Below are 72089 nucleotides of genomic sequence, written 5' to 3' on the forward strand. Positions count from 1 at the left end.
GAGAATCGATCTCAGGATCACCTGGAACCGGGATAGAAGCTCTAACCACCTGAGCTATCCATCACTCTCCACATATTAATTAGTTATATCAGCAAAGAATATAGTGGTTAGTACCTTACAGGCTACAGCTCGACCACAATGATTAGTAGGGTACGTTTTTTTTGATAACACTAGTAGGGTACGTTAGCTTTCTTTTCTTTGTTTGTCATTTTAATTGATTATCGATCCGTGTCATGTGATTATAGGTGGCTTAATATATTAGGAGTATTAGATTTATATGCACGTGATGTGTATTATCGATTTCAAACAACTATGTATGTCAACCATTTTTTAAAAAGTATATAAAAGTAAGGGCATTTTAGATATTTTATGCGGAAACCAAACTATTCAAGAGTTAGCTTATATAATTGAGATTATTTTGATATGATTACAAAGTATGACGTTTGTATGTAGGTTTTTCGGGTCTTATAATGAGGAAGATATTATGAGCTTTTCCCAACAATACTTTTCTGCTCGGAAATAATTGTCATGCATGTTGAGCTGATATTGTGATTTGGACAAACGTTTTACCTTCAACAACTCTAACTTAACGAAACATATCAAGTAAAAAAATAATTGAGGAAGCTTGTAGATTAACAAATAAGGGTGTGTTCTCGAAAAAAAGTTGCAAGTCCAATAAGTTCAGATAAGTTGTAATCATATCTTTTCAAGTCTATAAGTTCCAATTATCTTGCCATCAGAATAAGGATCTGTTTGCGTTTAGCGGTTGAGTGACGGATAGCTAGCTGTTGGAGTAACGAGTAACGGTTAGATGTCAAAATAGTGGTAATTAGCATGCGTGCTTGAAAAAAGTAGCGGTTTAGATTATAAAATACCCTAAAAGCTATATATAATGTTAAAAACTTATTATAATTTTATCAAATGCTAACTACTACTTTCCTATGCTACGAGTACTATTTTTAATGTTTGATAAAAGTTACACAATCACTACATCTACCGCTAACTGCTACCTAAGCCGTTACCTCACCAAAACACTTACAAATTTTACACGTAGTGTTTTGAATATATCAAAACGCTACCTATTACTTCAAACGCTACAGCCGAACACGCTCTAGGTCCAATAGGTTTTTAGGTTTGATCAGGTCAAAAAATTCCAACGAGATTTGATAAGTTTATTCTCTTGCAATCAGGTATGATCAGGTCCACTACATACCTTTCAGATTTAATCAAATCCAATAAATTAAATAAATTCAATTCATAGAAGTTCATGATCCATCCATAAAGAGAACGCCTTAACCCGTCAATTACATATTCTATGAGAATTTACCAAATTTAAAATAAAACGTAAATTACCCTTTGCTTATTTTCCCTCTTTGACGATTCAACTCAACTTCCCTTTTGCATTTGTTTCTTCTCCCCAAAGAAAAAAAAGGGAAATGATTTTCCTTAAAAATCTAGCGCGTTTACCCCATTTGACTAACTTCTAATTTCCTTAAAAATCTCATAAATTTCCAAAACAAGAATCAATTAACAAAATTAAACCCAGTATCACTGACAGAAGTGTGAACCAAAAACCCAGAAATTCTCTTATAAAACCCCCCCACATTCTTCCACTTTCCCTCCCCTTTTCTCTTGATTCTTCCTTTTTTTCTTGATATAATCACTTTTCAAACAGTAGTTACAGTAAGAAATTTGTGGGATTAAATTTTTTATGCTCAATTATTGGGAATTTTTTTAGTGAATTTTGAGCATTTAATTTGAGAGTTAAGATTTATCAATGGGATCTTCAATTTCAAGTTGAAATATTTTTCTGGGGTTTTGGAATTTTGTTTCATGAACAAGATTTATAATAACAGTAATTATAACAACAATTTCTGGGTTCAAAAATTCAAATTTGTGAGACTTGAGAATGTTATTCTACAGAGGTATGCGATTATGCAGATTGGTTTCTTTCCTGTTCTTGCTCTTCACTTCACAGATTGGTAATTCTTCCTTTCTTCTGAAATTATGATATTTTTAAGTTTAATTTGCTGTTATTGTTGTTTTGAATTAGTAGTTTGAAAGTGTTGATTTAATCTTGTTCAAGTTCATAGCGGGAAATGATCTTTTGGGGTTTGCGGAATTTTCTTTTTTGGGGATTTGGATGGTTTTGCAATAGCTGAAACGATTGTGTTTTAGTCAATTATTCAAAATTTGGTGCTGCTGGTGGTTGTTTCTTGGTGTTGGGGTCTGTTTATTAGAAAAGGTGGGAATATATTAGGAATTCCATTTATTGATTAGTTTTGGTTGTGGAATGGCTGGGAATACTCAGTAGGCCGAGGAGCAAAAGGAGGAATCCGGCTGAGGATGGGATTCTCTAGCAAGATGTAGATGGTAGGCTCAGTATGCTGTTGAAATGGCTGCGAATACTCAGTATGCTGTGGGGTTATTCTTGGGTTATTTTGCCTTTGTGATCATGGTAGAAAACTTACAAGTTAGAGTATCTAGTTTGATAAATCAGTAGGGATTACTGGATTAGTGTCAGCCATTCTGGTTGCTGTCCACTATGAAGTCATTGAATTGTGATTTACCTTTCAGTTTCGCTTGTTTATATTGATATTAAGTTCATTTCGGTGACCTGATCTTGTTTCTTCCCATGGTCTGGTTGGAGTATTTTCGATATCTCTTATGTTGAGTGTATTGATATGAAGCCCATTGTGGTGATTGCAATATTTGTAAATTTTGGCTGTTCACTTAGCTTGAATGTATGTTATTCGGATTATTCCTTTTATCTCGAATAGCCATGTTGAATACTTGACAGTCTGAGTCGTGTCTAGTCCATAACTTAAACTAGTAATATGCATCTTTAAGATAACCCATCTTCTGTAATCATATTCTGAGAGCTGGAAGATTTCATCTTGACTGTACTATTTCTGTTCCTTCTTCCAGCACCTTTGACAGTAAATGCTTTTACTGGAACTTATGGAATTAACTATGGTAGAATTGCGGACAATATCCCAACACCAGAGAAAGTTGTTGAACTTTTGAAAGCTGCAAAGATACGAAATGTCAGAATATTTGACTTTGATCACAGTGTGCTTCAGGCCTTCAGCGGGACTGGGCTTGAGTTAGTTGTTGGACTTCCAAACGGGTACCTCAAAGATATGAGTGACAATGCAGATCATGCACTTAGTTGGGTCAAAGACAACATACAACAATTTTATCCTCAGACTCGAATTGTTGGTATCGCTATTGGAAATGAAGTATTGGGGAATGATCAGGACCTCTCGGAAAGTCTTTTAGGTGCAGCAAAGAATATTTATAACGCAACCAAAAGTCTTCATCTTGATCATAAAATTCAAATAACAACGTCCCATAGTTTCGGTGTTTTTGATAATTCTTATCCTCCATCCAATTGCACGTTCAGAGATAACGTGAAGCAACAGTTTATGGTGCCACTTTTAGACTTCTTTTCAAAGATCGGGTCTCCTTTTTGTCTGAATGCTTATCCTTTCCTAACCTACATGAGTGATCCAAAACACATTGACGTAAAATATGCTCTTTTCCAGAAAAATGCTGGAATTGTTGATTCCCAAACAAAACTTCATTATGACAATCTGCTTGATGCTCAGATTGATGCAGCTTATGCTGCTCTTGAAGATGCAGGTTTTAAGAAGATGGAAGTGATAATTACTGAGACTGGTTGGGCATCTCGTGGGGATCCAAGTGAAGAAGTTGCTACTCCAGAAAATGCAAGGACCTACAATTACAATTTGCGAAAGAGACTAGCTTTGAGGAAGGGAACGCCTATGAGGCCAAAAATCATGCTTAAAGCTTATGTGTTTGCAATGTTCAATGAGGACGACAAACCTGGGCCGAATTCTGAGAGGAATTTCGGGCTTTGGAAACCTGATGGCAGCATCTCGTATGATGTGGGTTTTCCTGCATTGAAGTCATCCGCTTTAGCTATATCACCCTTCTCCATAAAGGTACACATTTGATTAATTTATTTGTTTTTATTCTAGGAGTAGACTTGACTAAACTGGGCAGCTGACTGACGGTCTCCTTTGTCAAAACTTATGAAAGCGTCATCATGTTGATCTAAGATTAATGAACATTGCTTCAAGAAATAAGAGGACTTCCAGAATAAATTACGCAGTGTCTATTCAGTTAAGGTTATCCGTTATTGTATTGCTTTTATCTCCTGCCTTTTGTGGACATATTCGTATAGGTAAGTGTTTATCATTGCTAGAGATAAGGAGTTAGTATTTATCAATCTCTTTCCTTGAATCAAGGACAAGCCTTTGTATGAGCAATGCTAGTTTACAAGTTTAGCAATCTGTTGATTGCATTAAAGAGAATGACAGGTATACTAGGTTTGGTTTCGTGAAGTACTTTGATAGGGGGATATAGTGTGCTACATCTTGGGATCAAAGTTTCACGGTCTATTGTCTTATACTCTCGAGTCAACTGTTGTAACCGAAAGACATGAGGTTTATCTTTGGAATTGGCTCATGGTAACCCTTGGATAGTATTCAATATCTATCTCCAAAGCGATGCAGGATAGTCCCTGCGCCAGAAGTTGCATCGAGTTCTATTACTTCTGGAAACGGACATGCTAAATCATAGTTTTTGCTAGTGGAATCTGTATTAAATTTGCTGTTTATTTTGCATAGTGGGGTTGGAGTTTTTGTAAAGCATACAAATACATCAGAATTCATTTTTTGCTTATTCTGATGTATGTGGATGTGAACCTTTTGATTCTCTAAGCTTGGGAAGCTGATGCCCATATTTGAGGCTGTGAGAAGGGAGAAGCTTTTCAAATTCTATGACCAATAATTGGCATGATAGGGAACCAATCTGGTAATCAATTGGTAATGAAACCCTTAAGTTCTGTAATTTCTCTCTGGCTACAGAAATCTAAATATTCTTGAAAGATAAAGGTAGCGAAGTGTCAATACAATCTCATTTATCCAAGTCTATTATCTACTAGATCATGATGTCAAAGTCTGAGTACAGATTATCAGTTATGTTTTTTGGAAGAATTGGGACCTTTGGTCCATAAACAGACTGATGTTATATCATAAGTATCATTGGGAAGCTTCTTCTCTTGCTTAATTTGCAATCTCGGAGCCAAATATTTCTAGCCTCTTTATCTTCATTAAATTTAGAGGCATAATGTTTAGGAATTTGGTTAGCTAAGCCTCTCTCTCAGGTTTATTATTGTATTAAATGGTCTTCGCAAGTGAAGTATTTTTGAGGCACACTTGTAATGCTTAGGAGTCAATGGGGCCTAACTGATTGCAAGTCTGGTGACTATTATGTTAGTATTAAGGAATATTGGTTATGTAATGCTTCCTTGAAAACTGAAAGGAACTTTTTTCTCAAGAAAAATGCTTATAAGATTATCGCTTTCCCTTCGAGATATCACGTTATACAATAGCGTCATTTTTTTTTTCTTTTGCACCTCAAAAACTCTATCTAAATTGTGATGTTCTATCTGAACATATTGACCCTTATCTGAACTATGCTGAACTAATTTTTTCCTGAAACTTCCCTAGACTAAAAGACCAAATCCATATATCTGACTATCTGTTTTTTACAATAATGATCAGGATATACGAGCTCAAGGTTGGTTGACATCCTACTCCACCACATTTACTACTTCTATGATGATATTATTTCTGCTCTTGAGATCATGAAAAAGCATCGATTTAGAACTTCACTAAGGAGTTAAACAAGTAGCAGGTATTCTTCAGAGTGTTGAGTAAACTAATCTGTTGTGCTGATAGAAAACATGTTGAGAGTATGTTTCCAGCAGCCACAGATGATTTTTGTAACTATTAAAAAACTTGCTAGATTATGCTGAATAATATTTGTTGAATTCAGCAGTGTATATCATTTTCCAATTAGCAAATAAAATCTCCCTTCTGCTTTCTGCAGAATTTCCGACTGCTTGTTAGCTGTCAGACTGTCTGCTTTTCGGTGTTTAGCCTTTCAGTTGTACATAATTTTCGTTTTGCATTCTATGTTGGACGAGTGTAAATTATATTATATCCTTTGAAACAACTTTGTTGATAACAATTTTGGGTTCGGTGTTGCTTACGGTTGATGAACCTTCTGTCCAACTTGACACAAAGTTTACCAGCAAATAATCCCATCATACAGCTATGTTTTTCATATGATTTACTTTGTCCAATGAATACATAAACCAGGGTCAAAATTGACAAGATCTGATCATAAATTTTAAATATACCAGATTATTTCGGACAACGCCACAGAGGCAGAATTTTATTTTATTTTATTTTCAGAATCTGAAATTGTAGACTTGTAGTAGTAGTAGTAGTAGTAGTAGGAAGGCACGTTCAACATGGTGGTTGCCAAGTAAGGTAGTAAGTCAGGCTACAAAAAATCGCTGTTATATATAATCAGGACATAACCCAATTAGGCAAAAGGCGAGACCTTAAGAACACACACAGCTCAACATTAACAGTAAGAGAAAGAAAGAAAGAGAGAGAGGCAGAGCGAGGAAGAGATGGCGAATATGTTGTTGGTAGTTGCAGCAGCGATAATGATGGTGGTGAATGGGGTTGCTGCAGAAACATATACCGTAGGAGATGACAGTGGATGGACTGTACCATCTACACCTGATCTATATACCGACTGGGCTGCCGATAAAAACTTTGCTGTTGATGACGTTCTAGGTAATTACTACTCCTTGTACTACCTCCATTTCATAATGATTTTTACAATTTTCGTTATAATCAGTTTCATAATTTAAACCTGTGTATTAGCTTTTGTGATGCTTGAAGAAATGATATTCTAAGGAGGTTGGTTGGGAATTGGATCAACTTATTTACACCCGGCTTCTGCTCCGGTGTCGTGGTTGAATACTCGTGCTTTTCCCTCCTAGACAAATATTTCGTGTACTATCAATCCTTTAAAATAGACCCGCCCCGAAACCCATTACTAAACTGATTCGAAAACCTTGATCTTGAACAAACTTTTTTTATCCAAACCCAAAAAATAATGGGTTAAAACCCGACCGAATCCCTTTGTCAACCTTAATCGAATTAAATTCCCGAAAATAATTTATTATAACCGGGATCGGCCAGACCCGACCCGACCCGACCCGTTTGATAGGTCTGGTACTACAATGTCATAAGGCGGAACATTTTCTTGCAAGACACATCCATTAACTCCTTCCTGTTGCTTCCTCTTTTATTATACGTTAGTATGTTTGTACTCTGTTTATTATCAAAGTAGGTCATAATTTATAAAGTGGACGATCTACCCAAGACCTGAGATCAAATCCCGGCTGCATAAATTTCCCAAAGCGGCTCTGTAGCATTCTGTAACAGCATCACATACACTAGCATATATTAGAGTGCTAAATAGGTATGTTACCATGACATTGGTTTATACTTTAAACTCATATAAGCATTTTATGTTGATTGTAGTGTTCCCATTTTCGGCTCCTCACAACGTGGCTGAGGTATCAAAGGATGCTTACGATCAATGCGATGCTGGTGATGCTGAGGTTTTCAGGCTTGGCCCGAAAGAAATAACTCTAACAGAAAACGGGCCACACTACTTCATCTGCACCTTTGCTTCTCACTGTACTGGTGGTCAGAAACTTGTTGTAACAGTCGGGGCGCCCACCACCTCCGCCCCTTCGCCAACTTCAAGCTCTACTCCAAGTGGACCGAGCATGGCACCCTCGCTATCACCCTCGTCACCGCCACCGCCTTCTGACACACCCGCCACTGGATCCTCACCACCTATGTCTATTTCTACCTTCTTTTCTGTTTCCTTCATTGCCTCTGTGATGGCTTTCCTATTTTAAGCACAATCATCCCTAAACGTGAACTTTAACTACAATTATTTATTTGTTGTATTATTGTATTATTGCCAATTTTTCATATAATTCTCAAAACTATGTAATATTGAATTTTGTTATCATGGTGGGTTTTTGAGTGCTTAGATTTTGTAAGGAGCGGCATTTCATTTCCATGTAACAACATTTTATTAATACAATTCTTATTCCTTTCTCTTTTCTCTTTTCTCTTTTAATCTTAACTGGAGTAGTTTTAGGCCGTGCGATGCCCGTACTATATTTTTCTTAATCAACTTTACGTTCGGAGTAATAGATTTTATAGAAAAATTAAAAGGGCGTACGCTTCGTAACTAAACAAATAATCTGGAATAGGTGAATGAGAGGTTATAATTGTTAAAAGTTCTTTGAGGGTTGACCAAGATTTTTATTTTAAAAAAAAGGAAAACAAAAATTTAAGAAATTGCATACAATTTTCCTGTTTTAAACTATTTGTACAGATTTAACCACCTTTAGGCCCTGTTCTTTTTGGCTTAATTTAAGTTTCAGGACTTATTTGACAGTTCAGTTCAGTTCAGTTCAGTTCAGGAGCATTCAGTTCATTTCAGTTCAGTTCAGGAGCATTAAGTTCAGTTCAGTTCAGTTCAGTTTAATTCAATTCAAATTATTAATAATAATAATAATAATAATAATAATAATAATAATAATAATAATAATAATAATAATAAAAATAATTATAATATAAATATTATTATTATTATTATTATTATTATTATTATTACTTATATTATTTATATTATTTATATTATTGTATTACTTACTACGTATTATTTATATTTATATTATTATATTATTATATTACTTATTATTATTATTATTATTATTATTATTTATAACTAATTATTTATTAATAATTAATATAATTTATTATTATTTTTATTAATTAGTTACGGAATATTAGTTATTAATTAATAATTATTATTTAGTTATTAGTTAACATTTTTATTATTAAATATTTTTATTATTTATTATTTACTCCCTCCGTCTCTTTTTATTTTTTACGTTTGATATTTTTCACGCGTTTTAAAGATTAATTAATTTGCATCGAGATTCCTCAATTTTTTTTATTTAAACAAGATAAAGTACGTTTATTTATAATGTTTTCACTTTTACAAAATTTTGATATTAAAAAATGAGAAAAATTTAATGTCCCAATGGAAAAGTGTGAGATAATAAATGACCCAATGAATTTAATTGGCTAAAAAAATAATTTGACACAAATTTTGATAGACTACTAAGTCATTTACTACGTATGTGATAATATAAAAGGAAATGTAAAGAACATTTTGAAATACTAAAAAAGGAAAACGTAAAAAACAAAAAGATACAAAGGGAGTATTATTTATTATTTATTACTACGTATTTATTATTTATTATTTATTATTTATTATTTATTATTTATTATTTATTATTTATTATTATTATTATTATTATTATTATTTATTATTTATTATTCATTATTTATTATTCATTATTTATTATTCATTATTTATTATTCATTATTTATTATTTATTATTTATTATTTATTATTTATTATTTATTATTTATTATTTATTATTTATTATTTATTATTTATTATTTATTATTTATTATTTATTATTTATTATTTATTATTTATTATTTATTATTTATTATTTATTATTTATTATTTATTATTTATTATTTATTATTTATTATTTATTATTTATTATTTATTATTTATTATTTATTATTTATTATTTATTATTTATTATTTATTATTTATTATTTATTATTTATTATTTATTATTTATTATTTATTATTTATTATTTATTATTTACTCCCTCCGTTTCTTATTGTTGTATCCATTTCCATTTTAAGCGTTTCATATTGTTGTATCCATTTAGAATCTATTCTATTTTTGGACATATATTTTATCCTAAAATACCCTTACATTTCTATCTAATTACCAAAATACCTAAAGATTCTACCCATATGCATGCCCCTTTGACATCATTTGTGAGTATGTAATTAACAAAATAATTTACCAATAAGGTTCTACCTTATTAGTTAAGATTGTGGATCGAATTTGTAGTATATTCGAATTTCTCTCCCACAAATGTATTTCTATCGTACTTGCGACATATTTTCATAAAAAAATTAACAAAATAATTTCCATGTCATTGTTATATTCTCCATTTTATATATTGCCAGGAGAGAAAATTAGTGATTTATATGATTTTGTTGTCGTTACTTCATTTTTGCCAAACTCCCACGCAAAAAGAACAAAAATAGGACGATGATATAGGTCGCAACTTGCGACAAAAAAATAGTGTCGCAATCTTACGTGTCCATATTTGATTGGTACAACTAAGCTCCACGTAGGCAACATGTCACCGATTTATTTTTACTATCAATTCAATATTTTTACTATGAAAATATATAAATTAGGCAGTCGATACAAAGGTGGAAATAAAATTTTATTATATTCATAGTAAATATATATTTCCTTTTATCTTATAAATTACAAATTAAAAAAATAAAAATTATAATCTAATAATATTTTTTGTGCAATTAAAAAAATACATCAATTTAATTTAAAAAATACACTAATTATAATCTAATAATATATTTTATGTAAATAAATATTCACAATTATACATTACTTTAAAATATTATTTTAAATTTTAATGAATAGGTTAGTTTTTAATTAGGTCTAGCAAGTTTTATTTGAAACACCACGTCAAGTTCATCTTCCTAACCCAAGCAGTTCATCTCCTCCGCAGTCAAGCACCATAGAGAGGAAGAACGGCACGTCGGCACTTCACCATTACACCCATCTTTTCCTTCGACATCACACGCGTTAAGGTTAGTAAATGAATCAAGCATTAAGTTTGAAAAGAAAAACGATGTTAATTGTTCGCTTGATTCAATTAATCGCTTTCCCTTCCGTTTTACTACTTCAAATTGCAGTAATTCGTATTCCCAATTTTCAATTCAATCAAGCATTTAAACGTAAATTCCCAGCAAGCGTTTTACCGTTTTTACCATCCCCAAAAATCAGTTTCAATTATCAAACCAATTTTCAATTGTGAATGAAACTATGAATGTATAAAAACTCATTGGTCTAAATTATCTCGTAAAAATTTGTGATGTACTCTGCATTTTTTTTCTTCTTTCTTTTGATAATTTAGTTCATTGCTTAGGAGATTGTGTGGATGATTAATTACCTCATACTAATTTGTTTTGACTCGCTACACTGTACAAGCTACGGACATTATGCAAGAATTATATTTTACTGCATTTTTTTTTTTTGATAATTGAGGTTTGTTCTTTTATTAAGATGGAGGGAGGAGCCATAGGTTGGACAATTGTTGATTACACATCTATCCTTAATGTTTCAGATAATTAGTGTTTAAATTTAGGTTGATTCAATTGGGTGGGTTATGATCTCACAGAGCAGTCTCTGTTTTTCTTAAAGGAGGATCCTCTGTTTTCTGATGTTTATGTTTACGTTTATTTTTTTTGGATAATTTGTTGTTATTTTATTGACTTTGGCATGGGTTCCAAATCGGTCCAGCCCATTTGCATTTTGGTCCGATTACAAGCAATTGAAAAGTTTGTATCTGTTCGCAATTGGCTATTGAAAGGGTTTTTGCTTCAGTGTTTATGTACAAATGAATTTGATAGTTATTAGATTTTGATTGAATCTAGCAGATATGATTTTCATAACTAATTTGCAGTTTAAAGGTCTCGTTTCTCTTGCATAGTCATTGTCATATATGCACCAAATAATTACATATGCCCAAAAAAGTAATTGAAAAGTTGAGGGGAAGCACTCTATGCTATTTTATGGTTTACAACAGTTATAACCATGCGACAAAATCATCTTGTCTGCGTAAGCCTTGCCTTGCTAGCGCACCTGCTACCGTGTTGGACTCACGGCCTTTGTATGTAATGTCTATGCCTATCCCCTTTTTCCTTGGCCATTTCTATGTAGTTGAGAATAAAAGTGAGGTTCCAAGGCCCAGGTTTTAGATTTGAGCACCATTTTACTGCATTATCTGAGTCGGACTCCACCACCAGCTTGTATTGATGTAAATGTTCATGTGCCATGAAGATTTTTATTGCCCTGTGAATTGCCCTACGTTTTTCTTGACTTATCCTTTATAATTTGTTTGAATTTACAGAACACCAAGAGAACACTAGTGTTAGATGGCCAAAAGAAATCTAGATGCAAAAGATTTAAAAGAGAATGGTGAGAAAAGGTAAAGTTCTTATTCCTTTAAACATACTAGTAGATTTTGGATTTTGGAGAAGTGCAAATATTGGAATCTTAGAAAGTTTTTAAAGAATTTTATATATTTGCACTTTGCCATATTTTTTAGGTTTGGGGGCTAGGCAATATTCAGTTTGATGTAATACTTGAATTTTTTTTTTTTGTCAAAATAGAATGAGAACTATTGATAGCGAAGGAGGAAGTTTTGAGCAGAAGTTTGAAAGAAAAGAAGCAAAAGAAGGTCATACGGCGGTATGAATTACATCAAATATATGCACCTAATTTATAGCTCATTGACATTTATACTTGAGATTGATCATAATAGCTAAACTCTTTTTTATGTCAGGTACCTAATGTGAGGTGTTGTCCAGAAAAAATGAATTTGATTCTTTTGCAGTCATGATTGTGGCATATATATGTTGGTTGCAATTGATTTATGGCCACATTATGAAACAGAGTTGAATTACTTTTTGGTAAGCAACTTACAACCTACTAGTTCATAAAAATTGAGCTTATCTCATACATAAACTCATGAAACTACATCTATTATGCAGGAAGATACTAAGTGTGTACGTGAGCAACTATCGTTGACGATTGTGAAGAGTGATTATAATTTACGAAAGGAAGATATCTTGGAAAGTGCTGAACACCATAAAAGAGACTATATAGTTTTAAAATTTTAATTTTTTGTTCAAAGAGCTAAGTTTTACTTAGAAGGGAATGAATTATGTAAAAATGATGTCAATAGTACATCAGTACATGCTTTTCTTGAAATTAATTTTAAATTATCTTTTAAATATTTAGTAATTTTCTTTCAAACCATAGTTGAAATTGGATCATCATAATTTAGTTCTTAATTGAATGATGAACGGGACTCTTTTTTTTAATGATGATTGATGGCTAGGCGTCCAACTCAGTACTCATTGACAATTGGAATTAATGTGAATGTTTATTTTATTTCACTATATATTTCGTAATTATACAAAAATAACTGCATAGGTGTAACGAAGGATATGGCCGGGTCTGTACTTTCTAATCAGGTTGCACTTTCTTAACAAAACAAAAAAAAAATGCGTTGAAGACTTTTTTATCCAAATAGGAAGCCAATTAACATTAGGTAATTGATTATATTATGGTTTCATAATTTGGTAACAATACAGATTTTATTCAGTTTTGTAATTGACATATTAGGCAAGAGAAAGATTACGAGCATCTGACAACGGTATTACCTTGGATATATCTTTTTTTTGCCGCTCCCTATTGTAAATACTACGATAAAAATAACTAAAATAACTTATAATCGGCGAAAGCTTGACTATTCAAATAAAATATTTTATTGCTCTTCTAAACAAATATTGTAAACACCTTCCTCAAAATAAATAAAAACATTCTAAATAATACGATAAAATAACTAAAATAACTTATAATCTTTTAATCTTCATCGGAAAGATCAATAAATTCTATGATCTTCATTTTTTTAGGAAGTGTTTCTGAAATATCTATACTAGGCTTCCCATTGATCTCCGATCTAACGAGGCCCATATCTATGATAGGCAAATAAATTACACGCTTTCCATTTTCATTGATTGGCATTTCTGCAAATTGTTTAGTCTTTAGTAGATATTCGTTCTTTTGAAGCTCGAATATTTCCATCAAACGTGCGGGTCTATTGGTTTCGATCAACATTGCTTCCACTTCTTTGCACCCGAATGTTTCTATCAGATTTTTCATAAATAGTCTCATTTGAACTATATCTCTTCGATGTGTTAAATTATCACCAAGTTTGCCCGGGGGTTCTGTAAAAATAAATAAATAACAATAAGTTAAGTGAAAGATAAACTCAAGCTTAGGTACGACATGCCCACCTTAGGTACTTCGACAAGCTCAAGATCTTCAGGTTCTTGAGAAGCCATCTACAAAAAAAATCAAGTACTCAATCTTGAACAATCAGAATCATATTTAACTAAAGAAGATGAACATATTATTTAACAAGCAGAATCATATTATATGGATCTTATTACAAACTAATTATTTTTTCTCCTTTCTAACCTGCAAACCCTGGCCATCCACTGTTTTATTATATCATGTAACCAGCAGTTCCTACATAATATGGAAAGCTAGGAACTCTGCAGTTCCTACAGCTTAAGCTTTGGTCCAGGCTCTCAAGGTTGACATCAAGCATTGAATTTTGAAAATCAGTGGTAGTACAATTAGTGATAATGATAGAGATTGGTTAAGTGCATTGTAATCAGTCCAGTTTGTTTTTTAGATTCAGTTTGTTCAGTCTAAGATTTTTTCAGTTTTGAGTATTAATAATTTGTATTATGTTTTGTGTATTCTGTTTCAGGTGACTGATTCAGACCCTTTAGTGAATGTCAATAAAGATAAAACATACTTCCTCCGTCTTTTAATACTCGCAACGTTTGGACTTTTGTCACTATTCATATAATCTACTTTGACTATTCGTAGTGTTTTTTATGTAAGATAAAACATAGTCATGTGGGATCTTGTTAGATTCGTCTCAATGTGTATTTTCAAAATATCAACTTTTTATAATTTTTGCATAAAGAGAATTTAAGATATAAATGATCAAAGTTGTGCATTGGCATGCGTGAAATTAACAAACGTTGCGAGTATTAAAAGACGGAGGAAGTATATTTTAATGTATTGTCACTGAGAAAACGTACAAAATTTTAACCTTCAAAAAAGAGCCTGCCTTAGCTATTACTCCGTATAACACTAAAAAGGCCCTTGAATCCAAATCCCTCCCCAGCTTTTTACCAATTACCTTAAAGAGGGCGTTTGGCAAGAGCAAAATATCTCACATCTCCTGTCGCATAGAAACCCTACAGCTAATGAGTAGCAAAAAATAGGTTCCCTTCCAAGTTCAATTGATAATCCTCATCTGGCCTCAATGTCTTTGACAAGTTAAGTCATAACCAACCAAAAAATCACTGATGGCATTGTGATCCTGATAAAGTTAGGGTGTAGCAGAAACGGCATAAGGTGGTGGTACTCCGAGCTTCACATTTATCATATTGACTTATCAAGATTAAAAAAAAAGATTGAAGAAATTCCACTTTCTACTGTAATTAATAATTTTGGAGCATATTCTACCATCCTCAGGTTGTTCCATCTGTTTTTTCTGTTTACATAAAGTATCTAATTTCATTTGAATATCAAGAAGCTTTATTTATTTCATCTTCTACACTGTTTTTAACAGACAAAAGGGTTTCACGAACCTCTACACTTTGAAGGGTGGTGTTTCAAATTATCTCAATGAAAACTATGAAAACTAAATATCTTTATTATTGACAGCAAAATCCTAACATTAACGGTTCACAATTTCAATTATAATTCCAAAAAAAAATTCACAAATTAAAAAATTCCAATAACGGTTCACAAGATGAGTTAGTAGAGTATATAGATTGGACAAAATTTGGAACCGTTAATGTTACCTAGGGGGGAATTGCAGAGTATATAGATTGGACAAAATTTGTCATAGGGGAAAATTTATCAATTAAAGTTCCAATAACGGTTCACAAGATGAGCTAAAACCCAGAAAAATCTATCTTCTACATATGTATAATCTTTAAATTGCATAATATCTATCTTCGATTATAAACATTACCGATCGTGGATTTCAAGCCAATTCGATCCACAAGCAAATTCATCCACAAATTTCTAATGCCCAATTTTTTTGATTAGCTTGATGATAATTATATCACTGATGATTGATTGATGAAACTAAAAAGAGAGATTGAGAAACAAATATCTGGCTTAATTGCAGACCATGGTCGCCCATTGAAGAAGAATTTTTTTTTTTTTTTTTTTTTTTCCCCGTTTGGGGGAGGACTGAGGAGAGCTCTGTGGTATACAGGAAGTTGAAGGTTGAAACAAACCCAAAAGACTAAAACCCCACCGAAATCCTTTACCTAATTTTTATTTTCTAATGTATTGTATTTTTTATTTTCTAAATATAAATTAGTAAATGTAATTTTAATTTTAATTTCATATATCATATAAATAATTAAAAGTATTTTTTTCTAATTTCCTATATAAATTAGAATTGTTTTTCTGAAATAAAAAATTATATTATTAAATTTGTAAATTAGAATATTAAGATTTTCCTACCTTTTTTATGGCATGTATAATAGGTTATATAATCTAAATATTTTAGTTTCCTAATACATCTATGACACATAGGCGTGCCACGTCACTACTGTGACACGGCTTAAAGGTCGCATGTTGCGACCTTTATCATTTCCGAATACAAAATACGTACTTAATAATTAGCTAGCTACACGACCTTTTCTTTCTAGCCAAAAAAGTTACACAAAATTTCTCAAACAATTATTTCGCAATTTAGAGGGTGGACCATGGTGCACGTAGAGCATGGTGCATCTTAAGAACACTAATATATAATTGAAAGAACATCTGGTTACGAGAAAAGAACATGAGTTTTTTTTTTTTTTAGGTTTTTAATAAATAGTAAAATAATATATTATTTTTATAGCAAAAAAGTGAAATATTATATCACGTGTTCTTTTGCCGTAGTGCATGTCATGTTCTTTTGCTTATACACATATGTTCTTTTGGTGCACCATGCTCTATGTGCACCCGGTCCATAGTCCACGGATTGACTTAGCAGTAGCTGGTATGCTAGTTAAAGATGGTCGTGGGCCGGTCCGGGCTTCGGGCTGTGTGCCTAACCGGGTCGGGACCACGTCAGGTCCACGTTGTTTCGTGCCGGGACGGGTCCAAAAGTTAAAAACATGGCCCAAGCCCACGGGCTTTCCAGCCCGTCGTGTATAAAGCTAATTTTTACTAAATTTAGCGTGCTTTGTCGTGTCGAGTCGTGTTTTTTTCAAAAAATTAAGGCCCAATCCCGACCCATGACCCACTACTTCGTGTCCGTGCCAAGCCGGTAATTTTTTGTACCGAGTCGGGTCGGGTTTCGTGGCGGCCCGACCACAACCATCTTTAATGCTAGTTGGATAAGAGATAGGTGACCGTGGCAGTGCATGTGGACTGACCCCTTAAATTACTAACTGCATACAACTTTTTACGCGAACTCTAATCTTTTACCCTAACTTCTAATGATTCTTTTGTTGAATTTATGTATAAATTAAAATCACATAAATGGATCTCAACAAAGTTCAAAGAGCTGGTCAAAACTACCATGATGACATTAATAATAATGGCTCCATCATCTAGTACGTGGTAAGCAACTAACCTATAAGAAAAGGTTGACAACTTCTTTATCCTTTTCTTAAGTATTTTGACAACTAATTAACGTTAATTCCATTTATTTTATTACATTTAAAATATCAACTTGATTATAACTATCAATCCAAGATGATGGCGCACGACTATTAGTTCATGCATTATTAAGGTTTAAATCAACATCTAAAAGGCTAATTAGGAAGAATTAGAGAAAGTAATTAGAGAGAAATTAATTAAATTAAGATGGCTGCAAAATATATAGTGGTGTTAGTAGCAATTACAACACTAATGTTGAGGAATCACAATGTAGGTGCAACAGAATTGATCGTAGGAGACGATGCGGCGTGGAACGTTCCCGGCTCACCGGAAACTTACTCTACTTGGGCTTCCAAACACACATTTTCCGTTGGTGATGTTCTAGGTAATTGTTTGTCAAAAAGAAAATGTTCTAGGTAATTTTGACTAATGTTCAGTAAAGATGGTTGTGGCTGGTCTGGGCTGGTTTGTGTTGAACCCACATACTGGCCCGACTCACGTCAAACTCACTTGTTTCGTGTCAGTCGGACCAGGCTAAAATATCAAAAGGACAGCCAAAGTATGTGTGCCCTCGTTTTGGGTCGGGTCGGGCCGTGTCTTCATGCCTAAGGCTAATTTCAATTTAGCGCGTTTTTTCATGCCGGGTTGGGTCGTGCCTTCCTACCTAAGCTTAATTGTACTCAATTTAGTGTGCTTTGTCATGCTTTTTTTATAGGCCCAAGCCCATGTGCCTTCATGATGGGTCGTGTCATACATTCGTGCCTAAGCCTAACTTTATTGAATTTAGCGGGATTTATCGTGCCTTTTAAAATTAAATGTGGTCGAGCCTAACCCAAGACTTCTTACTCGTGTCGGGTCGTGCTTTTTTCGTGTCGCATCTTGTTGTGCCTCGATCCAGGCGGCCCAGCCAAATGTCAACTTTAAAATTGTTTAGAAGAAGATGCATTCACTATACATTTGTGTTACTACTTTTGGTCCATGAAATTCTGTTCATTTGCATTTTACGCGGTTTCTAAAAGTAAATCATTATTTAGATTTGTAATCTTAGCTAGTTTATTTATGGAGATTGAAGTAATTTTGTTGTGTACAATATGTACAAAAATGCAGTGTTCAACTTTGTGAATGGATCTCACACGGTGGCTTTGGTGAACAAGAATGCATTTGAGACGTGCAACACAAGTAACGTAAACTCGGCCATAATGTCTCAAAGTCCTGTACGAGTTCCTCTTCAGAAAACCGGCCAGCTTCACTTCATCTGCACCGTTGATGACCATTGTTTGTCCGGCTTAAAATTATCCATCAATGTCACCGACAAGTCGCCGTTGTCACCAGCTTCGTCGTCAACTCCGCCGGCGAATTCATCACCAACGAATATCCCTTCTTTTGCCTTTGTTGCCTCATCTTCTCTCATGCTTTTTTTTGTGAACTTGTGATCAATCTTTTAATTTGATTTGCTTAACTAATTGGTTCCATTGCTTAACTAATTAGTTCCATAACTAATTAGTTACAGTGCTTAACTAATTAGTTTAATTGCTTAACTAATTGGTTCTATTCCTTAACTAATTAATTAGTTTAATTATTATTAAACTAATTGGTTCTATTGTTTAACTAATTGGTTCCATTGCTTAACTTATATGATACCAAAGCGGTATTTTGTGTATGACCACCTTATATAAAAGTTTGTATTCGATTTTTCCACAACCTTACTTGTACGAGTATCCACAAACTTTGTAATAAGTTTTTATCAAGACAAACATTTACGTCAAATATATCTAATATAATACTTCGTACAAAAACTTATTTATGACAGTCTTATGTATTAAACCAAGTTACTAACTTTTTACCAAATACTTGTACTTAAAAATCAAATATATGGTTGACCATTGTGATTGTCAAATAGTTAATGTTCTATTAGCTATACTTGATTACTTTCGAATCAAAAAGTTACATTTATCATCGTAATATCGTATAATTAAGTTTTTTATTGTTGATATCAAATATATAGTTACTTTCTATTAACATGATCTATATGATACAGCAATGTAACATAATTAAATTTTTAACATAACATTGAAATAGGCTGAATACTTGCAAGTTGCAACGGACCATTAATGTGTTTGGAAAAACATTTCAAATGACCAAAATGGTTAAATTATGCTACTTGGGCCGGGCCGTAATCAGATACTCCTAAATGGCTCACTAATCAACACGGATATAGACCATCATAACCCGAACTAAATTCAACCCGAACCACTTCTTCATATATCATATTGATCATATTTTATACTACCTCCGTTTCAGAAAGTTCTTTACGCTTTGGAAAATGTGTCCAAAGCATAAAAACTTTGACTGTAAATTCCCACTATTATATACATCAAAATGTTATATGTTAGATGTTGTTAGATTGGTCTCGTTATTCATTTTCAGAATATCAACTTTTTATAATTTTTTCTCATATGAAATTGGATATATTAATAAATGTAAAGAACTTTATGAAACGGAGACGGAGGTAGTAGGCAATTAAGCGAACCAAGCATGTGATTTCTGAATAATGATTCTTAGTTATTGCTTTGTACGATGTCAACAATCTACCATTGACTATTTGACTCTACTTTTGATCTGTAAATCAAAATCATACTTCATGATCTCCACAGTCCACACTATAGCTAATACTCTACATAAATTCAGTATATATTAAACTTAGTTGTTCAATACTTGTTTTTACAACTCAAATCATGTTCAAGTAATTAAGGTCGTCACTTGTTGTTCTACGCTAAATTGATCTCTACCAATTATTAGCATCAGAAAAAATAATTTATGATGAAAATGAGAATAGTTTTAGTGCTAGTATTATTATTGGTATTTCATTGCGCAGATGCAACAACATTTACAGTTGGAGATGCATTGAATTGGGTGGATCCTCCTACTCCAATGACTTATTCTGTTTGGGCTTCGTCCAATGTCTTTGTCATACATGATGTTTTAGGTAACATTCTTTTCTTTTTTTTGTTCAACTAATTGTCTAAAATTAATTACTTAGGATTTTTTTAAAAATAAATCTTGTTTATTTAATTTAATAATTTCATTCATGCCATGTTCATCTTTCTATATCGATACTCGGCACATAATTGTACATATGAAGATTATTTTTATCCACCTCAGAAAATCTTCATATTTACAATAATGTGCTGAGTAGTGAGTATAGTACATTAGTACCTGTAAAGGGAGAAATACTCTGTATTTTATATTTTAACTTCGGTCACTAAATGACAGTGGTAGTTTCTTTTATGCCATATTCCGTATCCACTATTGTGATAAAGCTCATCAATTTAGAACCTTCTTCTTTAATTTGTTAGGGAAAAAAAGAGAACGAATTTTACCCTCAATTTGTAATTTTCACTAATGAACAAGTCTAGTAAAATGCTGTCAAAAAAAAAAAAAAAGTCTAGTAAAGTTTCGTTCTCAATTTTATCCCCGGACCTCTAACGCCCGGCCATTCAAGCATCATGGAGGAGGTAAGTCGCAACATATGTCTCAATCAGTCAGTTTACAAGGGGTTGTATTTTTTACAGGATTTGAACTCTAGACGGACCCTACAATTTCAACTTGGATCCTCTAAGAACTAATAAATCATTTTTCAAAAATCATTTGCAGTATTCAATTTCAACAATGGAAGCCACAACGTAGCAGAAGTAACAAAAAGAGCTTACAAGAAGTGCAACACAAGTTCCCTAATCTCCCTTAATCACCATTCCCCAGCAAGTATTACCCTAAACAGAAGGGGTATAAGATACTTCATTTCCACCCTCCACAATGATTGTCAAAATGGTCAAAAATTAGCCATAAACGTTCTACAAAACTTGCCACCGTCGCCTACGCCTACACCGCCACCGGAAATCGCCCCGGAATTAAATAATCCTGCTCTTCCTCCTGGTGTTGCTACTCCAACTAATACTGTTGTTACAACTCCTCCGCCTTTAACAAGTTCAGCTCGGCCTTCATACGTTGGTCCTAATGTTTTTTGTCTAACTTTAGTGGTAACCCTTAGTTTGGGGTTACTTTGTCAATTTGTAATTGCTTAGTTCTTGAAGTTTTAATTGTGGTTGATTGATTAGGACATCTAATTTCAATTGATATTGCGAAATAGTAATTCACCAATTTTAAACGATCCACACTAAATTTATTGTGGATCATGCTTTAAAAAAAGGGTAACAACTTGTGCCTAATTTATTTTGGCATGTATATTATGATTATTATGAAAAAAAATATCAAATTACATTGGTGTGGTTGACACATGTTGTGCTTGAATAATGTGATTTTAAGTCACAATTCACTTTAAAAAACAAAGGATTATTATATCTAAGAATTTTGGTATTTAATTTATAATAGTCACTATATGAGAAATAGAGGTTACTATGTATGTAAAAAGGGTGATAGATAAAATTATTGGTTTTAGGTCCACACTAATATTATTGCGGATCAGAATCATGCAAGAATAATCCATCGTTTTGACAGCTTTATAATGCACCAAACTCCTAATTGGGTACTCCCTTTTTTCCTTTTTGTTTGCCACATTTGCCATTTAGTCTGTCACTAAAAGAGTGACGCGTTACCATAGATATTCATAGGGTTTACAAATTACTCTTACATAAAATAAATTTTGTCCCACCATTTTTATCTCTTTCAATTTCACTCAACCAACTTTTAATAAAACACTTGATGTGAATGGATCTATTGGCCTATGGCACATTTGGTCTTACAGAAACAATGCAGTTTTTGATATAAAGATGGGAAGTATTGCAAGCTTTTATAATAAGTTTTGGGCAGATTATACTTTCTCTAACAATATGGTGCAGTGTGTAGACTCTGATTCTGGATCGAGTTCTTCTCAGCCTGCACGAGTTTGGGCTCCTCCTCTAAAATCTTTCTATAAGCTGAACATTGATGGCTCGTGTATTGACATTAATAATGCCGGAGGTGGAGGGGTGCTAAGGTGTGTTAAAGGTCTCTGGCACATTGGTTATTCTATCCACTTTAAGGTCTCCTGCTTCTGCAGAGCTGACTGCAATCAAAGAAGGCTTGCTTATAGCCCGGGAAAGGAAAATCACTCATCTGGAACTAGAGATTGATGTCAGCACCTTGAAATACATGCTTGAAAATCCAGCAGGTTATCGGGATCACCAGTTAGCCCATTTGATTAACCTTTGCTGATTAACCTTTGCTGAAAAGGAACTGGTCTGTCATGATCTTTCATGTGAAAAGAGATGCGAACAAAGTTGCTCATGGTCTGACTGAGATTGGGTGAAGAATGTCAATAGCCAAGACTTATCACTTCCAACCACCACGCAATGTTCTTGAAGATTATATGAAGGATTCGGGTCCCCTGGCAATTTCCTAGCTTTGAAGATTGTTCGCTACAGAAGGATTAGTGAACATATTGCTAACATGCCTAACTTCACCTATTTTGCTTTGTGCTAAACTCTTAAGGCTAGTTTGTTCTGCCATGGCTTTTACTGGTTTTTGTGGGTAGTCATGAGCATATTTTGCTGGTTCTTATGTGTGAAAACAATTATTGAGGCCTTCATCGCCTCCCTATAATATATTTCCTATTTCTGCGTAAAAAAAATCAAGGACGGGGAAGTAGTTGTGTGGTTGGTGTGAAATTTATATCAATTAAACTAAATGGTGTAAGGTTTATCACAAAGCCCAAAATATAAGAACACTGAGGCCGGCAGGCCGGTCCAACAATCTGTCAAATGGTAACAAATAGAGTCGTCAAAATTTGACCCGATTGAGAAACCGACCAAAATCAACCGACATCCGAACCAAATATATCGGAGGAATTGTGATCTCAAAACCGACCCGAACATATCCGTTATTGATCCAAAATTTGAATTAACCCGTGAATTCAAGACCCAAACCCCATCCGCTAGAGACCCGGGGAGACCCATACCCCGATTTTCATCCGATAACTTTTAACTGAACCGAACCCGCTTCCGAAATCCAAATTTACCCGATAAAAACAACAAACAACCCGACCTGATAAAACCCGGTATCCGATTTAAACCCGGCTCATGCAGACCCGAATTTGAGTTATATATTGTCAATCCGACCTGACTTAATCCAAAATCCGAAAATAACCCGACTCGAGTTAACCTAAAAATGAAATCCATCTCAGATAAAACATTCCCGATTGAACTAGAATTCTATTCAATTTAATCGTTATTAGTCTGACTTAAAATTAACCGAACTAAACTATTAGTTATGTAAATCCATTGATATATGAAATTCATTCCATTTTTTTTCATACTAAATGATTTTGAGACACTGTAATAGAAGCTTTAAAAATCTTTGTTTAGCATGAAGTCCTAGAATAATAAAATGATGTAATTTTATGCAAGCTCGAGAGTTACTGAATTAATAGAACACAAGAATACAAGGTTAACTCAATCTAAACTTGAAACGTAAACTCAATCCATAATTGACCCGAAGTCGAGATAAGTCTGATCCGTACACGAGACTCGTCGATCCATACTTGACCCCGGCCGTATGCGAGACTTAGCCGATCCGGACATGACCGACACATACACGAAGTAAGCCGGTTAACGTCGTATCTGATCTGACATACACCTGAACCAAACTCAATCCAAACCTAATTAAACCTTTATAAAACTGTTTCAAATCCAAACTAGTTCCAACTGAACCCGAGATCGACCCGAATTAATCGAATTTGGGTTCAATTCGAAACCTTTTATCTCCCAACATGCTCAAGAACCGAGAGCCGTCCCGTCATCCGAACCAAAGTTATCCGAACCGATCCGAATAGAAACATTGACCCGACATTAACCGATTTCGATGTTACCCTAACCGTTTATAACTGATCTGAAACCGATCCGTTGACCCGATTTGACGGCTCTAGTACTAACAAGTAACTACATCAATACAAGACAATAAACTACGAAAATCCTCTTTTGCAATTTTCAATTGAACCCAGACAACTTTGAAGCTTTTCACAGAAACGTTTCCACTGTCACCTCCCAAAAACCAAACTCTGTCTCGGTCCTGTGCAGCTAACCCCCCTCAGCTATTTGGACGCCCTATCCGCTCTTCTGTTAGCATGAGCATGAATTAAATTCTATTTGTACTTCTTTTTCTCCAGGTTTCATTCGATTTCTTGTGGATTTCCATGTTGGAAATTGAAAAATATATTAAAATCACAATTCTTATATAAATAATACTTAAATTCATTCAGCTTTGACAACTTTTAATTGGTTGGAAATTATTTCTAACGCAAAATAATTTAATTTAACCCGTTATTTTATTTTAATTGTTTCTAAGAAATTTTAAATTGGCATTAATTCTTTTGTTCTTGCACATATGTAGGATGATCATGCGTCTTCGAATATGAAGGGACACACCTTACACATTCATGAATTAAAACTTAGAAGAGGACATGAGATTAAAACTTAAGAGGGGCGATATTTGAATTTAATTTCTTCTTTCAATCAATTTTTTTTATGTGAAATAAGTAGTACTCCATACATATATAGTAAGTAATGATATACTCGTAAGTTATGCTCGAGCACTGACATGTTTTGTCTAACGTTTTTGGCCAATTCAATCAACTTTTTAAAATTATTCGTTATAACATTTTAGTCTTTTTTTTTAAAACTATTTAACTTCAAACGAGTTTTATAAGGTTTTTTAACTAACTTTTTCTTTGAATAGTCACAAAACAATCTAGAACAAATTAATCACTTTTGACTTACCCCAACCTAGTCCAATTCTTTGACAAAAAGGCTAGGTCTTGCCCGACCTCCCAACTCTTGGGCAAATTGCATGCAATTTGGCCCGAAGTCCATCTCAGACCGATCATATCAACTCTACTATTTATGTTTTTTTTTATACTAAAATCAACTCATTTAGTATTGTACGTAACAAATTTTTGACGAATTTAAAATGGCAATCATTACTCCGCAACGATATCATATACCTGTATCAATTTAATAATTTCGTGATAAAAAGTAACGAATTTGTCAAATTTTAATTATTCAAATTAATGATGTCATGTACTACGTATCAATTATAGTAATGGTAAGCTAATGATCAAATGTCTTAGCAAAGTCTTGAATCAAATTATTATTCTCTTGGTCCAATTTATAAGTTCCGTACTTATTACTCCGCAATTCATTGCTTGGTCAAAATAAAATTAGAAAGCCGAAAAGCAATCACAATTAAAGAAGAAGAAGTAAGAGAAAAGGACAAACAAAAATAGACTTGTCAACCCCCCAAAAACAAAGTCCAATTGTACGTGCTTGGCGAAATTAGAAACCGCAACGGGTCGGATTCAGTTTGCATGTACAAGGTTCAAATCCAACCTGCTCAATATTCGGATATTATGTCTGCTAAAATCTGACTCATGAAACATTATATGTGAGTGTCCCATGTTGATAAAAGGAGAGGTGATACTTATAAAGATAAAGGGTTTGATCCCCTTATTGTCATATACTTCCTCCGTTCATAAATACTCGCAACGTTTGCTGCTTTCACGCATGTCAATGCACAATTTAGATCGTTAGTATTTTAAATTATTTTCAAACAAAAATTATAAAAAGTTGATATTTTCAAAATACGTGTTGAGATTTGAGACGAACCTAGCAAGATCCTACATGACTATGTTGTATTTGACATATAAATCACCTACACTAGTCAAAGCGGAATATGTGAATAGTGTAAAAATATCAAACGTTGCGAGTATTTATGAACAGAGAAAGTACTTCGTATATGGTTTTAAAATGAAACCTCCTACGATATTTGGAAGTAAACTCTCTCCTGTTAAGTGTTAACGGGTGGAGCTCATACCCGTATTTAACAAATTCAGATTCCAAGTCCGAAAACGTATAGGCGGACTCCGACCCGAATCTGTGAAAAAACACAAAACAAAAGGGACAAATTAGAAAGACTTGTCAACCCAAAAGCAAAAGTCCAATTGGGTTTGGTGGAAATTAAGACCAAACTCTTCAACGCGGCTACTAGTTGTGTTCACAAGTTTCTCCAATCTTACTAGCTACGTTGTTTTTTGTGACTAGGACTAGGGTGGGTGTGGGTACCCCTTAATTTTAAGGGATAGCTCGTAATAATATTCAATTTGCAAAACCCTCACCTTCCTCTTTCCTTCCCTTAGCACGAGTCCACCTCACCAATTGTCCCCAATAAACACGGGTACCCGCCGTCAAACCTGCCCCCCTATCCCTTAATTAATTGTCACTTGTATGGATAAATTCAATACTGATCCTATATCTTTTAGGGAGAAACATCACTCAATTCTTCTTTATCATTGTCATGATGACTCGTAATTAACGGTAACCTATCTAATATTATTATATTCATGTGACAAAAAAAATATTATTATTAATCTGTTAATTAACAAGTAAGAGTACATTTCATTCTTATAGAATTTTTTTTCTTCTAAACTTATCGACTTTGAGTTTAACTTATTTGGAAATGTTTTAAAATTATTAGCCTTGATTTGACATGGTATGAGTAATGGGGAAAACAAATTAAGAAAATTTTGATAACGTATGAGTTTCAATCAAAAATCTTAAGTTGATGGAAATCGCTTGCCTCTAAATGTAAATATATGTAAGCAATGCAATTTATCTTATTTGGAATCCTCTCATTTGAGCGTTATTGTTAGGGTAGGGGGGGGGGGGGGGGGGGGATTGTTACTTCGTATTTCACTTACCTATATATTTAGGGAGGTCGTTGGAGCAGGCGAGCAACATAGAATATAACTCATCTAAATCCATTATACTTATTTACAAGAGATTGGAGGGAGCATGTCCAAATGCAATTAAGGAGATCATTTCCATAGAATTTTTTAAATACTTTTTTTGGTGTAGATCAGAGGGAGCTGCATTGGACAAATGTTGTAAAAATAATTCGATCTCAAATTTTAGGTACCATACACCCCTTAATATATAGTACTGAGAATGTCCAAATACGATTAAGAATATATAATTCTCATGGTCCTTATTTAAATGTTAATAAAAGCTTATTAGCCCTGTCCATTTATCCTTAAAAATAAATAAAATGATTTGCATTCCCTCACCTAATCAAATTTTGCTTAAAATTTGAATTCTGAATTTCTTACTTAAACCAGATTAGAGCCATATTAGCTTATTTTATTCAAGCCCTAAAGTCATGGGTTAATTAATTAAAGATCCAATTAGCAAACTAGATCTAGCACCCTTTTTGACTAAAAAAATATTGGAACATTTGACAGCCCAAAAAACCAACTCAAAACAAAAACAAACAAAAGTTGACCTCTTCCCACTTTTAGTTCAACTAATCCACACACCAGGTGTCAATCATCCAACGGCTCAAATTTTCCATCAAACAAAAAAACACGGTTATTTACTTTCTAATTTTGTGTTATAAATACCAAATAAATTCTTGAACAATCCAACTCATCCCACTTTCTCTTGCTCTCAATTCTCATACCTTCAAACAAAGTAAAAAAAAAACAGGGGCGACTAAATTTATTTGAAGAACACATTTGTTTGAAAAAACAGAGAAAACATAAAAATGGCAGGAAAGGGATCATGTTTTTTAATGGCAGTTATTGTAATTGCTGGATTATCAGGGATGTGTTCAGCTCAAAGTACATCTCACATTGTTGGTGGTACTACTGGTTGGGCTATCCCTTCTTCTCCTTCTTTTTACTCTACTTGGGCTAATGGTCAAACCTTCTCCGTCGGTGACACTCTTGGTAATTCTTCCTTTCCTTTCCTTTCCTTTCCTTTCTCAACTCACTCTCGTTGTTGTTATGTTATACTCCCTTCGTTCCTTATTGTTTGCCTACTTCGTAGTCTGTTCAACAAAGATGAACAGATTACGAATTAGGCACACTACTATACTAGTCTACAAACATTATGAGACCAAGGAAATATTAGTTAAGCAGTGGGACTTGGTTTTTAATATTTTGGATCTTGATTTAACACTGTGGTAGTAATTATATTAAAATATAATTGATGCTTAAATATTGATGATTAGTTCATTTGAAGCCATCTTTTAAAGATCTAGACTTTAGAAGAATTGGAAAGGTAGAGACTAGAGATTCTCTAACTATGTGAAGAAAATCAATTGTTTTGAATATTGTGATTAAAAATAGAATTGATTCTATTAAGAAAAATAAAGGAGATTTTTTAAAAAAAGTTTTGGTAATTTAAGATATATATATATGTGTTATATATTTCCCATTTATGTTTGAGAAATAATTAGCATAATAAAACTACCAATAATAATTCAAGAAATTGAGTACAAAACTGCCATATAATGAAATACCAATAATTGAGGCATAATATTACATGGAATCCCATACTTGCCATAATGCATGGACCAGTTTCACCTTTTGGCATTTTCTTTATACCTTTTCATTAATTTTTTGGGATGATAACTGTTCTAACATGCTCTCATTGACAATGCAAATGCAGTGTTCAATTTCCCAACTAATGCCCACACAGTAGCCGAAGTGAGCAGAGCAAACTTCAACGGATGCAATGGAGCCAGCCCTATTGGCGCTCTCCGTACCACCGGACCCGCTAACGTTACCCTCACCACCGCCGGAACTCACTACTACATCTGTACCGTCGGCACCCACTGCACCAACGGACAGAGGCTCTCCGTCACCGTCACTGGTCCTTCCGGTGGAGCCTCACCCGCCGCTTCTCCCACCACATCACCCTCTGGTACCGCCCCCGCTCAAAGCCCCGGTACCTCCGCTGACACCCCTTCTGGAAGCCCCACCGTCCCTGCCGCCTCTACCCCAACCGCTGATAGTCCTGCCGGTTCATCCCCATCTGCCAACTTCGCCACTTCCACCGGTGTTACCATGTTCTCCTTGGTTTCTGTTGCTGCCGCGGCTTTGATGTTCTAGACATGAGTTTTGTTGCACAATAATGTTATTGGTTTTGGGTGTTACTTATTTACCCTCTCTTTTTTAGTTTTTTTTTATTGCTAATTAATTTTTGGTCATCAGGATTATTGTTTACATATATTTTTGGTAGTTCTTGTGTAATAAAGCTGGTTTTTCATTCAGCTTCTGTGTACTCGTACATTTATTTGTTATGAATATATTTTCTTCTCATTCTTATTAAATTGAGTGGCGTGATATTTATTTATTTATTTATCGATTTCACTATTTCAAAATGTATATCCTGATCACTATTTCAAAATGCATAAATTTGGCCGTAAATCACAATTTTGCAACTATTAATGTCAACTTATAATTTCACTTGTAAAGTTTGACGTGTTTAAAATCATGAGAAAAAAATTTCTTTCAAAAATTATGTCATAAGAAAAAAAAAAAGCTTAGCAACAACTACATACATTAGAACTATAATTTGAAGTTCGCGAATAATTGTGTCATACATGATGTATTTATTTTACGTGAAATTCAACATACTACGTATAGTTATGAGTATATTTCATGCCTCTAGAGATGAAACTGCTGCATACAAATATACAACTACGAATATACAAGTATTGTTCACTAACTAGTACTCCGTACTCCGTAGTAGGATATCACTGCAACGGCTCTTTTATTCCACCATTTATATTATTATTAATTAAATGATGGAACATCTAATTATCTCTTGATTTGATTATGAACACTTTACAACCACCACCCCCCAAATGTTATTGACATTTTGTAATCGATCCTACAAAGTAGAGGAAAAAAAGCACCTACCAAAAAGTGGATTATGACTTCCTCCATTGTGCTAATAACTTATGTTAAGCATTAATTGGCCTTAATTACTTTGGTGGGATGATGATACGTGATATCAACTTTTTCAAGGCTACTTCATTCCTCTATAGAGAACCCTATGATGAACAAGGTTGTTTTTAAATCATTTACATTAATATACTTAATCATTGTTAAGAGATGTTATATGCATGATTATTGGATTGGTATCAAAATCCTGTCAAACTTTAAGTAATGTAGGGTATAAGATAGAGGTGTTTGGGAAGGATATATAGGATAATTTCCACCTTTGAAAAACGTAATCGGTGTAAATCGAACCCATACCCTAAAAAACCATAAAGATGTTCTATCAACTCGCCAAATAATCCATTCATTGTACAAATTTGACAACTATTTCCTTTGATTAAATTATCATAACCACTAATGAAGTTGGGTGCTTTTCCAACTCAAACACTGAAGTGACCTCACCCATGATTCAAACCCCGATTCAAGAATGTTGAATAATGAAAATTGGCTATTAAAATAAAAACATACATATTTTCTCCACATTATTAATCATATACTTTCATTCCTATATCAGAAATCAGTTGTCCTAATGTCTTAACCTTCCACGATCAAAAATATCACCAAAAACCTTTATTGACATAACGTTTCGTTACTGACACTTGAATTTTAAATGTCTCGTCACTTTCATATCCGTTACTGATCACTGAGTCCTCTAAAATTTGATATCTACTCCGTGCAAAGAAATCACTTTCCGTTTACTCGGAAAAAATCGTTGTGGATGTCATCCGGAGTTTTCTCCGGGTAACGGGGACGCAATGCCATAATGTGAAATTATCTCGACCCCCCAAAAGCTTCTCTTTAGCGACTTCCTATCTACGGATCTTCATCGACCTGAAAAATTTGCTTGGACAAGTTACGACACACACTCTATAAGAACATAAAATCATAATTATATTTTTTTAATAAGAAGAATGGTCCTATTGAACCAGCATCTAACTCAGAGATCAATCAACTTAGCTACAAATATGTCAAATGGTAATGAAAACCCTACTCGATCTCAAACATAATAGAGTTGATAGGGCTTTAACCTATAACCTGCAAATCGCCGGAATAATTTCTCACCAACTCCAACCAAACAACTTAATAATCATACTTATATTAGCATTCTAGTGATCCTAAAATCCTACTTGTATAATCAAATGTATTAGAGGCTAAACATGAAAACGTGTATGTTCATTGTAAAGGGTCCTTTCACATGGAATGATCGTAGAGACCCCACAAAAATTGTCGTATAATGTAGAACTCCATATATATTCTAGAATACATTTTTCTTGGTTTTGAATTTTCCATATTTGTAGAAAATATGTGACACGGCTCACACCTTCCTACTCACCCATGTGAAACTTCCTCTTTCCATTTTTTTTGTTTTTTGTTAGAAAGAGTTACTGCATTCAGATTAGGGCATAAAAATATACATCATAAGTTTGGTCGGTTTGCCGGATGGCTACCAAGCCATAGTGTAGACACCTACTTTTGTCCCCATTTCCGAAAGGGAAGGTTCGATGATGAGACCGTAAATCTCTACTTGATAACGCATCTCCTATAAAATAAACGAATCTCGATTCCCCATTTCATTTCACCCGAAACCTGCTATTTATGGAAACCTGCTAAAAATAGTAACTGCCGTAAAAGGTAGCTTCTAAAAGTGGCAAATCATAAAAGATAGAAACCTGTCAGAATTAGGTGTTGCATTCCAACATAAATCCTAAATGAGATAGAAAACTGCGAGAATCCTATTCCTAATATGATTCAGAAATAAGAGTTACGTATTAATTGAAATCCTAACGGGCCCAGACGCATTCCGTCATTAAATTGATATGCGCTAAAAGACTCGAATTAATCTCAAACTCTACGGATTTCAGGAATCCGAATCTGACTAAAGAAAACAGCCCAGACCCTATTTTCAACGCCTGGCTCTGGGCGCCGAAATCTTCGGCGCCCAGTCCTGGGCGCTGAAAATACCTGGGTACGTGTTTTTTCCTAATTCTTTGTGGATTAGAACTCTGCAATTCTATCTTTCCACGAACTCTTCCCTATAAATAGGCCCCTAAAATCGACGTGAAAGAACACACAACACATAATTATATTCTGAGTATTGGCTCCAACCCTTAGCCTAAGCCTCTCGCTGCGAAATTGTTCACGCGTTCTGTCGCAATCGATCCATAAATCGAACATAACGTATCCTGTCCCATAATTGAGATTCGTTAAATAAAAAGGAGAAATAGCAAAGTCAAAGTGGTTAGTTTTCTGAGAACCGTGACGCACCTCTCAAGGGTGCGTCGTAATGTGTCCCTTTTCGGTGATTTAACTGCTTTCCTCACCCTTTTTATGAACTGTTAAACTAACCTAATATGATTGTTCTATCACGCCTAACAAATATAATATTTTTGGGAAATCGGATTATCATGCTAGGTCCCTCAACGCTATTTAAATCAGACAATCACGATCGAATTAGTATTATATGTTGCATATTGCTAAAATCAACTCAGATTAGTCTAATAGTTAACGCATGTCCCTTCAATTATTTATGCTGAGCTAGTAAGGATATCCTGCCTCTGGAGTTATCGACGAGCGAAGTACTCCTCTCGGTAGTTACAGTCCCCCGAACCCTCAATCTCTACCTTGCGGGTGTATATTACTACTCACCCATGTGAAACTTCCTCTTTCCTTTTTTTTTTGTTAGAAAGAGTTACTGCATTCAGATTAGGGCATCAAAAATATACTACCTCTGTTTCATAAAATTCTTTACGCTTTAGAAAATGTATCCAAAGTATAAAAACTTTGACCGTAAATTTTCACCATTATATACATCAAAACGTTACGTGTAAGATCTTGTTAGATTGGTCTCTGGATGTATTTTCAGAATATCAAATTTTTATAATTTTTTCACATACGAAATTGGATATATTAGTAGTTAAATATTGCATTGGAGTCCGTGCAAATAGTAACTGTAAAGATCTTTTTGAAACAGAGGTAGTACATCATAAGTTTGGTCGGTTTGCCAGATGGCTACCAAGCCATAGGAAGCAAATGAGTTTTCAAGTTGAAAAAGGACAAGGACGGGAAACTAGAAGTTTACAAAGCTATTGGTTGCAAAAGGATACAGGCAAGTCCATGATGTGGATTACGATGAAACCTTTTCACCAGTTGCAATGCTAAAGTCTACTCGGATGATGTTAGCAATCGCTGCATATTACAATTATGAAATATGGCAGATGGATGTCAAAACCGCTTTCTTAAACGGTGTTTTAACAGAAACTGTGATTATGACACAACCTGAGGGTTTTGAAGATCCAAAGAATGCTAAAAAGGTATGCAAGCTTAATTAGAAATCCATTTATGGATTGAAGCAAGCATCAAGGAGCTGGAATATACGTTTTGATGAGGTAGTCAGTGACTTTGGCTTCATCAAGAACGCAAACAAATCTTGTGTATGCAAGAAGGTCAGTGGGAGCAAGATTGCTTTCCTAGTATTATATGTCGATGACATATTACTTATCGGAAATGACTTCCTATGTTGAACTTTATAAAGACTTGGATTGGGAAATATTTTTCGATGAAAGATCTAGGAGAAGCACAATACATAAAGGGCATCAAGATCTACAGAGATAGATCCAAGAAGATGATTGGACTTATTCAAAGTACTTATATCAATAAGGTATTTGATAGGTTTGATATGTTGACTCCAAGAGAGGTCACCTACCCATGTCTCATGGAATGACTCTTAGCAAGAATCAGTGTCCAAAAACACCAGATGAGCGAAGACGAATGAGTGGGATACCATATGCATCATTGATTGGTTCAATAATGTATGCTATGATATGTACACGCTCGGATGTGTCGTATGCACTCAGTGCTACGAGCAGATACCAGTCAGACCCAGGAGAGGCACATTGGATTGCTGCCAAGAACATTCTGAAGTATATGAAAAGGCACAAAGTTCACTTTCTAGTCTATGGTGGAGATGATGAATTGATTGTCAAAGGCTATCTATACGAACGCAAGCTTCCAAACTGACAAAGATGTTTTCAGATCACAGTTTGAGTTTGTCTTCTGCCTCAATGGAGGAGCAGTAAGCTGGAAAAGTGCCAAGCAAAGCACTATTGTGGATTCTACAACTGAAGCGGAGTACATTGTTGCACATGAAGCAGCAAAGGAAGCAATTTGGCTAAGGAAGTTCATTGGTGAGCTTGGTGTAGTCCCCTCCATTAAATGACCAGTAGCTCTATGTTGTGACAATAATGGAGCTATTACACAGGCAAAGGAGCCTAGACACCACCAAAGAGTCAAACACGTACTTCGTAGATTTCACCTTCTACGAGAGTTCGTTGAAAGAAAAGAAGTTGAGATAAGCAAGATTGGAACTGATGACAACATTTCATATCCATTGACAAAACCTCTGCCACAAGCAAAGCACAACTCGTACAAAGCAGTTATGAGAATCAAGCATGTTGGAGAATGGCTTCGATGTTTTCTAATGTTTTAAAGTTTTAAGTTTTGAATACTTTGTAAAACATTATGCTTAACCATTCATAGAAATGAATTAAGCTTCATTCTTCCATTTAATTTTCATGATTTTATTAAATGATGGGTCCTTTCAATTTGTCAAAATTCAAGATAGACTGTCAGGACCAGTCCTGTGACTAAGAAATGTCTACACTACTACAAAAGTTGGAATAAGTAACGCTAAATAGAGTACGGTTAAGTGTGTTAAGCGTTTCATAGGATAATAGAGTACGGTTTTCTCTAATAACAGTTCTATGGGAGAAAGAATAGAGAACGGTTACATCACTTGACCGTTTCATATTTTTTACCATAATAAAAATAATAATTATATTTAATATATACATGTATAGTAGGAGACTAGGAGTACGAATCAAAAACATATAGAGCGGTGTTTTAAATCCTTGATACAGGCGTACAATATTCTCATTTAAAATAAATAAAAAAACTAATTCAGCGGCGATCAAACCTCAAAATAAAAAACCTCCCGCAAACCAAAACCTAAACATTCTACTGTATCTTCTGCAAAACCTTAACCTTAATCGTGCGAAACCTAAACCTTTCTAACAAAACCCCAAATTCAATCTCCCGCAAAACCTCGACCATAATCGTGCACCACCACCAGATCACCGCCGCACCACCACCAGATCACTGCCGCATTACTGTACCGTCGGCCGCACTACTGTATCGCTGCTTCTTTGCGACCTCTGGTGAACATCGACTCACCACACTCCAAATTTCGAGGTTGGTATTCTTAATTTTGTTCTACATCTTTGCCATTCAACCAATAATGTTCTTAATTATGAAGACTTTGATAATTTAAGGTTTAGGTCGAATCATAGAGTCCAATTAAACGGAATTACATTTAATTTTGTAGGATTATTGTCCAAAAAAATCTGGTGAATTTAGTCCAATTAAACTGATTTTTTTAGTTAATATGATTTAAGTCTTATTAAATTGAAATTTGCAGTTAGAGAAAGAAAGGGGAAAGGTTGTACATTTGATGTTCTCTTGCTGTTTGAGCAGTGGGGGTGCTCATAATTGGTTGTGTTGGTAATTGGTAAGAGTTGAATTCATCAGCTACAGTCCCCAAATATCAAAAATATCCATATTACCCAAAAATGTATTCTAATTGTGAGATTAGCTAAATTGAGCACACAGTTGAACATGTATCCTCCCTCCAACGACTTAGAGCTAGTCTACCAGAGAACTCTGACCCTTAATTCCTAGTTCGTAGCTAGTCTTGCTAAAGAACATACTTGTCAGTTGTCATTAGAATCCTTTTGGTTTATGCTTATCTAAGAAAATCTGGCGTACTTATTGTTCTCTCTTTGTGCCCCTTTAGATATATCTAATCTCATTTTTAGCATGAAACACCAAATTCTTATGACAAAATGCAGCAGAAGCACAACTAATTTGCTAGATACAAATGTAGTGGAAACTATTTTTTTTTTCTCGGTTTATTTGCCAATTTCACTTACGTGTACAAACTTTGCCTCAGTCTCTTCTATTTTTGAGGAGCATATGAACAATTAATCATTTTAACATATACAGTTTCTACTTTCAGTTTCTTGATGGCAGGGTAATATTTGTAGAAGTAGCCAAACCAAGGTCTGAAACTCGCAATAACCAGCAGATTTCAAGAGAATCACACTAACATTCAGTGCTGCTGAGCATGCAATTAGAGCTAGAAATGTGAGTTCTGCCGCTGTAGTGTACAAGGAGGTCAAGATGTAGGCAGCCGTATTTCTTACAAATGGAGATGCTGCAGAAATCTTTATTTTACCGCATCCTTTTGGCGGTTCAGTTTACATCGTAAACTCTTGTTACATTTTGGTAAGTATTTCAGATAAGAGTTTAATGTAATATATAGTTGAAATGATTAAACAATCCCATGTTTAAACAGGAAAAAGAACAAAGCCTTTCGCCCTCCCTCTTCTCCCACCGAATTTGTCCAAAAACAGAACTCTACTATTGAAAAGTATTTGTGGTTCTGATTTTGTGTACTATAAACTGTAATACAACTGAAAAAACAGATTTTATGTTAACTTATGTGACAAAAATATTCTGTACTTTCATTTCTTTCGTGTTACATATGTTTCATATGGTGTTTTCTATTGCAGATTCATACAGCAAGTCATAATGCATCAAATCAAGTAAACGTTTTGTTATCTGCTTTCTATTACTTGATTTTTTATGATCATACTTTATCCTTTCTGCATTATTAGTCAAATATGTTTCATCACCTCAAAGTCTCATCGGTTGGTCTGATGGGATTGGGAATGATATTTTTTCTTTCGGTATTTAAGTAAGTAAGATTCATAGCAAACATAAAATTCTCATCTTTGTTGGTTTGATGGGATTGGTAATGATATGGGTGAAAGTTGGTTGATTTACTATGTCGTAAAAGACGTATGGTTATGGACATTTACACTTTTTTGTATTTACATACAACATTTTAATTTCTCCTTTTTCTCATCTGAAAAAGAAAAGATTTTTACTACATTGAGATTTAATTTTCCTGATTTATGTCTTACAAGTTGTGTTAACTAACTATCAAGATTCTGCAAGAACTCCCTGCAACCTGACTTTTGGTTTAAAACTTAATTTTCTAGGATGGATAAATTAGGTGTCTTTATTGTTGGGTTGGAACAAAGAGCAACACTCCTAGAGCAGTTTTCTGTGAAGAAAGAAGCGGAGATATTTAATTACACACCAATCACTATAGAGAATAGGCATCACAAGAAATAAAAATAAAAATAGACAATAGGCATTCAGTCTAAGACAAGAACATACATCACGAATAGCGTGTTTATGTACACCGTGTGACGTGTGTGTTTTCTAGGCATACTGTATCTTTTTTTTCACAGCGACTCATCTGAGTGCCTATTGTTATTTCCAGTTGGTTCTTGTGCCTGTTATTTCCAGTTGGTTCTTGTTTGCTATCACTTATCACATGAGAGTCTGGGAGTATAAGTATCCATATAACTTGTATCATAAAATCACAACATATGTGACTGAAATTAAGATTACTTGAGAAGGTTTTGGCACAGTGCATATTTTTATATATATATATATATATATATATATATATATATATATATATATATATATATATATATATATATATATATATATATATATATATATTGCGTGTTTCTTCTTCTGTATTTTATAGAGGCTGCCATGCTACTTTAATCTATGTTTACATTTTTCTTATTAATTTCAGCTTTTAAGATGTCTCATTCACGTTGAGTCACCATTTCTTGAGTGAATTCCTCTGTTTGGCAGACACTTGATTAAGCTTGTGTTCTAACAAATACAGCAGTACAAAGATCATATATTTGGTGACTGTTTGGACTTTTATGCCAACCCTACATTTTTCTTTTCTGAATGTATAACTATGTTGCCTACTGGATGAACCTTAGCTGAATGTCTTTCCAGCCATTTTTTTGAGCTGAGACCTTGATATTAACTTTTGCTCTTTATTCATTTCTTGGCAGTTAGCTTTAGCAAATAAACTGAAATTTTAGTACACTTGGGATAGGGAGAAGTGAGAAAAAGTTGTAGTCGAATGGGTATAACTTGCAATCCATTACAATCCCACTGCACACTTGTGACATTAGGAACTATGTTATTCTTCCTCTAATGTTTATTTTGATATATATATACCCATTATTTAGTGTTAAATTTTATGACTCTTACATTTTAACTTGTCTTGTAATATTTTAACAAAGCTCCCACGTATTCTCAAACTACGATTGACGAGCTAAGGGAGAGGTGGATCTCATACGTTACCGAATATCACCAACCAAATAACGATGAAGATGATGATGATGATGATGACGACAATGATCTAGTGTGACCTCAGTTCAGACCTGCAGACGAACTGCCAAGTCTGGTATCTGCCGTTGCTGCAGATCGAAGTTGTCGTTGCTGCAGATCGAAGCTGCTGTTGCTGCAGAATCTGTTCTTGCTGCTACACGCCTACACCATCCCCAGTTAATGCAGAAGCTGCTCTTGCTGCTACACCATTTATTTATTTTTAGTATTATTGGATTTTTTTTTGCCGTACCTTGTGTAGATCATTATATTTTATCAATGAATAATAGAATTTTGTTATTGAATGAACAATATTATTTTGTTATTGAATAAAAGGATTTTGGAAAGATCGTGTGGATATCATTTTTATTTTATCTATTTAGATTTGGTTTACATACTAGAATCGTAATATCCTATTTTAGGGATGCGTGTGTTGCTATTTTTAAATTATATTAAAAATAAAAAAGGGGTAGAATATAGAACGGTTGTGTAAGGAAACAGCTTTATATCTTAATATTAAACATGAAGTATATAGTACGCCTATGTACGGAAGATGTTCTATATCTCAATATTTAACAGGAAGAATAGAGGACGGTTATGTACGGTAGGCACGCTTTATTATAGAGTATATGAGACGGTTATGTACGTTAACCGTTCTATATTCCTTCTTCATTTTCTGATTTTAGGAAGGGATTATAGGACGCTTATCTCTTATCACTATACTTTATAACTAGGTATATAAAACGCTTCTTTTACCCGTTTTATAAACTTTATAGCGCGTTGAGTTGGAGAACGCCTCTAAGGCGTCCTATAAAGTGTATTTCAACAGTACTCTATGCCCTATTTTGTAGTAGTGCTATCAAGTGAACTTCAATGTCAAAAGTTGAAAATGGTCCCTGGTCGAAAGTTTTCTATAAAGGTGGACGCATAGAAAACGCTAGACGACTAGAATGCAAGATGACTAGTAGTTCTGTTTCTTGAACTATGTGGACATGGCAATGTCATAATCATTTGCATAGATACTTAGTAGACAAGACTAGTATCGGCCAATACCTATGAAACTTTACTGTAAGAGATGAAAATCTGTTATAAGTAAATTTCATTATCTTATTCAACACTAATCCTCAATATCTAAGTGATTTGAACTTCCTTGTTTGGGAACTGGTTGCTTTGACGCTGTCAACCGTCACACCGTAAAAGGAGACAATAACGGAAGCGCTCGGGCAATCACCTATCAAACGAATCTAAACTTAAGATCACAAGATTGGGATTGTCCTTGCATAAATCGGGAAGAGATGCCAAAAGTTGTATAAGGCCACTCGGAGAGCTAGAAACTCTAAAATGCATGGTCGTGCTAAGATGAATCATATGCTAAGATTATCTGTTTATTTGACCAATTGAACTCTGACACCGAGAAATACCTCTGAACGTAATAAGGATGACCAGTCTTACCTTATGTTCATGAGCAGCCATCGAGCAAAAAAGGAATTAGGAAATGCACACTTGTCCCTAAGGACAAGTGGGATACTGAAGGAAATAATGCCCTTGGTCCAAGTTTGCATTTAATGCTAAGTCTAATAAATGCGGTTTAGTATTAATTAAGAAAGTTAATTATTCAGTGAGATCAAGTGATATGAATGCCTAGCTAGAAGTCGCTTCAGTTTAAGTGGAATCAATGTTACTAATGCCACAACTTACTCTTGACTGAACCTGTAGGGTCACAGAAATAGTACTTGAACGGATAGGATCAAGTATTTAGTTTAATATTATATTCAATGAATACGCTAATTATGGATATTCGGAAATGACGGATGTTGGTTTAAGTGGGAGCTAAACAAACTGTCAAAAGGCAAAGAAAGAATATTTGCCGGAAATGAAGATATTACCGGAAACGAAAATATGGTTCATAACAAAAATATAAATATTATCGAAGTCGAAGATATTGCCGGAAACGGAAATATGGTTCGTATCGGAAATATTATCGGAAATAGAAATATTGCCGGAATCGGAAATATTATTGGAAATGGAAATATTATCGGAATCGGAAATATTGTCGGAATCGGAAATATTATCAAAAACGTAAATATTGTTCGAATCGGAAATAAATTCCGGAATCAAAAAAACAAATCGGAACTTGAAGAGCAACAAGCCAGCGCATGGGCCAGCCCATCGCTCGACGAGCCAGCCCGCAAGTGCATTGCAGCACGCTAAGTGTAGACGCCTACTTGTCCCCATTCCCGAAAGGGAAAGGTTCGATGATGAAAGCATAAATCTCCACTTTACAACGCATCTCCTATAAAATAAACGAATCTCAATTCCCCTTTTCATTTCACCCGAAACTGCTATTTATGGAAACCTGCTAAAAATAGTAACTGCCGTAAAGGGTAGCTTCTAAAAGTGGCAAGTCATAAAAGATAGAAACCTGTCATAATTAGGTGTTGCACTCCAACATAAATCCTAAATGAGATAGAAAACTGCAAGAATCCTATTCCTAATATGATTCGGAAATAAGAGTTACGTAATAAATAAAATCCTAACGAGCCTAGAGTTCGTAACGGGCCCAGACGCATCCCGTCGCAAGGTTAATACGCACTAAAAGACTCGATTAAGTCTCAAACTCTACGGATTTCAGGAATCCGAATCTGACTAAGAAAACAGCCCAAACCCTATTTTCAACGCCTGGCTCTGGGCGCCGAAATCTTCGGCGCCCAGGCCTGGGCGCTGAAAATACCTGGGTACGTGTTTTTTCCTAATTCTTTGTGGATTAGAACTCTGCAATTCTATCTTTCCACGAACTCTTCCCTATAAATACAGCCCCAAATTCGACGTGAAAAGGACACACACAACACAATTATATTCTGAGTATTGACTCCAACCCTTAGCCTAAGCCTCACGCTGCGAAATTGTTCACGCGTTCTGTCGCAATCGATCCATAAATCGAACAGAACGTATCCTGTCCCATAATTAAGATTCGTTAAATAAAAAGGAGAAATAGCAAAGTCAAAGTGGTTAGTTTTCTAAGAACCGTGACGCACCTCTCAAGGGTGCGTCGTAATGTGTCCCTTCTCGATGATTTAATTGCTTTCCTCAGCCTTTTTATGAACTGTTAAACTAACTAAAACTGATTGTTCTACCACGCCTAACAAATATAATATTTTTGGGAAATTGGATTATCATGCTAGGTCCCTTAATACTATTTAAATCAGATAATCACGATCGATCTAGTATTATATGTTGCATATTGCTAAAATAACCTCAGATTAGTTTAATAGTCAACGCATGTCCCTTCAATTATTTATGCTGAGCTATTAAGGATATCCTGCCTCTGGAGTTATCGACGAGCGAAGTACTCCTCTCGGTAGTTACAGTCCCCCGAACCCTCAATCTCTACCTTGCGGGTGTATGTTGAGAGATCCCCACACCAGGGATCACAAGGGAACCTACGGCCGTCGTGGTCAAACATAATTGCACTCCCTTTATGTCACGATAACCGGGTTTTGTCAGTTTTTCTCATTGTCGTTAAAAACTGAATGGCGACTCCTATACTACTAGTCAATTGGGTGTAAACTCACAGGAAATCCAATTACACTTGATTGAATAAAAAGAATCGTCACACCCACGAGGGACGAGGTCACGCATTAGCCTCGTGCTTTTTCGACCCCCTCACAGTGGCGACTCTGATGGGGATAGTGAAGGAAATACTCATGCTTATAGGTAATCAAAATAGCCGAAGGGTGAAACGATCCTACCCCGCGTTTATTTCCCCATCAAGTTGGGACGACCTGAAAATCAGCATATTAATGTGAACGGGTAGAACCGCATAACGAATCTCGGCTCCCTCGGGAGTTGGGACTAAGGATACCTTTTTTCGCCAATAGGGGGTGCATACGCCGCGCATGTTGCCCACTCGGTACTTGTGCATGTAGTACACCTATCCCGAACCCAATCGCTCGCTCATTAGGTCCCTTTCGCCTGCATGCCCCCTTGGCTTGCACTTGCGGGTTGGCCTCTTGGGCGAAATTCGTCTGTTGAAGACACTACCTCGACCGGGGCATGTGTTGGATCTACGATAGAAGCGGTACCAAGCCAAGCGCAAATAAACTACCCATAGAAGCCTATCATAAACTACGTGACATACTTAATTTTCAAATCCATGTTTGTAATGTAGTTATGTCTAGCGAAATATGTGATTGTGTGTGACAAACTATCCTAGAAAACCAACGACCTTAAAGATTGCCCAAACATTCATAGACTAATTTGCCAAAGAGTTATACCGAAACACGTGTTCCGCAAACCCGAATGATCGCCACAAAAATAAGCGACGCTCGGGATGGCCTGTAACGAATCCCACAAATGCTGCTACGCGTAAAGGACGTTATTAGGCAAGCACGCAAATCGAAGTCGCATAAACAGAAGACAGAAAACGAGAACCAGCCAGGGACGCATTTTCAACGCCCCTGGCTGGGCGCCAGAATTTCTCACGCCCCTCGCTGGGCGCTGAAGTTGCTGCTTGGCCTTCTGGTCAGGCGCAGCAGCCTCGGTGCCCGCGCGAAAGGAAAATACGTAGCGCAAAAAAAAAATGTTCATAAAAAGAATTGCTACGAGGGCGTAAGAAAAGCACTCGATTTCAAAAGCGACTCGAAAAAATTAATAACTCTTTGTGTCGTTGTTAGGCCTCCTACGACGACAATGCTCGGCACCAAAACCGAACATGCTAACAACTATGAATGTCACACGGGCAAGTGCTTCGAAAATCCAAAGAATGACCAAAATAAAAAAAATAAACCGAAAAGTGTACCAACAAAAGAAAGAGTGAAAAACCAATAGAGAGAGTCGAAGTCTAGACTAAGTAATGCTTGAAACTTTGGGAACCTAAACTTTATCTTATCTTATGCCTAGGACTGGTCCTGCCACTTGGTGCCGATCAGGGAATCAACGGTTAGTGCGTCTCGAAGATACATCACCAACATCAGGTTTAGTGACTCCAAGCTCCGTCCGTCGTCCCTCATTTCAAGGATCTCCACTTCCCCAACCTCGATTCGCACCTTCAAACATGTCCATCGAAGATTTGCGAGACCAGATGGTCCAAATGACCCAACTTATGGGCCAACTGAAAATGGAAAATGAAGCTTTAGCGGCTGCGCAAGCCAAAAATGACCTCGATAACGAGAAGAGGATTGAAAAAATGGTCCTACAGCAAACCATGGGGAGCAAATACTTCTCCCTCGATCCTGAACCTTTTCCTGGCAAACTACCAGAAAAGTTCAGTTCATCTGACTTACCAAAGTTCAAGGCCACGGACAACCCCCGTGATCATCTACTGAGCTTTGTGAATGCCATGAACTTGAAAGGCGTGGACAAGTCCATGTATTTACCTGCCTTTCCTTTGTCCTTGGAACCTGTGCCGCTCAAATGGTACTATCACCAGGACCCTAAGCTCTTCCCCACTTGGGAAGACTTTGTCAATGTCTTCATCAAGCAATACTCGTCGAACATGGATTTCCAAGTCACCATGCGCGAGCTGGAAGTTCTCTTCCAAAAGAAAAATGAGGGTTTCACGACCTACTTTGCTAGATGGAGGGACCAGGCGGCCCAGCTAATTAATAGGCCTCCCGAAACAGAATTGGTCCAAAAATTCATTGACAACCTGGACCCGGCTTACAGACAACACCTTAGGTACCTGGGACTTGACACTTTCAAAAGAGTTTATGATGTGGGAATAAAGATCGAGGACGACCTCGCCAAAACCATACAAAGCAAAACCACATATAAAAACAACACCTATAATCAGGGTAACACGTCCCAAGCCCAAGAAGTCCATGCTGTAGAAGAGACTCCCGCCCGAAGAAGCCCTGGAAGATGGGTCCGAGACCGAAAGTTTGCCCCACTCGGGTCAACTTTGGTACAAGCCTTTGAAAGACTAACCAATCAAGGAAAGTTGAGACCTATAGGCCCCACCCGTGACCCTCCTGTCAAAAGCAAATATTGGGTCGAAGGTACTTACTGCAAATACCATCAAGGAAATGGGCATGACACTGAAAACTGCTGGAATCTAAAACATACGATCCAGGACATGATAGAGGATGAAGTGATACCTCTCCCTAACGTTGGCAAACCCAACAACAACAAGAGCCCACTCGGCTCTTGTCACATCTCTCTCGACCAACCAGAGAATTTCGACCCCACGGTGTATATTACACCTTAAGGTGCACCACTCGCTGTGGTCCCTATGGATCGAATCGAGAGAGAAGTATGCGGTGTGTGGAATGATGATGCTGAAGATATTTACCTATCTCAATTATCGGGCCAGGACCTCTTCACCGAAACTTGGCCCGGGTATGCTCTCATTGACACCACCCCTCAGGAGCCCGAGGTCGACAACCTCACCCGATCCGGGAGAATATACCAACCGGATATTCACCCACCTCTTATGGACGACATCCCGGTTAGGCAAACTCCTGAGAATGGACGGCACGCCACCGTCGCAGAAGTCATTGAAAATCCTCTCCTGAAACAACTAAAAAGAACCAAGGCTGAGATTACCATCTGGGATCTCATGTGTACTTCAAAGGAACATCGCGAAAAGCTTATTCGCTCACTTGACCTCATCTCAGTACCTACAGATATCACACCTGACTCATTGGTTAGCCATGTCACGAGAGATGCCGGAGAAAAGGCCATAGTTTTCACTGATAAAGACTTACCCAAAGAGGGGGGTGCTCACAATAAAGCCCTTTACCTAGTGGTTGGATGCAAAGGACAAAACATCCCCCTAGCGCTCGTAGATAATGGTTCGACAGTTAATGTCTGCCCATTGCGAACCGCCCATTGCTTGGGGCTAGGAAACGATGACTTCCAAACCTCCACGCAAGGGGTACGAGCTTATGATAACTCCCGAAGGCCTGTATTGGGAAAAATCAACCTTACCATAAAAACCGGGCCTGTGGCACGCACCACAGAGTTTCAAATAATCGACATCAAGCCCACTTTCAACCTCCTCTTGGGGCGACCTTGGCTCCATGACTTAGGAGGTGTGGCTTCTACCTTGCACCAAATGGTTAAACTTAACCATAACGGGGTAATACTAGAAATCCGCGCCCCTCCTCTCGACGTCAGTTGCACTATGGTTGGAACGGCCGAAACTGCGGATGACCTTTACGGGTTTCAAATGGAAGAAACAATCCAGTTCATCGAAGATTATGATCCAGCATTCCTAGACCCGCATGCATCCTGAGTCATCCCTAGAATGCTGTTAGCTCAAGGTTATTTCCCAGGAACCCCATTGGGCATAAGGAAGAAGGAATACACATTCCATCCTTTTCCCGACAAATCTACTCCCTTTGGCTTAGGCTATGAACCAACGTAGGAAGATATTGCTGACCGCCTGTCTAGGCTACGCCTTAAAAAGGCCAAACAAACCACCCTCCTTCCCCCGTATTGGAGGACCCTTAACGGGATGTTCGTTCGGGAAGGAGAAGAACACCCATGCTGTGATTTCCCTGAACCCTTCGTTCAGGATGGCTTGCTAAAACCCGGATTTGAAATTTTCCATGACTGCCACACCTTGGATGAGGCACCCCACCTCACCAAGACTAAAACAGCTGAAATATTGGACAACCAGGCTCTATGGACATTGTTTAACGAATCGAGGCCTATGGAGAACGAGACTGTGATGACTACCCTAGCTTTACAAGATGAAGGTTTCGATCCAACCCGGTTAATCTCTCCTGCATCAACACTAGAAGAGGTCGAGAACGGATGGGTGAAGACATATCAGTGGGTCGATGCAAAAGGAATGGAATTCAAGATGAGTACCGGTGAAGGACCGAAGTTTTATGAGACTAAACCCCAGGCTTGAGCCATATAGAGCACCATTAGTAAAAAGCGCCTAGTAGTTCTTTAGATTGATAGAAAAAAATAATAGAGACTTTAGATGGTCCTAAGGCCCCTTAGAATATGGGTCAGTTTTATTTCAGTGTGTTTTCCTTACTTTCCGAATCAATAAAGGCGTAACATTTCTCCTAAAAATTTTATTCTAACACTAAATAAACACCAAATGTACTTGCAAAATACAAAAATAAAGAGGCGGCCCACTCTAGGCCCAACAAACAAAGCCCACTCGGTTTTGAAATAGTGCCATGGGAACCAATTCCCGAAACCCACAAAATAAACCGCACCATCCCATTCATATCCCCAAAACATGAAAGTCAACCAGTGTCATCATAAAAATCAACCCATGCAACCCAAAGAAATCAAAAGGAAATCAAATTCAAACAATACAAAGGTTGCTAAAAAAAAAAACTCATAAAAAATAGACACCGCCCCCCGCATCAATACGCACTTCAACCCACCTCAAAAGCCTACACAAAGATCTTCATAACTTCCGCACCCTAACCCCATTTTCAAAACCGTTTCGGGTCACGAATAGAAAAAATTAATCCGGACAAAAACGCATTTCACGCTAATAGTCAAAAAAGCCTCCAAAATAGCCTCAAAATTGGCTTTAAATACGAGCAAAATACCAAAGCACAAAAAAAAGAAACAAATGCAAGAACATGTGAAGCAAAGCGTCAAAAACTGGCCGCCCAAGTCATTTTCAGCGCCCAGCGCTGGGCGCCGAAATTTCTGACGCCCCAGCCTGGGCGTTGAAACTCTCTGCCTGACAAAAATTTTATTTTCAGAAGTGCTCGTCATTTTATCCGCATACAACGGAAAAATAACGAACACTTGGGGGGTACAGTACGTATCCACGTATCCAAATAGGCTTACCAACCAAGAATATAGCCATACAGATTAGTCGAATTTCGAATTTCATATTTTACGCGACTTATGGCAAAAAAAAAAAAACGGCAGATGAAAATAATGATAATACTTCACTCATTTGACCGATTAAGTAATATGTTTCCACCTCAGGGCATAGCTACCGAAATCCGGCATACTAGAACTTATTCTAAAGCTAGAACTACGCGCGACCTGATTCTGACAAGATACGTAGGCAATCCTTACCAAGGATTCGGTCCAATAAAAAAAAACGAATATTCTTTGTACAAAAAGTGTTAGACATATAAAAAAAGAGGAGAAACAAAATAAATGAAAATGAAAAATAAAAATACGCCTTTATTAAAAAATAATAAGAAGGAAAACAAAGTGCTAAGAATAAAAACAAACACAACTGAAATAAACAGAGGGCACCTACACCCTAGCAAGAACTACACTACTCTAGTTCTTCTGGATCATCAAATAAAGTCTTGTAGAGGGCAATGTTCGCAGGGTCCACCCCCACAGTCTTCTGCGCTGCCCCAATATCAATCTCCATAAGAACCGGCTCCTGAACACTAACTTCCAAAGATGCCAAGGCTTCAGAAACATTCTCAGTTATAGCCCGCTCAGCCTCGAGGGCACAGACAATGGTGGGAGAAGGATTATTATCACCAACTAGACTAGCCACTGTTTCTACAGGCAGCTGAGCCTTCCTGACCCATACATTGTTCCGGCGATGATCTCCGCGAGAGCTTGCATTTCTTTTAACAACAGCATGCCCCTTCATGTTAGGCATCTTTTTAGGCCTAAAACTGGAATGGGGAGGAACTTCCTTTCGCTTTCGATCAGGACGAGCTTTCACAGTCTTAATACTATAGGTACGAGGTTTGGCAGAATCAGGACCCTCATACTTAACACGAATACGAGGTATCAAAAGCTCAGCCGGCTCCCCATTTCGAGCCTCGATCCTCACATCTTTATCATCGGAGCTCATCCACAACTTGTAGTTTTCAGAAAGAACCACAAAGCCATTTGTAGCTACGGCCCAACGCGGGAGACCATCATAATACTTAGCCCACGCTAGGACCCGTGTTTGTAAAAAGGCCGCTACCTTAGGTGGTACTGTATCAGAAAAGGGGATAGTCTGCCTTAAACCATATTGACGCATGACTCGGTAAGGGAAAATATAAATGGGACGAGATAGTCCCAACAAAGAAACATAAACCGATACATCAGAACCCCCTGTCATAGTAGTCAAACCCCACCATGGTACCACCCACTTAATAGAACAAATGCCATAAGTAAAAAAGGAGGTCCATTCGGCCTCGTCCTGGCCTTGGTGCAAGTATTTTCGGTTACCCAAGGCTATAGGGAGATAATGTTTAGGATCGGCAGGAGCTTCCAAAAGTCTAAGCCGTTTCGCAAGCCAAATCTGCAAAAACAGGTACGATCGAATCAAAAGAATGAAAAGAAAGAAAAAAAACACGGTTCCTGAGGCGCAGTTTCAACGCCCAGGACCAGGCGCCGAAAACTCCAGCGCCCAGCCCTGGGCGCTGAAACTCAGCCCCAGGCAAAAGAAATATATGCAAAAGTGGCGTATGCGTGCGCAAAGAAGAAAATTGATTACCTGCAGTAATAGGGGGCTTCCCTTAAAATGTTCAGATTTAGCATCCTTCTTCAGCTCATCCGCACTCAGCAAAGTCTCGGCAACAACCAACGGCATGATAGAATAGCAACTTTCCATCTGGCTAATCAAGGGGATCAACCTTATGTCAACGAACTCACCATTGTTATTCGATAGCAAATAGTGATTCAACAAGCAAAATACAAGGGCTCGAATATTCAATTTCTGTTCGGTCATATTCTTAGTAGGCCTAAAGTGATGTTTTACAAGTTTTGCCAAGTTAACCTTATCATCTACAACAATTTCAGCAAACATGTTATCATCTAGTCATAGGAAAGCCCTTATGGTTGTTTTACCCTCTTCAATAGTGCCAGGAGTAACATGAGTAGCATTAGTAGGATAACCAAGGATCGCAGCAAATTCATCGGGCAAATGACATATTTCGTTGCCCCGAAAGGCAAAAACATGATGATCGGAGTCCCAAAAGCTTAGGGCAGCATGCAGAAAGTTATAATCAATATTAATTTGTTGTAAGCCTAAAAGTTCCTCTAAGTGGTATTCTTTTAACAAAGTTTTTTTTGTAGGAGTAAGGGCCCGTAGCCAACGCCTAACAGTCCGTTGGAGTGAGAAAGTAGGGATCGACATGGCAAAAGCAATGAGTAATTAAAGCACAGCAAAAAGGAGAGAAAGAATTTGAGAGTGGTGGAAAATAGGGCCGTATCTAGCCCCTATATATAGCTGAACGCACCCAATGACATCCTGATCCCATTCGGAAACGTGTTAGGAAATCCGAAAGTCAAATATCACCAGGAAAAGACTTTCAGCGCCCACGGCTGGGCGCCGAAATGTTTAACGCCTGGCCTTGGGCGCTGAAAATGCAGCCCAAGACCCAGATTTTACGAAACACGGAACAGGAAAGGACTTAAGATCGTGTTGCTAAACACGAGGCCCTATTGCAAGTAGGATCAAGCCCAAAGCACCTTTAGCTCCCAAATAAGCAAATATAAACATTAAAACTTGGTCGAAACTTAGAATCGTCTCAGAAAATACTTATGTACACTTTTCAAAAAAAAACAAGTTAAATATCATGGTCATTCTTTGAAACACCAAAAATATGTGTCGTCAAGTCGTTGGTTTTCCAAATAAAAAATGTTTGTGTGTTAAAGGATTAACCCGGGCCAAGCTAAAGCCGGATGTCGCCTGAAAACTAAAGTCGCACTCCACGGCTTCGCTAAAGTAGCACACTACTATAAAAGGTCGCTCGCACATACGAGCATGACCCCAAACATGATTACAAGATGCGAAAAACGACCGACGAGCCCCAGTGCTTGGGGGCTCGCAAAAAGTAGACTCCAACAAGGAGCGCACGATCAAAATCACATTCCCGGACTGCGCCATACACCATATCATGTTTGGATATCTAAAAAAAACAACATGTTCGACCTCATCGAAGGGTCGTCATTGATACTTGTGCACGGTCCTCTGATCGAAGACCAAGTCGAGTCGTAAAGACTAGCTCAAAATCACGAAAGCAGACGGTCGCAAGACAAAGGTCCGTCTGAACACGTTGTCAGCCCACGTTCAGGTTACAACTAAATTCGAGCATCCCTCGAAAGAATTAGCTCTTGCAAGAATGAACAAAAAGAAATTCTCAAAAGAAATCACAAAGAACCAAAGAAATAGGAACTTTCCCATCTTCAGTCGGCAAGATCGCGTCACAAACCGCGCGAGTTCCCAAATCGAAAAAAAACGAATTCAGGGACGTCCACCCTTAGCGGACAGGGCTCGCCCACCTTCAGCGGGCGGGGTCTGCGTCACTAGCCGCGCAGGTCCTCAGTTTTCGAAAAATAGAATCTTCAAAAAACAAAATGAAACAGGCTCGCCATCTTCAGCTGGCGGGGTCTACGTCACAAACCACGTAGGTCCTTATTTTCAAAAAAAAAACATAAAACAAATTTCAAAATAGATTCGTCCACTTCTATCGGACGGGGTGTCCACCCTTAGCGGACAGGTTCGCCATCTTTAGCCGGCGGGGTCTACGTCACAAACCGCGTAGGTCCTTATTTTCAAATTTCAAAAACAGATTCGTCCACTTCTATCGGACGGGGTGTCCACCCTTAGCGGACAGGCTCGCCATCTTTAGCCGGCGGGGTCTGCATCACTAACCGTGCAGGTCCTTAGTCGCTGCAGCGATAACTTTTGCTGGTTTTCCCTTTTCCAAAATTAAAAGGGTTGGTTTTCCGTTTTTTTCCAAAAAAGAGCGATGTGCAGGATTTTTCTTCGTTTTACGTCCCATAAAGGGTTTTCTCGTTTAGCTAGCCCTGAAAATGAGAATCTTTAAAAAACATTTTTATCTCGTGGTTGGGCTTGGCCAGGCCCAATTACACTTTATAGCTTTGATTTCGAAAACATCTGTAGCTACTCCCAATGACAAAGTGAGGGAGTTTCTACGCTTCTTTAGATACTTCCAATGACAAAGTGAGGGAGTTTCTATACTATCAGTTGACTAATCCCAATGACACGTGAGGGATATGTCGACATTTCAAGTGATGACCCTTAAGTCAAATGTTATCACTCGGGGGCTCGTGAGACCCTCGCAAAACAGGTCACATACACCATGGCTTGTGTGACGCACTCCGTCTAATACTTTGACCATCGTCTTACTCCAAGACTCAGTCAAAGTAGGGGCTAACTGTAGACACCTACTTTTATCCCCATTCTCGAAAGGGAAAGGTTCGATGATGAAAGCATAAATCTCCACTTGACAACGCATCTCCTATAAAATAAACGAATCTCAATTCCCCTTTTCATTTCACCCGAAACTGCTATTTATGGAAACCTGCTAAAAATAGTAACTGTCGTAAATGGTAGCTTCTAAAAGTGGCAAGTCATAAAAGATAGAAACCTGTCAGAATTAGGTGTTGCACTCCAACATAAATCCTAAATGAGATAGAAAACTGCAAGAATCCTATTCCTAATATGATTCGGAAATAAGAGTTACGTATTAAATAAAATCCTAACGAGCCTAGAGTTCGTAACGGGCCCAGACGCATCCCGTCGCAAGGTTAATACGCATTAAAAGACTCGATTAAGTCTCAAACTCTACGGATTTCAGGAATCCGAATCTGACTAAGAAAACAGCCCAGACCCTATTTTCAACGCCTGGCTCTGGGCGCCGAAATCTTCGGCGCCCAGGCCTGGGCGCTGAAAATACCTGGGTACGTGTTTTTTCCTAATTCTTTGTGGATTAGAACTCTGCAATTCTATCTTTCCACGAACTCTTCCCTATAAATACAGCCCCAAATTCGACGTGAAAAGGACACACACAACACAATTATATTCTGAGTATTGACTCCAACCCTTAGCCTAAGCCTCACGCTGCGAAATTGTTCACGCGTTCTGTCGCAATCGATCCATAAATCGAACAGAACGTATCCTGTCCCATAATTGAGATTCGTTAAATAAAAAGGAGAAATAGCAAAGTCAAAGTGGTTAGTTTTCTGAGAACCGTGACGCACCTCTCAAGGGTGCGTCGTAATGTGTCCCTTCTCGATGATTTAATTGCTTTCCTCGCCCTTTTTATGAACTGTTAAACTAACTAAAACTGATTGTTCTACCACGCCTAACAAATATAATATTTTTGGGAAATTGGATTATCATGCTAGGTCCCTTAATACTATTTAAATCAGATAATCACGATCGATCTAGTATTATATGTTGCATATTGCTAAAATCAACTCAGATTAGTTTAATAGTTAACGCATGTCCCTTCAATTATTTATGCTGAGCTAGTAAGGATATCCTACCTCTGGAGTTATCGACGAGCGAAGTACTCCTCTCGGTAGTTACAGTCCCCCGAACCCTCAATCTCTACCTTGCGGGTGTATGTTGAGAGATATCCCCACACCAGGGATCACAAGGGAACCTACGGCCATCGTGGTCAAACATTTATGTCACGATAACCGGGTTTTGTCAGTTTTTCTCATTGTCGTTAAAAACTGAATGGCGACTCCTATACTACTAGTCAATTGGATGTAAACTCACAGGAAATCCAATTACACTTGATTGAATAAAAAGAATCGTCACACCCACGAGGGACGAGGTCACGCATTAGCCTCGTGCTTTTTCGACCCCCTCACACTAAGCAACAAGGCCAAGCGCACAACAATGCACGCCAAGCCACAAGGGCCAGCGGACAAAGCTGCACGCCAGGCCCAACACTGCGCACATGGAACTGGGCGGGACTACTTGGGCCAACGCACAAAGCAGGCCTCGTAGCCTTGCTTGTGCATCAAGGCTGGTCGGTTTGCTTGCCTTGCATGCAGCCGGCCAGCACCTAGGGTTTTAGGGTTTTTGGTTTTGATAAATTCCTAAAACTTTCCTAAAACGTTATAGGGTTTTGGCTCCTATGTTTTTTTTTCCTATTTCTTATAAATACATGGCCTATGGTCATGAATAAACACATCAATTGAAATACAATTCAATACACTTCACCTATCACCTAAAAGTGAGATTCCAAAATCATAAACCTTACATTATATCGTAGTTGGTACGATCTTAGGCGGATCCGAACGTACTGTGGACTTTCTACGGAGGGATGACGTTTGGCGTTCTAACTTGTTCTTGTTCGGTTCGGGAGCAGCTAGGGAAGGCACGCATCACAAAGTGTGTTCACTAAATTATGATAAATGATTATGTGCATTTAACTTGGAATCTGGCATTTATGGTTTTTTCGCATGACATTATATTCATCATAACCTTACAAAAATGTCCTATGGATTCGGGAGAGTATATTTCTAGTGCTCCTTTATCACCTCTTGTCAAGCCAGGTGGTGGTATCCTCCCTATAACTGTGGGTATTGTTTGGCGGCGTCTGGTTTCGAAGGTTGAGGCTTTTATGGTTGGCTTGTCTTTGAGAAGTTATTTTAATGGTCTTCAATTTGGTGTTGAGGTTTCTGCAGGTGGTGAGACAATTCTTCATGCGGTGAATCAGTTGATTGAAGATCGCGGTTCTGATGTGGATCTTTCAATGTTGTTGGTGGACTTTCAAAATGCCTTCAATTTAGTTGATCGAGCAGTCATGTTACGTGAAGTTCGTCTTTGTTGTCTGGCCATTTCGCGATGGGTTGAATTCTCTTACTCTACTCCAGCAAGATTGTATTATGGGGAGCAAACCTTATGGTCATCTCAAGGGGTGCAGCAGGGTGATCCCCTTGGTCCTTTGCTTTTTGCTTTGGTTTTAAAACTCTTGGTGTGTAAAATAAGAGTCTCTTGTGATGTATGTCTTCAGGCGTGGTATTTGGATGATGGAATTATTATTGGTGACACCTAGGTTGCTAGGAAGGTTCTGCAGTTGATTATGAAGGAAGGACCTTATTTCGGGTTACATCTCAATGTGGACAAAACTGACGTTCTATGGCCTACGAAAGACCCTCGAAGTAGGCTTGTGGGTGTCTTTCCCCCTAATGTTGCTAGACCTTTGCATGGTGTTAAGTTGCTTGGTGGCCCGCCAGTTCCAGTTGTGTTTTTAGTGTTGAGCTTGTGATGTAGAAGGTGACCAAGACCATTGCGCTCATGGATAAGGTTGCTAAGCTTGATGATCCTCAGTGTGAGTTGTTGTTACTTAGGGCATGTACTGGAGTTTCTAAACTCTACTTTGCTTTGCTTACTTGTCCTCCTAGTATCTTTGAGGCGGAGTTATTTTGATGGTCTTCAATTCGGTGTCGGGGTATCTGCGGGTGGTGAGGCAATCCTTCATGCTGTGAATCAGTTGATTGAGGATCAGGGTTCTGATGTGGGTCTTTCGATGTTGTTGGTGGATTTTCAAAATGCCTTCAATTTAGTTGATCGAATGGCCATGTTACGTGAAGTTCGTCTTCGTTGTCCGGGCATTTCGCGTTGGGTTGATTTCTGCTACTCTACTCCAGCCAGATTGTATTATGGGTAGCATACCTTATGGTCGTCTCAGGGTGTGCGGCAGGATGATCCCCTTGGTCCTTTGCTTTTTTCTTTGGTTTTACAACCCCTGATTTGTAAAAATCAGAGATACTTTTGTTTTGTGTCTTCAGGCATGGTATTTGGATACCGGCACTATTATTGGTGACACCTTGGTGGTTGGGAAGGTTTTGCAGTTGATTATGGAGGAAGGGCCTTGTCTCGGATTACATCTTAACGTGGAGAAGACTGAGGTTTTCTGGCCTACAGAGGATCCTCGTAGCAGGCTTGTGGGGGGTCTTTCCCGTTGATATTGATCGTCCTTTGCATGGTGTTAAGTTGCTTGGGGGTCCCGCTAGTTCCGATCCAGTTTTAAGTGGTGAGCTTGTGATGTAGAGGGTAACCAAGACCATTGGGCTTATGGATAAGGTTGCTCATCTTGATGATCCTCAGTGTGAGTTGTTGTTACTTAGGGCATGTACTGGAGTTTCTAAACTCTACTTTGCTTTGCGTACTTGTCCTCCTGGTATCTTTGAGGCGGCTCAGCGCTCTTCGGATGAGGCTCTTTGTTCTTCCTTGGAGCGTATTGCTACTGCTTCGGGGCCTGGCTTTGGTGATTGGCAGTGGCGTCTTGCCACCTTACCTTTTTCCTTTGGCGGACTTGGTGTCTATTCCGCAGGTGATGTTCGTCATTATGCTTTTCTTGCTTCACGTTTGCAGTCTTCTGGTTTGCAGTCACAGCTTCTACGGCATGCTGGTATTGTTGGTCCTGGTCGAGCATTTGAGGATGCGTTGAGTCTATATAATAGAACGGTGGAGCATGACATCCTGAGTAACCCTAGTGAGGTCGCTGCTCCTAAACTCATGAAGAAACTGGCAGATATATATACTTCACAAAGGTTACTGCATCTGCAGAATCCACCTTCTCTTTATCTTCTCGACAGTTGGCATTGTGGTAATCGCAGCAGGGAGATCACACCTCTGCTTGGCTTCGTGCGGTCCCCATATCAGGTTTGGGACAGACGATGAATGCTAAGGCTTACCGATGTGTGTTGTGTTACCGGTTGGGGGTTCCTTTGTTCTCTGTTACGGCGTCATGTTCTGCTTGTTCCAGGGTCTTTGCGGGAGACATCTTTGGTGATCATGCGGTGTCATGTGCCGGCATCGTGGGTATTAAACATCGGCATAATGTGGTTCGGGATACCCTTGTTGACGTTTGTTATCGTTCTGGGATTCCGGCGCGGAAAGAGATTGATGTTGGTCTATCTAGAGGGAGCGTTGGGGCACTCCGACCAGCAGACGTGTTGCTCTACTCTTGGGATCGTGGATGTGATGTGTGTGTTGACTTGACGGGATGATCCCCTTTGACACAGTCTGGGTTAGCTGGATTTGTCCCGGGCCGGGTTGTGGCTGATGCGGCTATTCGGAAACGGGCCAAGTACGAAGCACGTTGTAGGGCCATTGGTTATGGCTTTCTTCCGTTCTCTTTCTCTTGTTTGGGGGAGCTGGATAAGGATGCGGATGCGTTGCTGAAGCGGATTCAAAAGTTTTCTAAGACTCAGGACATTGGGGCTCGTGTTGCTGCTCATATTTTCACCAGGATAGGTTTTGCTATAGCCAGAGGAGTTGGGGCCCAGATTGTATCTCAGCTTTCCACTAATTATTTGTAAAAGTTTGACTTTGTTAGCATTTGATGTACAATAACTCATGTTATATATTTAGAAGTAGATTGATAGACTAGATACATATTTTAGTGAAATTAAGGTATTAACTATAAAGATGATTATTTGGGTGGGTAATAAAAAAGATTGGTGTTGTTGGTGCATAGTTGTTGCTTTGTGACTGTTTACTCTGGTTGTGTTGCCGCGGGCTACTTTAATGTCTACTGGTGTGGTGCGTTTTCATTGTCCATTTGTTGGTCTTAGTGGGTGTCAAGACGGTGGTGGAAATGGGCTAACTAGGAGCTCTTTGATCACTCATCTTCGTGATCGTCATTGTAGGGATGATGCTCAAGTGGTCACTCGACATTCCCTAACCACTGACTTGGCTATTTTTTCGGAGGCTGAGTTGACCTTTCGCCGTATGGGGATTTGGCTTTGTGGGGATTGTTTTAAGACGCATTCTTTTCGTTCTAAATGCCGTCATACATGGTTTGTTTTTGTGGCCCCACTTGATTTGGGGGATGGTATTATTCGATTTGTGCTCTATTGTATTTCAAAACCGCAACTCAATTCTGATGTACCTAGTATTGGGGATCATGCGGTGCAAGAGCAGGATTATGTTTTTCCTTCACACTCCTTGACAGATTGCTTTCTAAGTGGCTTTGCACTGTAAAATCCATTCTCCTAAGTGTCGATTGGGTTTTTCCCGGGTTTTGAAAGGCGCGCTTGATAAGGTGATATGCAAGCCTTAGGACATCTCTGGTTGGGTTACTCTTCTCGTGTTGCCTCTCTGTATCCTTAGAACTTTTAGTCCGAGGAGTAACCGCGAGTGTTCATCTGGCGTTAGGCGACAACGGCAGGAAGAGAGCATTGCTAATGCTATTCGTACTTGGAGTGAGCCAGGTGGTAGTATGCTTCTTTTGCGGGAAGCTTTGGCAGCTGGATCCCCTCCTTTGATGGATGCTGACGAGGATCTTGAGTTGGCAGAGCGGAATATCAAGCAGTGTCGTAGGAAGATTTGTGATGGCCATTACACCGCCGCAGTCTATGTTCTTTCTTCTTCTGGTGTTGCTCCTTATAATGAATCCCCTCTTGCGGATTTACAGTTGAAGCATCCTTCCTCTCCAGCTCCAGTCTTATCTGATATTCCTGTTGATCACCACCATCTCACTGCATCTTCTGTTGTTGTTTTGGACCGGATTAGGAGTTTTCCACGTGGCACATCTTGTGGGAGGGACGGTTTGCGTGCTCAACACCTTATGGACTGCTTGAGCGGAGCTGCTGTGGCTGTTTCAGATGAGTTAGTTGACTCCATTGCTTGGGTAGTTAACCTATTTTTTGCTGGAAAATGTCCCATGGAATTGGGACAGCATATTGCTAGTGCTCCTCTCACACCTCTTGTCAAGCCCGGTGGTGGTATTCGTCCTATTGATGTGGGTACTGTTTGGCGACATCTGGTTTCGAAGGTTGGTGCTGTTATGATTGGTCCGTCTCTGGGGAGTTATTTTGATGGTCTTCAATTCGGTGTCGGGGTATCTGCGTGTAATACCCCGGAATTTCAAAACTCGATTAATTAAGTTTAATTTATTTTTTTCGCTTAAAATTCGTTTTAAATCGTAATGTCACATTTTATTAACAAAAGTTTTATTTATAACTTTTAATATTACTTCACGATTTATTTTCTAGATTATAAAATTTAATCTCGTATTTTCGAGAATAATTACGTTTTAAATATTTCGTAACTTATAAAAGATTTTAAAATAACGTTTTCGTTAACGACTTATTAGGAAACTAAATTCAATTACTTGCACTTTATAAATATTATTTTCGGAAATTAATTTAGTCAAAATTATTATTTTAGTAATTAAATTCTGAAAATTTCCAAAATTACTAAAATGCCCTTGCAACACAAAAGCCAGTTTTCTTCCCTCTCCTTCTTCCTCACGCCATTTTCCATGGGAGTCAAAACTCCACTTTCTACTTGTCACCACCTCAAGTCAACTCAATCTACTTGTCATCACCCCAATACAACTCAAGCCTTACTCATCAAACCTACTTGAATATGTGGAAATCTAGAACTAGAAAAGCTCATCTTAATCATCAATTTCTTTCATTCAATCTCTTCCACTTGTCAATGGTATCAAGCTGAGTTGTTGCATCCATGGAGACCCATAACAACTATAAATAGCTGCTCAATTAGCCCAAAAGAAACACAACTCAGATATCAATTTCAATTTCAATTTCAATTTCATTTTCAACTTCAATTTCAATTTCAATTTCCAATTCAAATCACTCACCACCACCGCGACCAACCAACACCTCCCTAACCTCCCAGCACCACCACGACCGCCCAAAACCACCCAACACCACCACCCACTCCGTTCGCCGCCACGCACAACCTCCCCTGCCTTTCTCCTTCTCATCTTTCTCTCTCCCCTGCCTTTCTTCTTCCGCGGCCACGCTGCCAGCACCGCCCCTCCAGGCGTGTCTCTTCTGCCTTACCCCGCCTCGCCGTCTCGCCCCCCTGGCTGGGCCGGCGCCGTCCCTTCTTCCTTCCTCCCTTTCCTCCTTCCCTTGTCGTGCCCGTTGCTCTGCCTCCCCTACTTTGCTCTGCTTTGGTTTTTCCAGGAACCACATTCCAATTTAGGAACGTTGGTTTTAACTTCCCAAGTCAAGCCCAAATCCATTTACTTTGGCTCAATATCTCTAAGTGAGCCTTATTTCTTTTATTTAAGTCCTAATGTTAATATTTTATGAAAAATCAATTGTTATTTATTTCTAATCATATAAATTTAAATAATAATTTCAAATTTATATTTCGCCTGAAAATTGAATTTAAGGAATAGTTCCGTTAAATTTTATGAAATTAAATAATATTTCATGTAAATCTATTTATGAATTTTATATATATATATATATATATATATATATATATATATATATATATATATATATATATATATATATATATATATATATATATATCGCATAATAATATTTACAATAATTTATAAAAGTTATATTTCTTATTAAATTTATTATTTCAAAATTCACTATCTATGAATTTATTATTTATAAAATATTGGTTTTAAAGTATTTATCGTTTTAATATTAATTCAATAATTTGATACTTTGAAAGAAATCAAACTCGGAGCTCAGGAAGAACGAACCAACGAAAAAGGCTTAGCAAATTGTGGAATTGAGGTAACGGTTATTGCTAGTACCCGCAATCCCTTCGAAATGTATTTATGTACGAATGATGTTATGAACGATTGATGTCTTATAATGTTGTTTTATGATTTGAGGGATTACAAGTATGATTTGATTGAATTGTTTTATGATAATGTAGCTTTATGAAAAGTATTGATTTAATGAATTATTATTCCTGAAAGAAATGATTTTATGAAATAACGAGATTTAATGGTTTTATTGAACCACCCTGAATGAATGCGATTTTCCTGTTTAATGTTCTATTAAAAGAAATGGAAACATGATAAATGAAAGTGTAAGAACTGGTCAAGTTTCCCTGTTATGGAGCCCAGGCTCCCCCTGATATGAAGCACTGGCTTCCACTGATATGGAACCAAGGTTCCCCCTGATAAGAAGCATTGGCTTCCCCTGTTATGGAGCATTGGCTCCCCCTGTTATGAAGCACTGGCTTCCCCTGTTCGTAGGAGACGTCCTACCATGTTTTCCTATAAAGTCCTGACGACCAGAATAATACTGTTAAAAGGAAAAAGATTAATGAAATGATGTTCCTGAAATAATGTTCCTGAAATGATGTACCTGAAATGATGTACCTGAAATGATGTTTCCAAAATTATGTTCCTGAAATAATGTTTCTGAAATGATTATGCTTCAATGATTTATTAAATGTTTTACTATATTCTATTCTCCCTGTTTATTCAATAAAATCAATTGAAATGATGTTACGATGCTAGGGTAACTCGTTACTGAGTCTTCCGCTCACCGTTTTGTTTTCTGTTTTAGGTACTGGTGGGAACGATGGAAACGAGTAGTGGCGAGGATTTCACTATAGCTATGTTCACCTAAGTTATTGTCAAGTCGTAACAAGTTTAAGTAAAGATTTTTTATTAAGTTACGTACTTTTCTTAAGGAATTAAAAAGGATTATTATGTTAATGTTGGAGTTTAATAGCTTATGATTGATAGTTGCCTTGTAATTCCCAAAAGGGAGTTACGGCAGTAATGTCCCGACCGAATTAGGTTAATTCCGCTGCAAAGTATTCCTTAATAAGTGAATTAGAGGTCGGGGTGTTACAGTTTGGTATTCAGAGCAAAGGTTCTGGACCATAAGTGCTAAACCTTACGGGTTTTGCGCGTAGTAGAGTTCAATAGGCTTTAAGCAAAGAGTTTTAAGGAATATGTTAAAATCATGTTAAGTTAAAATGAAATGAGTGTGAGTGTAGGAACGGGCTAAAAAGGGATTATTTTCCTGTAGTTTATGTTTCCTAATCGAGTATATTATGCAGAATGTCGACTATCGAGGCTGCTAACGATATTAACGATGGAGCTCACAACGAGCACAACGTCCATGTCAACGATGACATATCTACGAAGATGTTGCCCACGATGATCCCTATGACGATCAACCTATCGAAGATCACAAAGAAAGGATGGAACGATTAGAAACCTTTAGCACGATGTTAGCTGAATTAATCAAAGATTCTCAGAAAAAGAAATCGACGAATGCGAACGAAAATGCATCAATGTTCAAGAAGTTTTCATCCCTGAACCCACCATCTTACGATGGCAAGCCCGACCCTATAGAATTCGAGGATTGGATTAATCGCATAGATAAGTTGTTTGAAACCTTGTAATGTCCTAAGGAATCGAGAGTCGATTTCGCCGTGTTTTACTTAACGGGTCAAGCAAGTTTATGGTGGAAAGTTAATAAGGAAAGGAAGAATGAGCCTAGATTTGGTTGGACCGAACTGCAAATGTTACTAAGAGATAAGTTTTATCCACCATCCCTGAGGAAACAAAAGGAAGACAAGTTTTTGCACTTGCAACAAGGAACAATGAGTGTTAAGGAATATGCAAACAAGTTCATGGAATTGTCAAGATTTGCACCGGAGCTGGTATCGACAGAGCAATCCAGGATGAACCATTTTGAGCGAGGTCTTCATTTGAAGTACCAAGATAGGTTGGCAACTCAAAGGTTTACTTCCTATCAGGATATGGTTGATATCGCAGTTAATGTTGAACGAGTTGTATTACTTCGAGAAGCACAAAATGTTGGTGATAAAAGGAAAAATGATAATCAAAACCATGGAGGAGCTAAAAGGCTAAGCCAAGGAAACCATAATTATAGAAAAGACCAAGGTTATAATGATAGAGCAGCTCGTAATGTATGGTGTGCTAAGTGTGGGAAGAGAAACCAGAAAGTGAATGTCGTGCAGGAACGAAGACGTGTTATCGATGTGGAGGAAAAGACCATTTTGTCAGGGACTGCCTTAAACCACCTCCCGCGGATATTGGAAGAGCAACCACGACCAATCATGAACGAAACAACAACAATGCTAGGGTTAATCATGATCCACCACGACCATCAACATATGGAAAGGCTTACATGATGAGAGCTGACAAGGAAGAAGAAGATGAAGCCAACGCTGATACCATTTCAATTTAGTTCTCATGTACGTTTGAACCTAAGTTTCCTGTTTTAGATTTGAATCATGTTATAAATCTTTTGTCAAGGACATGTTATGAAATGTTTAAGGATCATTAATGTCCTCAAGGAAGTTTATGAAAGAATTAATAAAAGCCGGATTTTGTGGATATGAATTGTTTTAAGGAACTTTTATGTTTATGAATTATTTAAGGTTGATTGTTAGAGTACCGAAAGAGCATGAGTTTGTATTTAAGGATGAATGATAGAGTACAAGAAGAGTGTGAGTTTGTATTTCATAAAAGGTGAATCATCACTTAAATCAAGGTTATTCAGGGTTCAAAATGCTTAAGGTTGATTTATGGGTTACTTTCCCGCACCCTTCATAATGATTGTTTTGTGGTTATAAGCACCTAAGTGTATTTTCAGATATGTTAAGGAAGTTAAGCTAGAATCTTAAAAAGTTATGCAAAAATATTATGTGATCGAGACCAAACATGATTTATGGTGAAAATATGAAATTGAGGCTACACATGGAGTTCTGAGGATTATACCAAAGGAAGTTATCAGGAATTAGTCTGTCGGTAAGGTTGATGGTGTTTTTAGTATACCTTTCCGCATCATTTATAGGGATTGTTTTTGAAATAATGCCTGATCATCTACATAAAGAAAGCTAAGCAAGGGAATGTAAGGTTTGCAAAAATGTTATGTGGAAAAATATGATTTATGGTGAAAGCATGAGATTAAGGTTGCATATTAAGCTTTAAGGATCTGACCAAAATAAGTTATCAAGGAATTAGTCTGTTTATCAGATTGATGATATCAATGAATGTTATGAAATTCGAAAAGAATTATGAATGATTGAGGAATACAATGGAGTTGAGAATAGAAATCGACAAAATGACATGTCTGTAAAACCAGGCAGTCTGAACTAAGTTTCTGGAAGCTAGATTGTTTATGATAAAGGCATGCTTGATGGCTTAGCATTATCCGCCAAATCCGAGGTTTGTAGACCTAAAATACTAAGAATAACTAACGAAGTTGTATGTCCAAAGATGTATTTACTGTCACGTGATTGGACTCGAATCCCTGCAACGAACGTAGCCAACAAAGTTGTTTGACGCAGAAGAAAAGATCCGAGACCGAAATCGAAACGAATTGAATAACGAAAGACAAACGACAAGATTCCTGCAGCAAAGGAGCCAATAGAAAATGAAAACGAAATATCATCAAATAGTCGCCTCAGAACGATATGTTGTACGAATCCCAATGTTTTATGTGAATGTGCTATGATCAACCATGATTGTATGTTAGATTAAATTATTGTGCCCTGTATGATTTCAAAGAATGTCAATTGGTCAAAGTTCGACTGAGCTCCAGTTTCGAGGACGAAACTTTTTCTAAGGGGGTGAGGATGTAATACACCGGAATTTCAAAACTCGATTAATTAAGTTTAATTATTTTTTTCGCTTAAAATTCGTTTTAAATCGTAATGTCACATTTTATTAACAAAAGTTTTATTTATAACTTTTAATATTACTTCACGATTTATTTTCTAGATTATAAAATTTAATCTCGTATTTTCGAGAATAATTACGTTTTAAATACTTCGTAACTTATAAAAGATTTTAAAATAACGTTTTCGTTAACGACTTATTAGGAAACTAAATTCAATTACTTGCACTTTATAAATATTATTTTCGGAAATTAATTTAGTATAAATTATTATTTTAGTAATTAAATTCTGAAAATTTCCAAAATTACTAAAATGCCCTTGCAACACAAAAGTCAGTTTTCTTCCCTCTCCTTCTTCCTCACGCCATTTTCCATGGGAGTCAAAACTCCACTTTCTACTTGTCACCACCTCAAGACAACTCAATCTACTTGTCATCACCCCAATACAACTTAAGCCTTACTCATCAAACCTAATTGAATATGTGGAAATCTAGAACTAGAAAAGCTCATCTTAATCATCAATTTCTTTCATTCAATCTCTTCCACTTGTCAATGGTATCAAGCTGAGTTGTTGCATCCATGGAGCCCCATAACAACTATAAATAGCTGCTCAATAAGCCCAAAAGAAACACAACTCAGATATCAATTTCAATTTCATTTTCAACTTCAATTTCAATTTCAATTTCCAATTCAAATCACTCACCACCACCGTCTGCTTCGCCGGAAACCACCACCACCGCGACCAACCAACACCTCCCTAACCTCCCAGCACCACCACGACCGCCCAAAACCACCCAACGCCACCACCCACTCCATTCGCCGCCACGCACAACCTCCCCTGCCTTTCTCCCTCACGGTTTTCTCTCTCCCCTGCCTTTCTTCTTCCGCGACCACGCTGCTAGCACCGCCTCTCCAGGTGTTTCTCTTCTGCCTTACCCCGCCTCGCCGTCTCGCCGCCCTGGCTAGGCCGGCGCCGTCCCTTCTTCCTTCCTCCCTTTCCTCCTTCCCTTGTCGTGCCCGTTGCTCTGCCTCCCCTGCTTTGCTCTGCTTTGGTTTTTCCAGGAACCACGTTCCAATTTAGGAACGTTGGTTTTAACTTCCCAAGTCAAGCCCAAATCCATTTACTTTGGCCCAATATCTCTAAGTGATCCTTATTTCTTTTATTTAAGTCCTAATGTTAATATTTTATGAAAAATCAATTGTTACTCCCTCCGTCCCAGAATAGTCGTTACACTTACTTTACACAAAGTTTTAGGTGATAAGTGGTTGTTTGGTTATCAATTGTTATTTTATTGAAAAAGTAGATGTGATAGAAGTTAGTGGGGTATTTTTTTAATTGAATGAGAGAGGGTGTGGGGACAAAAAAAAAGTTAGTGGGAAGAGAGAGACAATATAATAATTGTGGGGTCATTCCTAATTTAGAAGTGTAACAACTAATCTGGGACAGACGAAAAAGGAAAGTGTAACAACTAATCTGGGACGGATTATTTATTTCTAATCATATAAATTTAAATAATAATTTCAAATTTATATTTCGCCTAAAAATTGTATTTAAGTAATAGTTTCGTTAAATTTTATGAAATTAAGTAATATTTCATGTAAATCTCTATATATATATATATATATATATATATATATATATATATATATATATATATATATATATATATATATATATATATATATAATATTTTCAATAATTTATAAAAGTTATATTTCTTATTAAATTTATTATTTCAAAATTCACTATCTATGAATTTATTATTTATAAAATATTGGTTTAAAAGTATTTATCGTTTTAATACTAATTCAATAATTTGATACTTTGAAAGAAATCAAACTCGAAGCTCAGGAAGAACGAACCAACGAAAAAGGCTTAGTAAATTGTGGAATTGAGGTAACGGTTATTGCTAGTACCCGCAATCCCTTCGAAATGTATTTATGTACGAATGATGTTATGAACGATTGATGTCTTATAATGTTGTTTTATGATTTGCGGGATTACAAGTATGATTTGATTGAATTGTTTTATGATAATGTAGCTTTATGAAAAGTATTGATTTAATGAATTATTATTCCTGAAAGAAATGATTTTATGAAATAACGAGATTTAATGGTATTATTGAACCACCCTGAATGAATGAGATTTTCCTGATTAATGTTCTATTAAAATAAATGTAAACATGATAAAAGAAAGTGTAAGAACTGGTCAAGTTCCCCTGTTATAGAGCCCAGGCTCCCCCTGATATGAAGCACTGGCTTCCCCTGATATGGAACCAAGGTTCCCCCTGATAAGAAGCATTGGCTTCCCCTGTTATGGAGCACTGGCTCCCCCTGTTATGAAGCACTGGCTTCCCCTGTTCGTAGGAGACGTTCTACCATGTTTTCCTGTAAAGTCCTGACGACCAGAATAATACTGTTAAAAGGAAAAAGATTAATGAAATGATGTTCCTGAAATAATGTTCCTGAAATGATGTACCTGAAATGATGTTTCCAAAATTATGTTCCTGAAATGATGTACCTGAAATGATGTTTCCAAAATTATGTTCCTGAAATAATGTTTCTGAAATGATGATGCTTCAATGATTTATTAAATGTTTTACTATATTTTATTCTCCCTGTTTATTCAATAAAATGAATTGAAATGATGTTACGATGCTAGGGTAACTCGTTACTGAGTCTTCGGCTCACCGTTTTGTTTTCTGTTTTAGGTACTGGTGGGAACGATGGAAACGAGTAGTGGCGAGGATTTCACTATAGCTATGTTCACCTAAGTTATTGTCAAGTCGTAACAAGTTTAAGTAAAGATTTTTTATTAAGTTACGTACTTTTCTTAAGGAATTAAAAAGGATTATTATGTTAATTTTCGAGTTTAATAGCTTATGATTGATAGTTGCCTTGTAATTCCCAAAAGGGAGTTACGGCAGTAATGTCCCGACCAAATTAGGTTAATTCCGCTGCAAAGTATTCCTTAATAAGTGAATTAGAGGTCGGGGTGTTACACTGCGGGTGGTGAGGCAATTCTTCATGCTGTGAATCGGTTGATTGAGGATCAGGGTTCTGATGTGGGTCTTTCGATGTTGTTGGTGGATTTTCAAAATGCCTTCAATTTAGTTGATGGAACGGCCATGTTACGTGAAGTTCGTCTTCGTTGTCCGGGCATTTCGCGTTGGGTTGATTTCTGCTACTCTACTCCAGCCAGATTGTATTATGGGGAGCATACCTTATGGTCGTCTCAGGGTGTGCAGCAGGGTGATCCCCTTGGTCCTTTGCTTTTTGCATTGGTTTTACAACCCCTGATTTGTAAAATCAGAGATGCTTTTGTTTTGTGTCTTCAGGCATGGTATTTGGATGACGGCACTATTATTGGTGACACCTTGGTGGTTGGGAAGGTTCTGCAGTTGATTATGGAGGAAGGGCCTTGTCTCATATTACATCTTAACGTGGAGAAGATTGAGGTTTTCTGGCCTACAGAGGACCCTCGTAGCTGGCTTGTGGGGGTCTTTCCCGTTGATATTGCTCGTCCTTTGCATGGTGTTAAGTTGCTTGGGGGTCCCGCTAGTTCCGATCCAGTTTTTAGTGGTGAGCTTGTGATGCAGAGGGTAACCAAGACCATTGGGCTTATGGATAAGGTTGCTCAGCTTCATGATCCTCAGTGTGAGTTGTTGTTACTTAGGGCATGTAGTGGAGTTTCTAAACTCTACTTTGCTTTGCGTACTTGTCCTCCTGGTATCTTTGAGGCGGCTCAGCGCTCTTTCGATGAGGCTCTTTGTTCTTCCTTGGAGCATATTGCTACTGCTTCTGAGCCTGGCTTTGGTGATTGGCAGTAGCGTCTTGCCACCTTACCTTTTTCCTTTGGCGGACTTGGTGTCTATTCCGCAGGTGATGTTCGTCATTATGCTTTTCTTGCTTCTCGTTTGCATGTTAGGTTATGATACATATGACATTACATAGATCATGCGGAAACAACCATTAACCCAGGACAACATATTATTTACACATAATCATTTAGCATAGTTTAGATGCATACTCTTTGTTGCGTGCCTTCCCTAGCTGCGCCCGAACCGAACAAGAACAAGTCTTTAGGACTCCAAGTGTCGTCCCTCCGTAGATAGTCCACAGCACGTCCGGATCCGCCTTAAGATTGACCAACTAGAATCGCCCTTAAGGTTCTAATATTTTCGGTTAGGTAGGCAAGAATATTGGCTGATTTTTCTGCTTAAAAATCTTAGTTTTGAATACTTAAAACTTGTGTATAAATTATGACCCCTAGGCCTTTATTTATAGAGTTATGGAAAAGGAATCGTAATCCTAGTAGGATACGAATTAATTGAAATTAGAATCCTACATGAATTCTATTTAATTAATTTATCCAATTAGGAATAGAAATTTAATCATACACTGACTCTTGTAGATTTAGGAATCACGCATGAGCACAAACTCACACACACACGGCAGCCACAAGGGCTGCCCATGCGCGTGCGAGCAGCAGCCCACGCAGCGCGGCCCACGCAACGGTGGCCCTTGGCGCGCGCTGGGCCTGCCTTGCGGTAGGCCTGGGCGCTGCCTTGGCTGGGCTTGTGGCGCGCGCGTGCTTGCTGGGCGATGGCCCGGCTTCGTGCTGGGCCTTCGTCCGGCAGGCCTCGTCCGATGCTAATTCGTACGATACGCTTCCGATTAAATTTCCAGTTCCGGAATTTATTTCCGATACGAACAATATTTAATATTTCCGATTCCGGAATTAATTTCCGTTTCGAACAAATATTTAATATTTCCGTTTCCGGAATTATTTTCCGATTCCGGTAATATTTCCGATTCTGACAATATTTCCGTTTCCGGCAATATTTCCGATTCTGGTAATATTTCCATTTCCAATAATATTTTCCGATACGTACCATGTTTCCGTTTCCGGCAACATCTACGACTTGGATAATATTCATATTTCCGATACGATCCATATTTCCGTTTCCGGCAATATCATCGTTTCCGGAGTATTCATTTCTTGCCTGTGACGATCTTAGCTCCCACTGAAACCAAGATCCGCCGGTTCCGAATATTCATAGATGGAGTATTTAATGCCATTAAATACTTGATCCGTTTACGTACTATTTGTGTGACCCTACGGGTTCAGTCAAGAGTAAGCTGTGGATTAATATCATTAATTCCACTTGAACTGAAGCGGCCTCTAGCTAGGCATTCAGCTCACTTGATCTCACTGAATTATTAACTTGTTAATTAATACTGAACCGCATTTATTAGACTTAACATAGAATGCATACTTGGACCAAGGGCATTATTTCCTTCAGTCTCCCACTTGTCCTTAGGGACAAGTGTGCATTTCCTAATTCCTTTGTCGCTCGATGCTTGCTCTTGAACATAAGGTAAGAGTTGTCATCCTTATTATGTCCAGAGGTGTTCCTCGGTTTCAGAGTTCAACTGATCAAATAAACAGATAATCATAGCCTATGATTCATCCGAGCACGGCCATGCATTTCACAGTTTCTAGCTCTCCGAGTGGCCTTGTACAACTTTTAAGCATCTCATCCCGATTTATGGGAGGACAATCCCAATCTTGCGATCTTGAGATTAGACTTCGTTTGATAGGTGATTACCTGAGCGTTGCCTTTATAGCCTCCTTTTACGGTGCGACGGTTGGTCAACGTCAAAGCAACCAGTTCTCAAACAAGTAATCTCAAATCACTCAGGTATTGAGGATTTAGTGTCTAATAATTTAATGAAATTTACTTATGACAGACTTTCATCTCTTACAGTAAAGTTTCATAGGTCTTGTCCGATACTAGTCTTCCCAAAGTAAGTATCTATGCAAATGATTATGACATTGCCATGTCCACATAGTTCAAGAAACAGAACTACTAGTCATCTTGCATTCTAATCGTCTAACGTTTTCTATGCGTCCAATTTTATAGAAAACTCCGATTAGGGACCATTTTCAACCTTTGACATTCAAGTTCACTTGATAGACATTTCTTAGTCACAGGACTGGTCCTGACAGTCTATCTTGAATATATCGTCAAATTTGAAGGGACTCATCATTTAATACTAAACCAAGATTAAATGGAATATGAAAATACATTTCATATATGATAAATGTTCAACCCCAATGTTTTATAACCATGGGCCTCAAACCCATCTTCTAAAACAATTCATGGAATTCAAAGCTATGCTTGATTTCCAGTGCTACAACGTGAGTGTTGCTTCTCACTTGTTGCATAGGTTTAGTTATCATGCTTTGCCAATCTTGATATCCTTTTCATCGAATGTTCTTCGAGATATGATGATAAGATCTTTTCGAGTTTGTTTATTATGTGATCTAGTCTTTCTTACTTCGATGGTGGTATTACTCATTTTGCAATGAAGAACCATCAAGTTAGCAGACGTTTTTCTTGCTTCAAGAGTGGTTCTACGCATTTTTCAATGAAGAACCATCAAGCCAGCAGATAGGTGATCTACCCAAGTTCAGTGAAGAACTTTAAACAACCCTGTTTTATTGCTTCTTAGGCAATAATCACTTTTACTTCAACTGTATAGGTTGCTAGTGATGCTTTGTTTGGATTTACCTATCCAAGCAGTTCATAGATATGTGGAAGACTCTCCAACTATATCTTAGAACATATAAATTAATATTTTAATTTCCCACGCAACAACTCATGGTCTCCAATCCATGTTGCCATTTCAAAACACGATGCTCTATAGCTCGTCCTTATCAATGGTTAACTCCAAAGGGTCTTGCTTGATCCTTTGCCAGTGTTTATGCGTGTAGCATCAATATTTAGCATATCTTTATTTCCTTGAATCAAGAACTATTCCTATGTACCTTTTCAAGTACCATAAGTATTCTTGATCTCAATCTAGTTGATCTTCACTTAGATCAATAGAGACTGGTATATGTTCGTCATGCCTAAAGTCATACGATACGTTTTTGGCGATCCTCATATTATATCATACATGATAAATTCTTTTGGAGAATAATTCCCAATTGAATTCTATTCATGTAACTTTAGCTTATCTAGTTTCAGTAGATACTAAATCCAGCTAAATTCTTTGACATATAATATAGGTTAAGAATCTTATTTAGATCCTTTGATGTTTAACTTAGTAAATGCTTATACATAGTTCAAACATCCTTTACTTAGATTTATTCACATGGGTCGAATATCTCCAATGGAGACTTTCGTGTTTGATTTAGTAAATGCCATTTACTTAATCCAAAACAATATCATAAGATCTTTGTGAATAGATCTTAATACCCAGTATGTACTAAGTTTCGCCTTGGTCCGTCATTGATGAATAATCTCAAATCTAAGTATTTAGCATTTGAATGTTATTTCACAATAGAGAGATATGTGTGTGATACACATAGGACCAAATAAGTTTTTATGTACTCCCACTAAACTTCTTATATATCTATAAGAATCATGTACATTTTATGAAACTAAAATACTTATTAGCTTCACTAAAATACATTTCTAATTCCCAATTGCTTGCTTAAATCTGTACTTTAGATTTCATAAGCTAGCTTTCTTTTTCAAGCATTTATTTGGATCCACAAATCCTATGACATACCATGTACATAGTTTATTCCAACATTTGATTGAGGAATACGTTTTGTCATCCAATTGCTATATGTACCAATATGCAATCATTGCTTGAATTATAGACTTGAGCATTACGATTATGCATGAGGTTTCAACACAATCCATGCCATGAATTTGCTTGTAACCTTTAGCAACTAATCTAGCTTTGTGTGTGAACACAATTCTTGTTTGATGGTTTTTATCCTTAAAACAAACTTGCAACCAATAGGTGTGAAACTATTCTTGCAAATCAACAAAATTTCAATTTTGTCATCAAAACATTGAGTATGGTTTATGGCCTCTAACCATTTAAAACATTTGAGTCTATATATGGCCTCTAACCATTTTAGGGAATCTAGGTTTCGTCATAGATTTCTTACAAGTCACAAACTCATTAATCTACATGATAATAGTTTGACTGCAAGTTGTAGGTTTCTTCACTATTTAATAGAAGAATCTCATAGTTTCATTGACCTGATCTCTATGTTTCTTTACTATCTAATAGAAGAATCTCATAGTTTCAGTGACTTGAATTCTATGCCTACTTGGGTATAGAACATCAAACATTAGAATATCAATAGCCACTTAAAGTCCTTTGAATATTCTGTTCTCCTTGAAGCACTTGTAAAGTCTTCTAAGAGATGTCTATTCTTTAAAGCCACTTCTAAAGTCTTAAAGAATAAGTTCGGATTTTCTGAAGCACTTCGAAAAGCCTCCGGAATGTCCGTTTTATGTTTGTTGTTCGCCTCGAAAACTTTCGAGGTCTATTTTCTCCCACTTGTCATTTTGGAAACGAATCTCCAAAAGGACATTATTTCGAGCAAACAAACATTATGTTCTCAAAAATTTGTGGTAGAAACAATACCCTTGTGTCTCATTTGAATAAATCACAATGAAA

The 72089-nt window shown here is 37.0% G+C and overlaps 5 protein-coding genes and 1 long non-coding RNA gene across 6 annotated transcripts; all 6 read left to right on the forward strand.

The window, feature by feature from the left end:
• The first annotated feature begins 1364 nt into the window (after positions 1–1364).
• Positions 1365–5931, forward strand: LOC110796111 (glucan endo-1,3-beta-glucosidase 14). The gene is made up of 3 exons (XM_022001143.2): positions 1365–1982; positions 2929–3968; positions 5595–5931. The coding sequence occupies exons 1-3, from the start codon at positions 1910–1912 to the stop codon at positions 5679–5681; spliced, it is 1200 nt and encodes a 399-aa protein (XP_021856835.1). The 5' UTR covers positions 1365–1909; the 3' UTR covers positions 5682–5931.
• Positions 5932–6076: 145 nt separating this feature from the next.
• Positions 6077–8030, forward strand: LOC110796122 (cucumber peeling cupredoxin-like). Its single transcript, XM_022001153.2, has 2 exons — positions 6077–6683; positions 7440–8030. Exons 1-2 carry the CDS (start codon positions 6515–6517, stop codon positions 7823–7825), a joined length of 555 nt encoding a protein of 184 aa, XP_021856845.1. The 5' UTR covers positions 6077–6514; the 3' UTR covers positions 7826–8030.
• A 2418-nt stretch (positions 8031–10448) lies between these two features.
• LOC130467030 (uncharacterized) lies at positions 10449–12498 on the forward strand. Its single transcript, XR_008927187.1, has 3 exons — positions 10449–10701; positions 12024–12101; positions 12286–12498. It is a non-coding gene; the product is annotated as an uncharacterized lncRNA (long non-coding RNA).
• Positions 12499–17513: 5015 nt separating this feature from the next.
• On the forward strand, positions 17514–19161 carry LOC110796124 (umecyanin-like). Its single transcript, XM_022001155.2, has 2 exons — positions 17514–17759; positions 18482–19161. The coding sequence occupies exons 1-2, from the start codon at positions 17582–17584 to the stop codon at positions 18805–18807; spliced, it is 504 nt and encodes a 167-aa protein (XP_021856847.1). The 5' UTR covers positions 17514–17581; the 3' UTR covers positions 18808–19161.
• An 889-nt stretch (positions 19162–20050) lies between these two features.
• LOC110796123 (mavicyanin-like) lies at positions 20051–22714 on the forward strand. Its single transcript, XM_022001154.2, has 2 exons — positions 20051–20360; positions 21029–22714. The coding sequence occupies exons 1-2, from the start codon at positions 20192–20194 to the stop codon at positions 21454–21456; spliced, it is 597 nt and encodes a 198-aa protein (XP_021856846.1). The 5' UTR covers positions 20051–20191; the 3' UTR covers positions 21457–22714.
• A 5118-nt stretch (positions 22715–27832) lies between these two features.
• On the forward strand, positions 27833–29533 carry LOC110796110 (cucumber peeling cupredoxin). The gene is made up of 2 exons (XM_022001142.2): positions 27833–28145; positions 28870–29533. Exons 1-2 carry the CDS (start codon positions 27962–27964, stop codon positions 29310–29312), a joined length of 627 nt encoding a protein of 208 aa, XP_021856834.1. The 5' UTR covers positions 27833–27961; the 3' UTR covers positions 29313–29533.
• Positions 29534–72089: the final 42556 nt, after the last annotated feature.

This window comes from Spinacia oleracea, chromosome 2 (genome assembly GCF_020520425.1).
Source record: "Spinacia oleracea cultivar Varoflay chromosome 2, BTI_SOV_V1, whole genome shotgun sequence".
Lineage (NCBI taxonomy): Eukaryota > Viridiplantae > Streptophyta > Magnoliopsida > Caryophyllales > Amaranthaceae > Spinacia > Spinacia oleracea.

Excerpts from the sequence above, each read along its gene's own strand:
- LOC110796111 (XM_022001143.2), top strand. The coding sequence starts at position 1,910 with ATGTTATTCTACAGAGGTATGCGATTATGCAGATTGGTTTCTTTCCTG. Across the intron at positions 1,983-2,928 it reads GCTCTTCACTTCACAGATTG|CACCTTTGACAGTAAATGCT; the intron begins GTAATTCTTCCT and ends TCCTTCTTCCAG. Across the intron at positions 3,969-5,594 it reads TATCACCCTTCTCCATAAAG|GATATACGAGCTCAAGGTTG; the intron begins GTACACATTTGA and ends AATAATGATCAG.
- LOC110796110 (XM_022001142.2), top strand. The coding sequence starts at position 27,962 with ATGGCAGGAAAGGGATCATGTTTTTTAATGGCAGTTATTGTAATTGCT. Across the intron at positions 28,146-28,869 it reads CTCCGTCGGTGACACTCTTG|TGTTCAATTTCCCAACTAAT; the intron begins GTAATTCTTCCT and ends ATGCAAATGCAG.
- LOC110796124 (XM_022001155.2), top strand. The coding sequence starts at position 17,582 with ATGGCTGCAAAATATATAGTGGTGTTAGTAGCAATTACAACACTAATG. Across the intron at positions 17,760-18,481 it reads TTCCGTTGGTGATGTTCTAG|TGTTCAACTTTGTGAATGGA; the intron begins GTAATTGTTTGT and ends ACAAAAATGCAG.
- LOC110796122 (XM_022001153.2), top strand. The coding sequence starts at position 6,515 with ATGGCGAATATGTTGTTGGTAGTTGCAGCAGCGATAATGATGGTGGTG. Across the intron at positions 6,684-7,439 it reads TGCTGTTGATGACGTTCTAG|TGTTCCCATTTTCGGCTCCT; the intron begins GTAATTACTACT and ends TGTTGATTGTAG.
- LOC110796123 (XM_022001154.2), top strand. The coding sequence starts at position 20,192 with ATGATGAAAATGAGAATAGTTTTAGTGCTAGTATTATTATTGGTATTT. Across the intron at positions 20,361-21,028 it reads TGTCATACATGATGTTTTAG|TATTCAATTTCAACAATGGA; the intron begins GTAACATTCTTT and ends AATCATTTGCAG.